This window comes from Periplaneta americana, chromosome 2 (genome assembly GCF_040183065.1).
Source record: "Periplaneta americana isolate PAMFEO1 chromosome 2, P.americana_PAMFEO1_priV1, whole genome shotgun sequence".
Classification (NCBI taxonomy): domain Eukaryota; kingdom Metazoa; phylum Arthropoda; class Insecta; order Blattodea; family Blattidae; genus Periplaneta; species Periplaneta americana.
This window is the reverse complement of record NC_091118.1, coordinates 19876214-19948302: the sequence shown is the minus strand read 5'-3', so window position 1 is coordinate 19948302 and position 72089 is coordinate 19876214. Positions and strand designations below refer to the sequence as shown.

The 72089-nt window shown below is 35.7% G+C and overlaps 6 protein-coding genes across 20 annotated transcripts in view; all 6 read right to left on the bottom strand.

Annotated features, from left to right (window-relative positions):
- The window catches only part of LOC138715421 (gastrula zinc finger protein XlCGF57.1-like), a 22707-nt gene extending 14890 nt beyond the window's left edge, over positions 1-7817 (bottom strand). The window contains exons 1-3 of one of the 7 annotated variants that reach the window (XM_069848342.1): positions 7790-7817; positions 4538-4632; positions 3068-3205 (exon numbers count right to left, since the gene is read on the bottom strand). In XM_069848342.1, coding sequence (XP_069704443.1) covers positions 3068-3205; positions 4538-4632; positions 7790-7802 — 246 coding nt within the window. In that variant the 5' untranslated portion in view covers positions 7803-7817. The other 6 variants (XM_069848324.1, XM_069848360.1, XM_069848355.1 and 3 more) reach the window with 6 other exon arrangements.
- Positions 7818-11784: 3967 nt separating this feature from the next.
- Positions 11785-27082, bottom strand: LOC138715383 (zinc finger protein OZF-like). The gene is made up of 5 exons (XM_069848240.1): positions 26983-27082; positions 24730-24818; positions 24160-24297; positions 22841-22920; positions 11785-21095 (listed from the first exon to the last, which is right to left on the bottom strand). Exons 1-5 carry the CDS (start codon positions 26987-26989, stop codon positions 20015-20017), a joined length of 1395 nt encoding a protein of 464 aa, XP_069704341.1. The 5' UTR covers positions 26990-27082; the 3' UTR covers positions 11785-20014.
- A 3648-nt stretch (positions 27083-30730) lies between these two features.
- LOC138715391 (zinc finger protein 235-like) lies at positions 30731-39319 on the bottom strand. Of its 2 annotated transcripts, XM_069848249.1 has the most exons (5): positions 39001-39319; positions 37566-37666; positions 37313-37447; positions 36178-36257; positions 30731-34617 (listed from the first exon to the last, which is right to left on the bottom strand). In XM_069848249.1, the coding sequence occupies exons 1-5, from the start codon at positions 39143-39145 to the stop codon at positions 33690-33692; spliced, it is 1389 nt and encodes a 462-aa protein (XP_069704350.1). In that variant the 5' UTR covers positions 39146-39319; the 3' UTR covers positions 30731-33689. The 2 variants fall into 2 exon arrangements, with proteins under 2 accessions (XP_069704350.1, XP_069704354.1); XM_069848253.1 differs by lacking the exon at positions 36178-36257 and having other exon boundaries at positions 34511-34617; positions 39001-39192.
- A 3535-nt stretch (positions 39320-42854) lies between these two features.
- On the bottom strand, positions 42855-59449 carry LOC138715326 (zinc finger protein 83-like). 4 transcript variants are annotated; one of them, XM_069848138.1, is made up of 6 exons: positions 59220-59449; positions 58583-58677; positions 58359-58496; positions 53245-53324; positions 49220-49320; positions 45517-45681 (listed from the first exon to the last, which is right to left on the bottom strand). In XM_069848138.1, exons 1-6 carry the CDS (start codon positions 59242-59244, stop codon positions 45650-45652), a joined length of 471 nt encoding a protein of 156 aa, XP_069704239.1. In that variant the 5' UTR covers positions 59245-59449; the 3' UTR covers positions 45517-45649. The 4 variants fall into 4 exon arrangements, with proteins under 4 accessions (XP_069704248.1, XP_069704219.1, XP_069704228.1 ...); XM_069848147.1 differs by lacking the exons at positions 45517-45681; positions 49220-49320 and adding an exon at positions 42855-42950; XM_069848118.1 differs by lacking the exon at positions 49220-49320 and having other exon boundaries at positions 43692-45681.
- LOC138715377 (zinc finger protein 431-like) lies at positions 47660-49213 on the bottom strand. The gene has a single exon (XM_069848231.1). The coding sequence runs from the start codon at positions 49206-49208 to the stop codon at positions 48234-48236; it is 975 nt and encodes a 324-aa protein (XP_069704332.1). The 5' UTR covers positions 49209-49213; the 3' UTR covers positions 47660-48233.
- Positions 59450-59580: 131 nt separating the features above from the next.
- Positions 59581-71746, bottom strand: LOC138715357 (zinc finger protein OZF-like). Of its 5 annotated transcripts, none has more exons than XM_069848197.1 (5): positions 71084-71252; positions 68368-68462; positions 68116-68250; positions 65979-66058; positions 59585-63401 (listed from the first exon to the last, which is right to left on the bottom strand). In XM_069848197.1, exons 1-5 carry the CDS (start codon positions 71244-71246, stop codon positions 62723-62725), a joined length of 1152 nt encoding a protein of 383 aa, XP_069704298.1. In that variant the 5' UTR covers positions 71247-71252; the 3' UTR covers positions 59585-62722. The 5 variants fall into 5 exon arrangements, with proteins under 5 accessions (XP_069704320.1, XP_069704298.1, XP_069704312.1 ...); XM_069848211.1 differs by lacking the exon at positions 71084-71252 and adding an exon at positions 71262-71637 and having other exon boundaries at positions 59586-63401; XM_069848187.1 differs by having other exon boundaries at positions 59586-63401; positions 71078-71252.
- Positions 71747-72089: the final 343 nt, after the last annotated feature.

Below are 72089 nucleotides of genomic sequence, written 5' to 3'. Positions count from 1 at the left end.
TGGCTATAATGCAACGTAATCATAATGTCTGTTCATATATAATTCAGTACTCATACTGGAACTGTAGATTATTTTATTTTTCTCTGATAAACTAAGTCTATCTAATTTTATTTTATCATATAATTTTTACATATCTAGAGGTCCAGTGTTCCATATTCTGGCTAAGAATCCGGCTATAAGAATATAAGCATATCTGTTCATATGTAGGCCTAATTCAGTACTCATATTGAAACTGAAGATTACTTTCTTTTACTTTATTAAATCAATCAAGACTATCTAATTTAATTTAATCCTCAAGCTTATACCTACCTAGAAGTCCAGGATTCTATGTTCTGTCACTCTGGCCTGTGGCAATATAAACCTACGAGTGAAGGTAGTTGTACAGAAGCGAATATGAAAACCGTAATCCAATAATATCGTTAATATATTGAAGATAAAATTGTATATTAGAAAAAATCGTATAAAGTGTAATATATATATATAACGAAAGGTTTTTAAAATAGAAATTGAGTTTTGGAATTATAAAATCTCCTCGTTCCTAGCATGCCTGTATTTATTTTAAAAGTGAAATGTATAAAATCTCCTCGTTCCTAGCATGCCTGTATTTATTTTAAAAGTGAAATGTAGTTAATGTGCTTCATTTTATAAAGTTTTCTAATGCTCTTAAGCAAGAATGTTGTTAATGCTCTTCGTACAATTCATGGAAAAAGAGGCAGGAGTGTTTATGTTTACAATATCATCCAAATATCTCATATGTTAATGCAATATTTCGTCTTATACCATGTATAATATTCCAATGAAAAGTGAAAATCGTACCTATGATTATTCTCAGCTTTCTTCTTCTTTCCACGTTCTATTTTAATGGCACTGCTAACACATACTGCTAATGTATTTAAAATATCGTACGATGAAGTAATACACAGTTCTGAAAATTGTACAAATAATTAACACGTTTGTTTTGCGTTATTTTCCAGGAGAGGTAAATTCAAGTATACCACCTATTTTAATTGTCGCTTTGTCCTGTCCGAGAATATGAGATAACGTATGCACTTCTAAACCACATGTCTCTGCAGTCAGATTCTTTGTTCATGAAGAACTGACACGCACTGAATCATAAGTTAGTCCTTTAAAAAAAATTATATACAAAAATACCATACTCCTCGCTTGTGAGTGTTGGACTATCCCTTTGCGTATAACAGATGAAACACCAGAGCCAATTGCAATCCCTTCAAGAGACATTGTTATGGTAAGTTACAATCACACAAGAGAAAACAGTCCACATCTGAATTTGAAAATAAACAGAATCTATCTTCGTTTACAGAGACTGAATTCAGAGCAAAATATGTTCTATGCTGTAGGTTGGATATCTCTGTTTAGTCTTAAAGCGATAACACGCGAACCAGTTGACATACAATTGCCATTCTTGTACTGTTGGATTCAGAATTCGGAGCCCTATCGAATGGCATTGCTTAAAATTCATTCCTAGCCATAAGTATTGTGCGCGCAAGAAAGAAACTAATACGGGACGCTTTAGTGAGACTTCGCGACGATTTAACTAGGCAACACTGGTTCACTGTCACGGGCTAGTCGAGATAGACCGGCCTGAACTAGCTCCGCCTTTTATGCCTTCTTATTCTGAAAGCGCTCTAGTTTCTAAGTTCGTATCACACTCATAGGCTTATGTAATTTACATGCACTTGCTGTTAATGTGATGTAGACAAGAACAAATGAACACACAATTTGATTGAAATAAACATTTTAATTTCAATTAACAAAAAATTGTACTTTCATTTGCAATAGCTAACAACCACCAATGTAGGAAAATGTAACGCATTTTTCATTTGAGCAAAGTCATTAGCTAGGGTGTCTTTTATTTCTTAAGCATTTATAAAAGTGAAATACTGTAATATTAGAAGTACAGTTCTCACACTTTTATATAATAATAGGACTACTACTCAATTATTAATTTTTTAACATCATAAACTCAGGGGAGGGCAACTGACCCCTCCCAAACCCTGCTAAATGAGGTCTTTCAAATCAAATAATGAAATATGTAGTAGAATTCACTCCTCTTTCATCTACGTTATCTACATTACGTACGTGTTCTCAAGAATTCAAATGAAAATATAGTTACATGCCATTTGATTATTTCAGTTGCACTTCAAAAATATAATTTATTCCGAGTACTTCTTTTTAAAAGTAAAGACCTTCCTGCTGTGCGATATCACGTGATCAAATATGTGATATGACTTTCTTTCAAAGATTGTTTGAAATTGGTTTCCAATTGAGTACTGGTGAGCATGTGGGTTAGTTAAGGTTGGCAACAGTTTTCAAGCAGTCACAAACTCGCTGCAGAAACAAACCTAATAAGTTGTGATTTATAAAACATTGTTGCGCATGACTTTCATTATGACCCTTGGATATACCAGAGTTGTATAAAACTGAAAATTAAGGGATTAGTGAATCACCATGCGGGGGGGGGGGGGGGGTGCGTGTGTGTGTGTGTGTGTGTGTGTGTGTGTGCGCGCGTGCGTGTGTATTAGTTATTCATTTATAATTTAAGTAAGCATTCTTTCTTACACTATTAATTTGAAATGGTCTGTAAATTTGATTTCGCATCAGATTTCTTCATTAATTGGAACTAAAGAAGTTGGACAGATATTTTCTGCAAAAAAATGCAACTGCATAAAGCTTCCCTAAAATACGGAAAGTGATTTTTTTTATAATCTACGTATGTAACTGATTGACCCTTTGACTTTCTAAACCAACCTTTTTGCAACTCTTAACTGTGGGACTTCTTCAAATGAGCAACCACCTACGAAACAAGAGTTTGATGTGACTAAGATCCACTATATCGTAACAAAAACACCACAGCATAAAAAATATGATTAAAAGAAAAAAAAATGTATACATATTTACAAATAATTGGACAGAACACAATGAAATTAGCTACAGATACTGACAATGTGAAAGAAAGAATTACGTAGGCATTTGAAAATAATTCTTTTTTCCTGTTCTGGAGGTGTAGGCAGAAATAAAATTAGTTGGTAAGGAATGGATGTCTCACCTTAAATTCGTATTTCACCGAGGGTAATGGAGCAGAAAGTGGAGCTCTTTCACATTTTACCACTTGATCCAGATCATTGGAAGGTTTCTCGCACTCCACCTTAATTCCATCGTTACATTGTAAGAACGAATCTCCATCCTAAGAGAAGAAAATCATTCATATTCTTAGGGTCGGTTAAACAATAAAGCGCAATATTATTTTCTACTACTACTCTAGTAACACAGAAAAATGATATTAATGTTATTATAAATAATAACAATAATAATAATAATATATTAACATATCTACTGGAAATAATATATTTATTATTATTATTATTATTATTATTATTATTATTCCTATTATTATTCCTATTATTATTCGAATTGCTGTATTTGCATCTATGAATTGAAAGCAGGCAGTGAAAGGAATAAGCAAGAAATGTACTTTCATTTCTCTGCATCATGTGTACACTATAACATTTTTCGTCCTATTATTATTAGTCAATTTCGCTTTGTTTTTCAATTATAGTTAGACCTGCTTTTTAGTTCATGTATGTTTACTTATTACAACTTTATTATTACATCTTGGTTTGCAAAGTCCATGGGTATTTCTACAGAGAACTCAAAATGGCCACCATGAGTTCTAATACAGGCTTCTAAGCACTGTCTCATGGACTATCCTACTCTCTCACATATGCCAGGTATCTATTATATCTGCGGACATCCTTCAAGTTAGTGAAGAATTTCTATGTTCACAATAGGTCTCGAATACGCAATTGCAAATAAATCTCGAATCTTTCACTATCTCTTGTTTTCAGTTGCCAAGTGACAATAATGAGATCATTTTTTTACAAGGTCTACTGATTTAATAAACATGACCCAGTAGTGTAAGAACCATATGAAATAAAAGTATTTGTAACTAAAAGAAAAAGGAAAGCGAAATTGATTAGGTATGTAATTATTTAGAGCAACTTTTTCTTTTGTTTTTAGATCCCCTATCCACGATAGTATGTTTTTTCGTTGTTACAGCAAACGACCGTCACTATTGGAAGTTGATTTTACTGAATTCAGAGTTGCCAACTTAGATAAGTATGTTGAAATATTACAAATAACTACTCTAGGGTTGTAATTAAAACTACTCCTGCCATCTACCGACACCTATGACAAACTTCTTACTGAGAATCAGTCATCTGTTCATTAATATACGTAGATACTGTAATTATATTAATATTTTTAAAAATATTATTTTCAAAATATACAATCGTGCAAAAAGTACTGTACAATACACGTTTGTTAAGTGCATTTCAAACTGAAAGACTCGCTCTGGTCATTTTTCAAACCTTTCCTCGATTTTGTAAAACACACTTCCCAACCTTGTATCGTAATATACTATTGCATCCATATTCATATGTGTGTGGTTTTGTACATGCACTTAAATATAATACTGGTTCTGTACAAGAATGTGAGAAGTTATACAAAATTACATTACCGCTGAGAGACTATTTTCTTCATTTGTTCTGTTGTCTGGTAGAGCCAACGGGTCAAATTCAGATTTGACTTTCATATCATCCATTAGGCCTATAACTGAAAAGTGAATTAAAAACCTATATTTCCCTGTCAGTTAAGTGGTATTAAAACAGATAATATTCATAATTATTAAGGTACACAGATTCCGGACAAATATTTATTAACACAATGAAGGAATAAGAACCTAGAAAAAAAAAAAAAAAAGAGGCAGAATTATATTGCAGTGTACATTTCCATAAAACAGACACGAAACATATTAAAAAACTTAGTACAACTGTCACAAAAACCAAAAGAATGATGACAATAACAAAGGACAAAGAAAAAAAACATAATTAAAAATGATTTGCTTCACAATAACCATCTTGAAGTGACAAAAAAAATTAAAATAAAAAAAAATGTGTTTCCTGTCTATTAGTTCAGATTGTAGTTTACATCAGAAAGAAGAAATAGAGAAATATCTCCTTCAGTTTACATGATCTTTTGATAACATGTAACTTAATATCAACCTAGATATTTCTTTAGAGAAAGTGAACCACAATAATCTCCTCTTCTCCACTATTATCAGGTCACTTAACTTATGTCCCAAGGAGTCATCATACTTTTATTTTATTCGGGGATAACGAATACTTCTCCAGGAAATTTACATACAAACTTACCCATGTTTCGTGTGACACACCATCCACCATGTTGCAAGCCACTGCCCACCTGACCTATCATTCACAGTAATTAGTCTTTGACAACATTACTCTCTTCCCTTTCAAACAGTATTTTCCCTGGACCTCTTCAGCCGACTACACCATATCAAGATCTGAAATTGTTCAAGCAACTGCCACAATAGCTCGGTGGAAGTGTGAGTGACTGAAGAACCAAGGAAGGATGGTTTGAGTTTACGTCAAGTAAAGAAATTTTATAAAGTTGTGTAGCCTATATGTAATAAAATTGTACCTTGTAAATACAGGAACATCACACTGACAATGAAAGGAAGATAGGCTAAGAGATAAGAGACAGTTAAAAAAAAAGGGATAATCAGAAGATATTCAGGAGGAACAGATGCAAGTAACAACTAGTACATATAAAGAAAATTTTCATCTTACCTCTAGTTCTTCCATTTCCTAACAAATGGCTCCCCTCTCTGCTGGCTTTCCCCTCCTTACAACCCCCTCCCTCCCAAGTGATCCATTAAATCAGGTTCAGGGCACAGGGCTTATGGTGGTTCACTTTCTCTAAAGTTTTCCACACTGTACAGAATAGACAGCACACACACATCTACAGTATATAGTAGATATTTATATTCAGGATAGTGATGCCTCACATAAAGGCCCTAGTCTCTCCTGCCATAATCCAATCCTTACCTGCCTGTGGTACACCTGCTATAAAAGACAAGGCTCTGGGACCGAGGCAGTATAACTCTTTCATCCAAACTTTGGAAAGAATACGCAACAGCTGGGAGGAGATTGTTATGGAACACTAGGCCCAACACAGGAATCTCTGCTGCTGACAACGAGGATGATTCATTTTCATGCATCGAACATAAGTTACTGCAAAACAAGTCATTTCGATGATGCTTAATGTCTACCAATCCTTCATCTTCTATGCAGTTTTAAGATAATGGAATGATTCAAAAGATAATATATTATATTATATGCATGATTTCAAATGGTAGGCCTATAGGCTATGTGTTAGGCTACATAACTGTTGATCGGGAGGAGGGGGGAGAAAGACTATTGGAATTTCCCGGTCTCTGTTCGGGTCAAACAACCTGAGAGATATGATATTTTAATCTTGGCCGTGAATTTTGGTGAAGTCCAGAGGGTCTAATTACTCACATCCACTCTGGGGCCTCCTGCGATCTTTTAAGATGCGAAAGAGAAAAGTAATGGGAAGCTATCACATTTATCCTTCCCATGGCGTGATGAGTCATTCTACAGTAAAAGATTCCAGTTCATTCGTGGCAGAAGAAGATATCAGATGAGAGACGACATTAAGATATACTATGAATCATATGTGGAGACTAAAAGGAAGGCAGAAAATAGGAGATTAGAGAATGCTGGGTTTGCAGTGAAAAACCTGCCCTTAAGCAGAAAACTATGAATTAATGAACTATTGGTCACAAAAATGAAATATAGCAGAGAGAGATTACATTTTCAGTGCTACCATTGCAAACACAAAGAGAGAGAGAGAGAGAGAGAGAGGGGGGGGGGGCAACTTATTTCTGCTGTGGTCATTCTGTATGTGATCTGTGTTTTGTAACCACAACTACAAATTAAGCTAAGGAATAAAATAACGAATGTGAAATGTTATTATATCCTAGACCAAAGTAACCTCGTTAGTAAGTATCGGCCAATTCAGGTACAGGGCACATACTTTATTGTTACCGGTACAATGTAAAGAGACCGACAATAGCCTATGAGAACGTTAAATAAAATAGCGGATAAATTGCAGTGGGTATTGAGTCAACTTGCGACTGAAATACCTACGTCTTCGACAAATACTACTTACTGTACCTTCGCTGACAATGGGTTATTAGGCCTACTGGAACAGTGGCGAGACAAAAGCATGGTAACATGTTAGGGGGTCTACTGGGACACTGCAATGTATCAAAAAAAAAAAAAAAAAAAAAAAAAAAAAAAAAAAAAAACTCCCGAATGTTGCCAAATTTTAGAACATGGATATCTTCTTTTTCCTCTTACTCCAAAATTCCAACCTTGTGCACACAAAATAAATTATTGGCACTGAAAAGTGGCTTTTCGTAAGCATGACGATGGGCATTCGACAAACACAGAAAAATCTGCTCCTTTTACAATCCTACACCAGTGAAGTAACTTACCTTTGTATCCTCTTTTCGTAATAAGCCTACTTTATTAACACAAAATAAACTCAAACCAGGTATCATCCAAGAAGCACTTATATTTCTTTACACAGAAGCAATTTTATCCGTCATCTCATCTTACCACCACAGTCTTACCACTTTAGCAATAGGCTTCGACCAGCCAGAGTTATTGTGATAACTGAAAGCATACACGGGGGATCGAACCCGGCCTATTAAAGAATTAAACACAGGTGACAGATTGTCGATATAATTGCTGACGCACAATGTCGATCATGGGATCGATAGCATCCAATATGTCGACAATTATCAACTATTAAGCAGCAATTTCTCATTATGTTTGACAGAAATTAACTATTGTAAGAAGAAGAAGGGTATGAAGGATACCTGCAATATCCATCGATCCAAGAGAGCCCTTTTTCGACCTAAACATCAGGACCTTCTAAATATTACCAGCCTAGATCATATATATATGTATATATATATATATATATATATATATATATATATATATATATATATATATATATATATGATCTGGGCTACCAGGTAATAGAAAGGTCCTGGATGTAGTCCACACCTGTGGAGTAACGGTCAGCGCGTCTGGTCGCGAAATCACGTGGCCCGGGTTCGATTCTCGGTCGGGGCAAGTTACCTGGTTGAGGTTTTTTCCGGGGTTTTCCCTCAACCCAATACGAGCAAATGCTGGGTAACTTTCGGTGCTGGACCTCGGACTCATTTCACCGACATTATCACCATCTCATTCAGACGCTAAATAACCTAAGATGTTGATACAGCGTCGTAAAATAACCCCCCCCCCCCCAAAAAAAAAACATGGATGTAGTTCCGATTTCTGCCACCACTAACATTCAATAGCCTCTCGGTTGTTTACATTGAGTAGAAGCTCTCCTTATGTATTTGTCTATAGCCGCAACCTAATAATAATAATAATAATAATAATAATAATAATGGATACCTGTAATACCGATCGGGCTGAGACAAACGAGATGTAGTTCCAATACAATTTTTTCCACCAGTGGCAATAACATTACTTCAATAGTCTTTCGATCATATAACTTACATTGAGTTAGAGGTCTTCTAATGTACAGAACATTCTTATGCAGACCAGTCCCACTCTACCCTCTACATTTGATCACATAGGGCAGGGACGGGAAACAGCCACTCTCAGACAGTTATCTTCTCCCACTACAGTTGCTGTTGTACGTAGATACTCATGCTTACTGCTCTGTTCACAATTTGAGTTTCCCACCCCTGACATACTTAACAAAATTTACTGGCAGTCATATGCTGGCAGACAGATAGGTCTATTTATGCTAAACAGTTTTAATGAAGACACATACGACTGAAACATGAGTTCAGGTGGTTTTTTTTTACTTTGTACAGAGGAGTGACCCAAAGGCTTACATTGTAGCCTGAGGCTTATTGTGCTTACCACTTATATTCTTGTGAATGATTGGGTAGCCGAATGGCTGCGCTCTTGTACAAGTACAGCATGCTGCACCGTGAACTTAACCCAGACTATATTGTATGGATGATGATGATATGTGAATTAATGATGACGAAATGAGTCCAAGGTCCAATGCCGTAAGTTAACTAGCAATTCTGCTTCAATTGGTTGAGGGAAAACTCTGGAAAAAACCCCAACCAGGATTTTGAACCTGGGCCTGCTCATTTCACGGTCAGACGCACTAGCCATTACCCCACAGCAGTGGACTGGGTTTAGATGTTACTGAGGACCGATACAACGAGGGATAAATTTCAGGCCTGGCAGGCCCTGATGGCGCCAAGGTTGCATAGGTGGAGAGAGAACCATTTCCTTGAGGGGGGCAAAGCAAAACCATACAATCCTCATATAACAGGGTTATGGTGGACATCATTTACTCCTTCCCCCATTACAGCTTAACCGTGGTACAATATATCGGAATATGATCATTTAACAAAGGTATTTTCGGGGGGGCATGTTTCTTAGAGTTACATCCATATCAGCGATGTTTCAGACCGAGTTGTATAGGGCTTGAACTGTAGGTCTATTACAAATTATAATAGGACATAACTTAAAACAATCTCTCTCGTTTTGTCTCTCGTACAGAAACAAATGCATACATGAATAAAACTACATAACAGTGCTAACAGAAACTTTTTTATATGAAGCTTACCTTTCTGAAGATATCATATGACATGTAAACCTTATTTTATTTAATCTCGTCTTTAAGTTTAAACATTATACTGGGATCACTTTTCTTTTTTTCTGCATTGTAGTGCAGTATTTTATTCATATTTCTCCAAGTAGCGGCCTGAACACCTGCAGACTTCTAACACACGAGTACAGGCTGTTACAAAAGAAACATTACAGTGCTTCCATACCTCAGATGAGGTATAGAAATTCTTATACAGTCAGAAAGTTAAAGTAAATATTATAGTCCAGATCTGAAGACATTAATTTGTCAATTTAAGCACAGAAACTTAATCATAAACAAAAGCAAAAAAGATATTTTGAATTCAATATTTTCTAACATTAAAAAAAAAAGGAGTTCAGACAGGTTTGAGGGGGGGGCAGTGCCCCCATGCCCGCCCCCCCCCCCACCATAACACTGCCTATGACAAGACACTATTTTGTAGACCTGGCTGAGCCATGAAACTTTCTGATTTTCATATTATCGTCAAATTTTACATTTAGGAAAAGTGATATCTTATTCATATTTAAACAATTTCATAGTGACGTCTACTACATAGACCCAACAACTTCTTTATCTAGGTTCAAACCCATGTAACCCATGTATTTTTGTCTGACATTCCATAAGTATTCCTGTGGAAATCGTGATATTTATGATGATGATGATGATGATGATGATGATGATGATGATGATGAAGATGAAAATAACTACTTCCGGCACTACCAAAATCCCAAAACCAGGGCACTTTTCTGTTTAGAAATACACAACTGGAAAGAACACATTAAACCACTAGTAGTATTGATAGGCTGGTGTCGCATTGCGATCTTCTGGGTTGATTTCCAGCTCATAAGATGCACAATGGGCCATTTGTACCTAAGTGCTATAATTGAAATAAACCCCTTAAATCAGAAGAAGATGAAACAGAAGCAGAACCAACAACACATGAAAACCAAAACACAGATTAAGATGTTACTGGTATAGGAACCGATGCTGCTGGCATTCTAGATGATTGAAGATGTATAATGGGATTTGATTACCTATGTTAACAAATCAGCTGGTTGACACAGTGTGGGTTTATTGCAACCAAGGTAATAATATAAGAGGCTTACTAGTTGGACATTGGGTTAAAGTCATTCTTCAAGAATGCTGGCGATATCAATACTGAGAACTGATACTGCTGCTGCTGCTGTAATTTCCTTGAGACTGGCATTCCCTCTACCATGTTATTAGATGACAGAAGATGACAAACTGGGACCAGTATGCTTAGGAATGCTCTGTGTTTGTCTGTGGCTGCAACACTCCGTCAATGACGCCACTGCTTTACTGTTTGGAGTAAAGAGCAATATTTTTTTAGGCCTATTCGGAACAAGAGTATAAATAATAAATCAAAAGAAAGAAAGAAATTGGAATTAAAAATATGGTTTCAATCTCTCTCCCAGCCTTCTGGACTGTATTAGACTGCCATGTAATTCCTAACCACCATCGCCACCGCTGCCGCAGCCAGCCACCACAACCACCACCACAGCTCAGGCAGCAACACTGAAACTAAATAAGTGAAACAGAATAAGCGAAATTTCGTTACCCACGACTATTTGACTCTTTTAAATTAATTAAATTTCGTTATTTTCGGTACTAATTGCTTAAATTAGTCACTTTTTCGTTACTGTTGTTATAGTCGCGACGCTGTTATTCCCGGCATGACTCCTCCTCTTTGCTTACATCTTAGGAAGTGAAGGCTCTATAAAGTCTAGGTAGATAGTATCGTTCGCCATTTTTGTTCTTTCGTTGCCGAGCTACCATACGAGGAATCTATTTGCCACACTGTTAAACATTATCATGTCGTAGTTCCTATGATAATAAATCAAACGCACTGTAATTCAGCAAATAATTGAGCGGTAAATAACGTCTTCGTGTGCTTTCTGCGAACGCCAACGAAAGAGCCAAAATGGCGGGCGATTATATTAAGTATTTATCGAGCCTTAAGAAATGAATAAAGTTTTCTTCAGTGAATCACAAGACGCACACGTTTAAATGTAGCCGACCTGCAACGCGATTGGCTGCCGGAAATTAGAGCGACGGGACTATACCAGTAGACATCCTGTGACTTGGACATCGAAGGAGAGGGAAGGCAAAGGAAACAATGTAAATTGAAAATACCAGCAAGAAGAATACAGAAAGACGTGAAACTAGCCTGTAACAGTTTTATTATATTAATACAATACATTTTGAATACTCTGTTTTTGCTTAAACAACAAATTCCACCAAGTCTCTCAAGCAGCATCAGTGAACACACACCAATATACATACAAAAGTCAAGAAACAAGTGCAAGTATTAAATAAACAATACAGGACAATGAAAGGAACCCTTTATGCATTACAACATACTTCGTAGTAATTTTATACATTGTATCTTAGTTATTTTCTGAACAAACCTGAAACTAAGAATGGTTTAGAACTTTTAATTGAGGCACAACATTAAACAAACTATAAAAAAACATTTCCTTTATAAGAATATACACGAGCTTCAAGAGAGAGGTAATGGAAACATAGATAAGGGAAAAGGGTAATTATCTTCCAATATGTTCATGAAAATAAGTTAATACAACACAGGGAGTGTAAGAACTCCATAAATCTCTTGATGTTGTGGTTAAGTGCAGACATTACGCATTTCTTATTACACAATGATTAGTTTTAACAGTAGAAATATTGAACATCTGACTCTCACACAGGGCATTCACAAATTAGTTCTACAAAAGTAACTTTAATAATCATAAAGAAAATATAAATCCTAATGAATTAAGTGATACAGTGGAAAAGTCAATACATCAAGCTTTATTTGCAAATGTTCAATATAAGTTCCTCGTGTCACACATCACATATGCCACCAGTAAGCCACTTCGTCCCAACTCCTATGAATAATATCACAGTCTGTAATTGCAACTCCTGTTATCCAAAACCAGTTCATTAGAATTGCAGGAAAAAAAAAAAAAAAAAAAAAGCTTTGTCTTTAAGAGAGCCCCACACAGAGAAATCTATAGTTTCAGCTCAGAAGACTGTGGTGGGATTATTCCATCATGTTCAATCCAAGCGGTAATGGTATGACTAAGGTAATGTAACCTCAGTCTCTGAGGTGGCTCATCGTAATATTTTGTCTTGAAATTCCTTTGAACAGAAGTGGCTATTGCAATCCATGAAACCACAAACAACATACGGTAAAATCCACACCTGTACACAGCGCCATGATGACTGGAGAGATTTCAACGTACCTAGCAAGATATACCCGTGAAGTGAACCAGATGACTAGGTGGGACTACATAAAAATTTTTCCTGCTACATCCAATTTTCAAAGCAGCAGTTTTGTACCACAAGCAGCAATTACTAATATATAAAGCTCCAATTTCTAATAATTATATAATGCTATTATACTATCTGTTATGTTATATGCAGCTGCAGAGTTGGCACTGCTATACAATATTTCAATGAATCATCTTAAATAGGTACTTCAAGACATCAGATTTGCACAACTACATGAAGGTCTGGAAATAAATTTTATGAAGCCCACAATCATCAATATAACTAAAGAACTATATGTGAAGATATATACAGAGTGAACAAAAAGTATGGAATATTGCTAATAACTTCTTGAATTTTAATTTTACAAAAAGAAAAAAAAAGTTTTATGCAAAGGCTGTTGGAGATAAACCATAGAATATGACACCAGTGTTCGAAAAAAAGTTCAGGCATACAAGGTGTGAGAGTAATCTTTACTTTTTTAAATGACACCCTATGTTAAAATTTACATATTCCGAATCTCCATTAAATTTTACATATTGTCGCCTGAATGCAAGAACAAGGTAACTCGAAATTTGCGTTTTTTAGTTACCTCTTTTATAGCATAGCAAAAATCGCACAAAATGTAATCTAGGATCTAGGTAACTGATCGAATGATACCAGCAATATCTATTTTCCAATGTAACAAATAGGTAAAAGAAAACGAGACATATTCCTTAGTGCAATAAATAAGTAAATAGGCGATGTCACAAAATATGAAAAATCAAGTTGCCTAGTTGTTGCATTCAGGCGATGATATGACTGTGTAGAAAGTTTACCCATTCACTAGTTTCATGTCTTTTAACTATTTATTAGACTTGTTTCGTGGACTTGAAACTTGAGTCAAATAAGTATGTGAAATCGTGTTGAGTAAGCCATGAAAGTAAACACAACACTATGGTTAAACAAACTTTAACACAAATGCTGAAAATAACAACCATTCACAGACAAACAATGTCCAAGTCTATCACTTTTTTTTACTTGGCTATTTAACAACGCTGTATCAACTACGAGGTTATTTAGCATCTATGGGATTGGTGATCGCGAGATGGTATCTGGCGAGATGAAGCTGAGGGTTCACCATAGATTACCTGACATTTGCCTTACGGTTGGGGAAAACCTCGGGAAAACCCAACCAGGTAATCAGCCCAAGCGGGAATCGAACCCGCGCCAGAACGCAACTCCAGATCAGTAGGCAAGTGCCTTAGCCAACAGAGCTACGCCGGTGCTTCCCAGTCTATCACGAAAACAGTACATTGTAGATATAAGATGGAACAGATCAGTCATGCAACTGTGAGAAAGACAATGGACTGTTTTCATGATAGACTGGGACGTTGTTTGGCTGCGAATGGTTCTCATTTTCAGCATTTGTTTTAAAGTTTGTTTAACCGTAGTGTTGTGTTTACTTCCACGGCTTATTCAACATGATTTTACATACTTATTTGTCTCAAGTTTCAAGTCCACGAAACAAGGCTAATAAATAGTTAAAAGAAATGAAACAGGTGAATCGGTAAACTTTCTACACAGTCATATGTAAAATTTAATGGAGATTCGGAATATGTAAATTTTAACATAGGGTGTCATTTAAAAAAATAAAATTTACTGTCACACCTTGTATGCCTGAATAACTTTTTTCGAATACTGCTATTATATTGTTTGGATCTCCAACAGCTTTTGTATAAACTTAAAATTTAAGAAGTTATTAGCAATATTCCATACTTATTGTTCACACTATGAGTATAATTCCACCATGTCAATTCTAGACAATTAACCTATCCAACAGCAATATAATATCCAATGTTTGAAGCTCCCACTTCAAATTAACATCAATTAATTAAATTAACTTACAGATTGTCAGGATTCTACTGAACCCTTTGGCGTTGAGAATCTAAAAAAATATGAAACTATTACAATGGGCAGGAAAGGTCTCTTAGGGTACGTACACGTTGGAACAACGATAAACGATAAAAGAAATGATCTAGCGACGCTTTGGTATTATCAAAGAATCAAGTGTTCTATCGGAGCAACAATGACGCTGAAAGCAAACATTTTGATTTATCAGTAGAAGATATTCTATGCATCCACTTAATGAAAGAAGATATATAGAAAATATCAGCTGCTAAGTTCAAGGTTAATATAACTTAAATACGTACAAAATTAAACCCGTTTCTCATCCCAAAGATAGTATAAATTCGTTGTGTTGTGATTGGTTCTTGTGATCACATAACATATGACGAATAAATACACAACTGATCAATTTGCCAATATCTACAATAATTAATTTAATATGCCGAAATAATAATAAATCGATTAATATTCGGATATATTAATAACCACCGGTATTTATACAGATTAATATTATCTTAATCAGAGATCATATGGACGACAAGAGTGAATAAAATGGAACTTTGCTTTTTCGTCGCTTTTATCGTTACTCCAATATGCACACCTCAATGACAATGCATGCTTCAATTCTCTTTGATATAGCATCACTGCTGCTTTTATCGTTTATCGTCGCTCCAACGTGTACGTACCCTTAGACTGAAGCTTCATATAAACTCTCAGTTGATGGCTTTGTGTGTATGTGTGTTTAAACTGATTTGACTTCACCACTGCAATTGGTTCAGAAGCTATATAATTTTTTTATGTAACTAATTTGTACCTACCCTGTTTATATGCACACGTTAGGGCACAGACACACGAACACGCACATAAGCACATGATATTCTTCCAATGTCATACACCACTCACTACAGACAACAATGGACCACTGCAGGCTATGAGGTTAAATACACTCATGGTATGTTACTTGATGCTTCAATGCGAACTCTGTTATAATAAGGCCTCATTCACAATACAAACAGATAGCTTTGATATGATAGCCAGTTAGGATTCCATATATTGTACAGTATGTTTACATAAACACAAACATCATTACGACGTAATAACAGAAGCTTCATGGTTCCAAGCAACTATATTTATAATTGCGTGCAAGGAAATACTGTATTTACATGATTATAATACGCACTTTTTTTTTTTTTACAAAATTTCGTCTTGAAAATTAGAATGCATATTACATTCGTATGCACACACTAAAATTCGAACAAATTTAAATTAACGCTCAATATGCTACGATAATAGGGTGGGAAACTGCTGATGGAAACAGCCACTGCAGGTTCGTGTTTCCTTGTGTTTTGTGCACTTTTAATTCGTAATTTCATATTCATTTTTTTACAAGAATCATTATTAATACAAATAATATTTTTAACTACTATAATGGCACTTTTCCTTTCATTCTGAGATTTTTTATATGCAATTTTCAACAATCACTCATCTTTAAGTAATAATAATAATAATCCGTGGCGCTACAGCCCGTGAAGGGCCTAGACCGACCAGCCGGCTGCTGGCCTCACACCCACATGCCGAAGCAGAGGTGGACGATCATCTATTCAGAATGGAGGTATCGTGTGGTTAGCACGTTGATCCCCCCAGCCGTTATAGCTGGTATTCGCAACTGGATTTCGCTACCTATCGTAGCTCCCCAAGTGCATCACGATGCTGGGTGAGCACCGGTCCCATACACTGGCTGAAATTTCATGAGAAAATTTCTTTCCCCATGAGGAATCGAACCAGCGCGCATTCCGTAACGCGAGTCCTAGGGGGGATGCCTTAGACCGCGACACCACGGCGCGGGACCATCTTTAAGTAAACTACAATAATTTACCAACAGTAAAATTGCTTATGAAAGAGTGGCATGATGTTAGTCATTGTCAATCAATATTCTGACATCAACCCAAACCCGTTGGTCGGAAGTTACGGTTCTGATACTGCAAGTGAAGAAAAAAAAATTATGGTTCATTTAATGATGCTCGCAACTGCAAAGGTTATATCAGCATCGCCGGTATGTCGGAATTTTTGCGCCGCAGGAGTTCTGTTACATGCCAGTAAATCTACTGACATAAGCCTGTCGCATTTAAACAGATTTAAATGCCATCGACCTGGGCTGGGATCGAACCCGCAACCTCGAGCATAGAAGGCCAGGGCTATACAGACTACGCTACCGAGGCCGACTGCAAGTGAAGATGAATGCAATATATAGCTAGAGGTAAGGATGCCGTCTTAATCTGTCTTAATATAATTTTAATCTTGTGTGAATTTTTTTCACAGGTGCGTATTATATTCGCCAATAATTCTTTCTCTGGTCTTTAGGATAAAGAAATTTGTGTGTGTATTATATTCAATAAATACAGTAAGTTATTCACAACCAAATTAATATTCTTAAATAATGTAACAATATCAATTGAGGAGCCCAGTAGATAAGGGGATAAGCCACAACTGAGATATTTACACAAACTGGAATGCCCTGCTATCTATCCTTCTAAATCCAAAACTTTATAGGTGTGAATTATACTACTGAAATACTATAATAAGTTGTCAAAGAGTTTAGACCAATGATATTTCTTTATATTCCAGTGAGATAAGGAGATAGTCTACGTATCAGGATTTGTGGCTTGTTCCTTCTCTGATGGAACCCTCAATTATATGATCAGTTGTTTAATGAAACAGTTCAAACTGCACGACTATTTAGCATCAATGGTGTTAGTGCTGGCAAGATGGAATTTAGGCAATACGAATCCACATGAGATTGATATTCTCTTTACATTTGTGGAACATCAAGAGCACACAGATTTAATCATATTTAATGTATGCTTTGTTGTGTTTATGTTTTACTTGTCTTAAGTTGCTCAGAAAACATACGAAGGCTATTCAAAAAGAATCCGACCTTGTTTTTTTCTGTGGAAATAAACAAAGCACGTTGGGTCCCTTTGGTGTGGAGGTGTAGGGCACCTTCATGTACATGTGTGAATTTTTTCCCACCCTCAGAGAGCTTCAGTCAATAGCAGTCAGCCTGTGTGTGTGTGTGTGTGTGTGTGTAATGAATGTCCATCAGATTTTCATCTGAAGTGAAATGGCAGAATGACCTGAACGAGGTACTGTATCAAATTTTGTGAAAAGCTTGGTGATAGCCAAATGGAAACCATTTGGAAGGTTCAGCAGGCTTTCGGCAGCGATGCCTTAAGCATCACACAATTGAAGAAGTGGTACAGTTACTTCGAACATGGCAGCATGTCGATGGAGAACAAAAGTAAGTCCCAGAATTACAGGTTACTCACTAGAAGAATAGCGGAAGGAATGTGACCTTTCTGACTGTGGCTGCTGATCAGCATCACAGTAGCAGGTTATTACTCATGACAAAAACATTAGTTACCAGTACAGTAAGTGTATGAAAATTAACAGATACTTATTATTTTACTAAACTAATATTAATTCCTTTCCTTTACTTCACTGTTCGTCATTCACTCATATGAAGTCTGGTGTGTAAGCCAATTTACTGACAGAGTCGTTGCCCAGTGTGCCCATAGGAGGCTGGTTTACACTACACCCACGATAAGATGAGATGAGATGATGATGAAGATTCGTTGGGATGCCACAGGGAGACTGGAGTTCTTCTGTGTAACCTGGACGACAGACTTGCCCAACATAAGTTACAAAATCTGGGACACTCTGGGGATCGAACGTGGGTCCAAAGGACGAAGTCCAGCAGTCTAGCCACTAGACCAGTGTTCGGCAAGTTATGCAGTTGTAACTCTGGATTGGCAGGGAAGCGCCTTAGCTGACTGAGGTACGCAGGTGGCTTCCAAACACAACTTTCTGCACATTCTTCAGGCTCTTGCGTCTCAAGATATGGATCCTTCTGATGTTTGGCTGTTATACACGCTGAAAATGCCACTGAAAGGGACCCACGAGAAGACATTACATGGAAAGCGATGACCTAGCTGCACTGAATTCCCAAGGAGGCCTACCAGAAATCCTTCCAAAAACGGCAGGACCATTGAAGAAAGTGTACGCAGTCCCAAGGAGACTACTTTGAATGGGATTAGGATTTGAGACTTCGATGTGATGTACTGTATTTTTTATCGGCGAAAGGTCGGATATTTTTTGAATAGACCTCAAACAGTAATGTAAAATGCATGACACGGAGGGCACATTTTACTATTCAACCCTTCATCGTTAATATGTACATGTCTGAGTCACAGCAGAAGATCCAAATAGGTACAGTTGGAGGAAATATTAAAATAATAAGGTTTCTTAATGTCATATATCGTAATGATGTCCAATTGTTTAAATATGCTTTTATTAATGTCGGAATTTAGGTGATTCTTCTCATTAACCATATGAAGTATGAAAGACATGTGAAGGGTTGTTCTTTGCATTAAATAACAAGTATCTATCACAAAAGCAGGACAGAGTAAATTTATCACAATCATATTAGTTTTTAAGGTCTGTCATTCATATGAGTTAAATACATGTACATTAAGAGAATGATATGCAAAGCTCTTATGACCATTGTTTGCAATTCAGAGGTCCCCTGTCTGTATCAGATAATTGTGTGCTTCAAGTTTACTCTTTCGCAGCAATAGACAAAATTTTCAGGTGCCAGTCATTTTTTCAGGATATTACATTTTACGCACACATGCAATGCAATGAGAAAACGATTAGAGCTAAGATACAGATATGTTTACTACAATATGAGGTGTTCAGAAGTCAACATGATTAACTCCACTTTTGGTTATTTCAGAGTTTCTAAGTTGGCAATGTATTAAATTGACCATATTTTCAGTGGTCAATGTGATTGGCACTATAGTTTAGTAAAAAGTCCACAGAATGCAGTATTCTTCTTGACTACGTCACAGAATTAATTATGTGTATTTAACTTTAACCTTGAATATCTCAAAATCTTTGGAAAAGGAGTTAATCATGTTGACTTCTGAACGCCTCATATATAAAAAAATATTGTAATTCATTAACAAAACACATTTCAATGTCTTCCTACAACCACTTTTGTTAACATTATAATAGTCGCAGCAACATATAAGAAATAAAAGTCTTAAAAAATTTTGAACCCAATAAAAGAAACTCGGGCACCGCATAAAAATATGATTTTTTGGTGCCATGGTGAGCTGGCACATGGGATTTGTCTATTCTTGCTCTTTTGTATAAAACTTTTATCACAGTAATCGCATTTTTATTTGCCATTGCTCATGTGTGTTAATTTGTGAGCTACAAGCTTTGCCTTTAGCGTATAACTCTTGCCACAAATGACACATCTGAAAGGGTTTTCGCCTGTATGAGTTAAAATGTGAGTAGAAAGATGATGTCTCTGGCTGAAAGTCTTGTCACAAAAATGGCATTTGAAAGGTCTCTCGCCTGTGTGTTGTAACGAATGAACTACCAGAGTCTGCTTTTGGGTGAAACTATTCTCACAAAAGTTACATTTGTATGGTCTCTGCCCTGAATGATGTAATACATGCTTTATAAGAGCCTGCCTTTCTGTAAAATCCTTCTCACAAAAGTTACATTTGTAAGGCCGCTCCCCCTTGTGTTGTAAAGTATGTGCTATTAGAGTCTGTTTCTGAGTAAAACTTTTCTCACAAAAGTTACATTTGTAAGGTCTCTCGCACGTGTGTTGCAGTGAATGCACCACTAGAGACTGCTTCTGTGTGAAGGTTGTCTTACAAATGTTACATACGTAAGGTCCCTCGCCTGTGTTTACATACATGTGTTCTATAATATCACGGCTTCTAGTGTAACCTTTATCACAAGAGTGGCAATTGGATGATGGCTTTTCGTCTGTGTGTATGAATTTGTGAGTCCGAAGAAGACGTCCTTGTGTGAAAGTCTTTTGACAAATGTCGCATATGTGGGACCTCAAATTTGTGTGTTCTGATTTGTGAATATCAAACTTGGTCTTTTCTTTGAAAGTCTCGTCACAGATATCGCATTTGTAGTGCTTTAAGTCAGTGTGTAACGACATGTCTTCTACCAAACCTGTAACATTTTCCTCACATTCTGTAAACCTCATACCTAAGTTAGGGTTTATCTGCTGCTCAACATTTTGGTGTATGTTATGACTTTTGTCAGGAAATTGTAAATGCAAGTCTAATTTCTTTCGGGATGAAAAGTTATCTGCAGGACCACAATCCTCATGTGTAGTACACACCTCATCCAGTTGTGTGGACCCATGGCAATCAGGGGGATGTATTGGAACGATGGAGCTGTCGCCTTCTTGGTTTTTGATGTCGTTAAGGCCATGCAAATTTATGGACCTGTAGATATCAATATATCTGTTACGAAATACAAAGCCATATTATTACTAACTACAAATATGGATGTGCACCAACTTTAGAGAGATAAAAGCACATGCATTCAACATATATATATATATATATACAGAATTAAACTTATTTGTTTTACTAAGAAACTATTCCCATTATTAAATAAATTAGTTATAACTTTTATCATTATTAATTAATTTTAATTAAGATACTTTAATAAATTGAAATAAAAACGAACATTCCTGGTAGTACAACTTATTCATTTATGGGCCATAGAATAGGGGGACAATAGTATTAAATTATGCCTTCAGAGCTGCTGCTGATGATGATGATGATGATGATGATGACGATAATATGAATGGATTCCGATGGGAAGAAAAAAGATAGGAAGACCGAACTTAAACTGGACAGAGGGAATATTTTGAACACTGAGTGATAGGGTGTAGAGGAGGAAGATTGGGAGAATAGAGATGAGTGGCTATAAATTCTTGAAATACATAAAGGAAGATATCAAAGACATTGTAAACCTGTGAAATAAATAAATAAAATAAATAATAATAATAATAATAATAATAATAATACTGCAAAATGGATATATAAAAATAATTGGTAAATTATTCTATAGAGAGGCGGAAAAATTCAAATACCTTGAAACAACACTAACAAATATAAATGAGGAAAATAAACGCAGAATAAATATGGGAAATGCCTGTTATTATTCGGTTGAGAAACTTTTGTCATCCAGTCTGCTTTTAAAAAAATCTGCAAGTTAGAATTTATAAAACAGTTATATTACCGATTGTTTTGTATGGTTGTGAAACTTGGACTCTCACTTTGAGAGAGGAACAGAGCTTAAGGATGTTCGAAAATAAGGGGCTTAGAAAAATATTTGAAATTAAGAGGGATGAAACTTGGACTCTCACTTTAAGGGAGGAACAGAGGTTAAGGGTGGTCGAAAACAGGATGCTTAGAAAAATATTTGAGATTAAGAGGGATGAAGTTACTGAAAATGGAGAAAGTTACACAACACAGAACTGCACGCATTGTATTCTTCACCTGACATACTTAGGAACATTAAATCCAGACGTTTGACATGGACAGAGCATGTAGCACGTATGGGTGAATCCAGAAATGCATATAGAGTGTTAGTTGGAAGACATGAAGGCAATGACCCTCCGGGTTCTCTAAAAGCCATTTGTAAGTACGTAAATACTACCACTACTACTACTACTACTACTACTACTACTACTAAGAACAACAACAAAGAAAGTAATGAGGTGTTTCCTGGAATAATAACTTAATGTAGGTTATGTCGTTTTTCCATACTCTGCATCCTTTATGACACACATCTCTCTCCTGACAAAATATCATTACTCTGCAACAAATACAGCACCCTCTAGAAACATTTGAATGTCGTTCCATGTAATGCTACTATAAAAGATCTAAAATGTCTGATGCTCTGTATCTCAAATTCAAGATTTTATATTTAAGTTCTATCAATTAATGATAAGCAATGCTCCTTCCAAGTCAAGCAAACATATACTTTACAAAAGAAGTCCCGCTAATATTGCTGTTCCATTCCCTATTGAAAAATTTTAATAAACTGAAGACTGTGAATGTCAATGCAATCTCCAATAGAGATCAAAGATGATAACATATTGCGACTTTCCGACTCTGGTCATTACTGAAACAGAAAGTAATGCTTGCGACGAAAACTTCCACTTCAATTCACTTACCACTTAGGTAAGCCATCATCTGTTGTAGTCACATCCAGTACTGATTCGTCCTTCACTATATCCACATCACATGACTTTTCCTACGAAATAAAAGTGTCATCAATATACATTAAATGTGACATAAATAACTAAAGAAGAGATGTAAGTAGAGTAGGGACGATTTCGAGGGCATCATACCAGCAGAGTATAGCAATAAATTTTGCATTACTGAATTATTTTAATGGAACTTACGTACGTTTGAGAATTACAATGGGTATGAGAGAGAATCAAAGAAAGTACCCTGATACATAGACAAAGCTAGGAAACATTATTGTATATTTAAATGGCTCTAATGTGAAGTTGCAGTTTTTTTATATCCCTGCTAGCATGATGCTTTCCATATATTAAATAAGGGAAAAAATGGAACTCTCTGCAACATAATCCACAGTTAATTCTCGACTTACCACGAAAATCGTCTGTAGCTGCATTTAGATTGACAACAGGCCATGATTGTTTGGCCAAACACCTGCATGGAATTGGAATATATCAGTCCCCTAACTGCCTATTGTGCAACTCAAACCAAGAAATGGATTCGAAACACCTCAAAATCTGTGCTTCAGTGGCTGACCATGATAATATCTTTGAAAAATATTGGAGTGCAAGAGGTCAAATCACTTTATTGTCAAACGCCTGGCATTAGAAAACAACATATATTAAATATAAGTGACAACGTATAATTAGTTAAACTGTAAAGATAAGTACACAGGTAGCTAACGAACAACAAATGAACGACAAATGAATGTTTTTGCTGACTGAAATAGGAATGTGTGAACAATGCAGCAAAGACAAACTGATAGTTTGGTTTGCCTTTGGTAGTGATCCGTCGCTTGTCGATACATTAAAGGAAGTAGGTATTCGTAGTGGACGAGATTTGCCACTTATTTGCAGTTCATAGCAGAACACAGCGGTTAGTTTAACTTCATCAACAGCTACACTCTATTACGTTGAATATTACATGAGGAAATGGAAAGTTTTATAGGCAAATTCGACAACAACGAGACTGTTTGCATTTCAAAGGTGAAAAATGCTCTTGAGAATAATAAAAACATTGCTTCTCTTGCATTTATCAAAGCTAACTTCACTGAGGTCAGCAATGTAGCTCAATGTAGAAAAGTGAATAAAAAAACAAAATAATGAGGCTTTTGTTGCTACTATAATCACTGGTGCAGTCGAAAACAATGTACTTATTGTCAAAGGGACAAGCAGTGTTGGCCTGTTTTTCTTCTGTGGACAGGTAAGCTATAAAAATTTAAAGTCAGGTCAGCTTGGCTGCCACTTACCTGAGGTTTGCATTTTACTGCAGGAAACAAAATAGGAATTGGAGTTTCTTCACACTTTTGCACTGGAAGAAGATCATAGGCGATGTTTCCGCATTTCACCTTAATTTCATCTTTATGTTGTAATGACAAATGTGCTTCCTAAAAAATGGAAGCATAGTTGTACTTTAAAAAACAGAAACAAATATCACATCAAACAGTCTGAATGAAAACCAATAGAACTCTGTGCAGGCAGATTAAAATATCGTGAAAATTCAAGATGACAGATTCTGAAGGATCAAATATAGACTCTGTGTATTACTAACAGAAGTGAAGGCAATATACATTGTATTCCATTCCACATATCTTGATTATATGCATATCATTTATATATAATAAAACATTGGACAGATCTCTTCGATGCCAGAACAGGCCATGAGGCTGAACCCATGAAGTGGGGGGGGAGGAAAAAGAAAAAAACACACACGCACGCACTCACACACAAAATCATTTATGTTTGTATATATGCATCTTTCATACATGCCATTAAATCTAACCAACTACTAGTATGAAAGAAGAAGTTGTATACTTTACCGTTGATAAACATTCTTTTACAATTTTGTTGTTCACTTGTAGATCAAATGTCTTGATTTCTGATTTCACACTGACATCAAACATCACAGCTGAAAAAATTAATGAAGAAATTGTATTATTTTATAAAACAATCCGCGACTGAAAATAGACAATATGAAGAAACATGAAGAGAAGACATTTCTCTGGAAAAAATTACTGAACTCGCTGAAAAGCAAAAGTTGACGAAGAGAAAATAATGAACTTAATCATGAGAAACTCAGATTCTTAACAACCACAGAAATTTAACTCAAAATACATGTTCAAAATGAGTATTTGAATATGGCTACGCATGTACATAAATTGGGGCTAAGATGTTTCAAGCAATTGTAATTTAATCTTTATAGCAACGACATTAAGGCCATGTCTCAAAGCTGAAGTCTATAGTACACACTAGTGACTAGCACCTGACTAGTAAACTACACAAGAGTTTTGAACATCCTATGCTTGAATCAAGGCCTTCATAGATTATTTTTCTATAAACTGTGACATCACTGGTGCAGCACTGAATTAAGAAGTAATATCCTAATGCAGTTTCATTAAGAGTTATGTGGAAAAGAAAAGGGCCTAAAATATTACAGAATTTAAATAATGTAAAGAAGGTACCAATGTCAATGTTGAAGGTTAACATATTGCTCTATATTTTACTTCCAACGCATCTTCAGATGTCATAGTTCCAATTGCTGATGGTACATCCAAGTTTGTTCAGTTACAAGTCATCAATCAGGCAAGCATTTTCGTTTACTAGCTACCACGAACTTGATTGCTATGCACTATGTAGCTTTGGATCATGACTTCTGATGTCACATCCGGCTATTTAGTCAACTATCTAGATCTCTTCAGCTGTAAATGTAGCTTTGAGACTAAAATGAAAAGAATAATGACTATAGCAAGAAGATTCAAAGTTTACTTAGGCCGTGTCTCAAAGCTCAAGTCTATACTACATGCTAATGACTAGGAACTAGTTGACTTGTAAACTACACACTAGAAAGCTTTGAACATGTATGCTGGAATCATGGCCTTCTTCATAGATTATTTTTCTCAAAGCCATGAAATTACGGTATAGCACTAAATTAAGAAGGCAGTGTCCTAATGCAGTTTAATTACGAGTTATCAGCTGTTATTTTTTGGAAATTCGAATTCTTTGTTTTCGAGTAAACAGTTCAAGAAACTTAATTCTCAGGTTTATGAACTGAATGGTAATTTCTTGAGAAACGTAGAAAGATGTGAAATTGAAAAAGATATTCAAAAGATATCTATGAAAATTACGTTTGGCTATCAACAATCGAAATTAATGTGGAAAAGGTAAGGGCCTGAAATATTACAATATTAAAAAAAAATGTAACGCAGATACCAACAATGTCAGTGTTCCAAGTTAACGTGTTATTCTACATTGAACTCACATTTTATTTCCAAAGCATCAGATTTCATAACCCCTAATTGTTAATGAGGTGTCCATGTTTGTTTAGTGTACAAGTCAACAATCAAACAAGCATTTTCGTTTACTAGCTACTATGGACTTGATTGCTATTCACTACGTAGCTTTGGATCATAACTTCTGACGTCACATCCGTCTATTTAGTCAACAATCTAGTTCACTTCAGCTTTGGGACACTGCCTTAATTACGTTGGTTAAGCTACTTAAATAGTGAAGTAAATTAATTAACGTTTGCACAAGCACCATTGTTTTCTGTGTCCTGTTAATTATGAATTCTGACTGTACACAGAATTCTACTCTTCTGTTCACATAGTCTTTCATTAAACGAGAATATCTACACGACATTGAAACTTTTCTGTAAAGAACATATCAATAAAACGAGTAAAATAATTTTCATGCTACATATTTAATAACAAATACGGTATGATGAATTCTTCTTAAAAAAATCACCAGAAAGCTTCAATAATTCTGAAGTGGTTTTTAGACGTTTGACCGAAATGTCAATCTTGACTTTCAACAGGTAGAGGTTTAATGTATGACTATCGATTAAAGCAGGAATTCACCGAAAATTAAAGTGTATAACATGTAACTTTAGAGTACTTTTAATTATAGTAGACAGAGTTACGAATTTTCCAATTTTACGAGAAGCAGCAATATGCTATAGAAATGAAAAATTATACAAATAGTGAAAATAAATTAAGTAATCAATTAATCAAATATCAAGACGACTACTATATGATTATCATACCACACGCTTAAACAAACACAAAGCAAGTTACCTTTCATTTTCAGGCTGCTTTTCCAGTGTTCCAGAAAAGACAAGCGCAGGATATCATCCACCTTCCATTTAGGCTTCCCAGATCCTGTAACAGGTGAAAATGGTGTAGCGTAGAGAGTTATGTTATAACAATATGGTAAAAATGGGGTCCATTACAGAGCAGACAACAATACAATAATAAACACATTATATATGACAGAGTAACAGGAAGGAGTTTTCTCTAGATGCTTAGGGATTTGTACCAAAATTATTTTATACCGGTACATGATTGTTGTGGAGTCCATATGATATCTTAAGATATTATTCAGCATATATGCAAATTTTCCAAACGAACTTTCCAATTAATAGCGCGCGATATGCCAAATTTCAGTGATACCGGTAATGGTTAATACAGTAAAATATTGCAAAGCTCTGTATTTGTTATAACATTAAATACAACTTGAGACTTGTACAGTGTTCAGTATAGTGCGATACAGTGTTACGCCTTCAATTGTAATCAACCAAAACTTATTATGACGTGTTTTAAACTGTGTCGAAAATTTGAAAAGGAATATATAAATTGTAGAATATATAAATATTTAAAGAAATTAATCTGCCCTCAATGAGAGTGACCATAAAGATCCAGAATAAAAGCACTACAGAATAATTTAGAAAGACAGGAATTGTTTAGTACAAAATTCAGAGAAATGCAAACCCAACACAATCATCAATGGCCAAAATATAAATGGTAATGTAATATTTGGATTGAATCCTTAAGAATATTCAACAAAAGTTTTTGAATTTCAAAAAATCGGAGTCCGAATGCTTTTAAAATATCACATGTGAATTTAGGGAGTGTGCCATATGCACCAAACAAAAGACCAGAAACACTCCATTGACTAGTGGGAATGTTATATTTCTCACTTAGATAAGGGATGCAGGACTCATAAATGGATTTCTTCTCTTCATCAACGTGTTGTGCCTGCAGGTCATCCCTCTCGAACCGGATTGTAGGAGGCAGTGTCTTATGATACAATTTTTCAGTGAAACTGTGTATGTCTTCAAATTCAAACAATTTTTATTTTCCAAATAGATGAGCTGTAATTAACTTTATGAGTAAATAAATATATTTTACTGAATCGAATTATTTAATAACATTCATAATAATAATAATAATAATAATAATAATAATAATAATAATAATAATCCGTGGCGCTACAGCCCATGAAGGGCCTAGACCGACCAGCCGGCTGCTGGCCTCACGCCCACATGCCGAAGCAGAGGTGGACGATCTTCCAACCAGAATGGAGGTATCGTGTGGTTAGCACGATGATCCCCCCAGCCGTTATAGCTGGCATTTGCAACCAGATTTCGCTACCTATCGTAGCTCTCCAAGTGCATCACGATGCTGGGTGGGCCCCGGTCCCACACACTGGCCGAAATTTCATGAGAAAATTTCTTCCCCCATGAGGAATCGAACCAGCGCGCATTCCATAACGTGGGTTCTAGGCGGAATGTTTGATAGGCATAACTCAATATTAATTTTCCCTGCAGTTACTGCGTTTTTGCTTGGGGGTGCAGATTTTGTCCACAACAGCTCATTATTGCTTAGTTACTATTTATGACGTATACATATGACATAAATTTATAGTACTACAAACAAAATATACCCTACACATAGATATTATGTTATGTATTTTGCACCACCTGCTTGAATGCATCTGATGGATGCTTATGCTGCCTTCTCATTAGAATAATAATAATAATAATAATAATAATAATAATAATAATAATAATAATTACAATTTAAACCAAATTTTACAGAATTTCAATTCAAGAAGCTAAAAGAAATAAATATTCAGCTATTAACAGTAATTATAATAGTAAAATACCTTCTTCTAATTTTGTTGTTCAGTACGACATGCAAGGTAATCGACTGCATTCATATTTTGGACACCTCTGTAAGTTGGATTCATTTTTGGTGTAACTATGAGTGTCGAATTTAGATTTTACTGTATTGTCTATCCAGCTTAGATTTTAGTGTATTGTTAACTATCAGAAGTCATATGAAAACAAAAGCATTTAGTCTGTAACCCATACAATAAAATGCTAATTTTTAATTACTTTTTCCTACTAGTGCTACGTTTTCTGTTTCTCTTTTCAATAAAAGAGCATCACTCAATATCATAATGGCTACAGAGTCGATTTTCTAAAACCTGGGAACTATATTCAAGCAATAACATTTCAAGATGAATTTAAGTGGACAAGGAGATGTTCTGAGTGGAATATTTTGGGAGTGTACTGGTATTTCCTGCCATCATTCAACTATGACACCATTAATCACTATTACCATTGTAGTAAGATGGACTACTTACCATTATGCACCATAACCCATCACAATCAGGGCCATCACAGTGATCTACATTTTACACATGTTACGCCTAAAATGGATACAAGTAAAAAAATAATATTTAGTTATATAAAAGAAAAATACCACAAAAATGCTGACAAATGACCGCCTATATAAATCACTTCATCAAAGGTGTTTTCTTTCTATGTGCTAAATTATATATCCATTGATAATCACTCCAAACAGTAACTGCATTTATAATGTTGAAGATTTGGGAGATTTCAAAATCAAGCTTTTTCAGGGAAGTCTTACAACAATGGATAGAATTTTGATGACATAAAAATAATAAAAAATGCAAAATAAAAACGCAATTATATTTCAATAACATAAAAAAATAATCGAGCAAAATGCTGTAAAGGTCAACATATCGGCAATGTTTCTGCTAGGTCAGGGGGTCATTCTCTGAGGCTGGCTATCATGAATTGGGTAGGTTTTCCTGATTTTACCTCAAGGTAAATACTGAGGCAGTAGGAATTGAGGCGATTTCTGGAAGATGGGCCTATAGCCCCATAAGCCCTTTTTCGGGAAATTGTTTAAACGTAACCACTATATTAGGTAGATTATTCCACCAAAATTTTATTTCATTATCTCAATGCTAGAGGTCGGGAGAGCATTTTCTTTGTGAGTGTAAAGTTGTTCAGATTCATTGCTAATACAGCAAGTGTACAGTAGGTTCAGGCTGCGGTTGTTAGTGCAATAGCCATTCTATTCCTACCATACTAATGGGCAGAAAAAGACTATCTTAAGACAATTCTAATAACAAGAGGAAAAAAAAAGAAGAGAAAACGGCAGATACCTACATTTCAAGCAACGGAATTGACATAAAAGAAAAAACATTTTCAGCAGTATCATCGTGTTGTCAAGAACAGTGCTATCTCAAAGTACCTATCAGTTACAAGAAGAGCTTTCTGGAACGTTCTGTAGTGATCAAGGTAAGGAATACAGGATTCATTTTTAAGTCAATGTATGTCGAAGAAGACAGATACACACATTCGGAAGGCAACATTAAATCCAAAGAAGCTCAGGAAAAATATTTGGGAATATTTTCTCCATACAGATGGCACTACATTGAAAGTTTGTCGTGGTTTGATATTAAAGCTATATCAGGTATCAGTTAAAAGACTCAGAGTTATTCAATATAAAACACTGGCCAATTATTCATTTGTGGAGGGAAGAGGCAAACATTCACAAAATAGAGGCTAATATTTGGAAAATGTTAGAAGAACGCCTAAACACAGTTCCCAGCCAAGAAAGCCATTATTGAACATTATTTCAGCAAGCAGAAAAATAAATAATGTTATGTGATGTAGAGCAGTGCTATATTCATATCAGGCCTATACATAGAAGTATTCTTTAAAAATCATATAGTACCAGTATTGTAAAGTTTTACTATGCTTTAACAGTTGAATCAATTTATCAACATCCAAGAACGTACAATTCTTTATAGTTTCAAATTTAGACTTATTTCTGGAAAAAGGGCACATAATGGCTTATAACAAATAATATTTTAAAATTAAATATATTGATAAAAATGCTTTGTATTGTGAAAGTGGGTTTATGATGATATTCTACATTATTTAATTTATTCTTGTATGCAAGAATAAAGTGTTCATTGAAATAAATTAAAACAAAATCTTTAAACTAGGATTACTCGAATCACCATATTGTCTTATGTGCCCTTCTTCCGGAAATGTCCTCAATTACAAATGCCATGACCTGCTTCCTTCCCAGTCCTACAATCCTTCTTAACATCATTTTGTTATCACCTTCTCACTTTCTGCGATAGGTCTGCCATCTGTCTGTGAAATATCAACTGGCTTAGTGTGTTCCGTGCTCCCTTCTATCAAGAAGAAAGAGCATAAGAGAGAACTCCTGAAAAGCAGATACGCTTAACAATAAATAAATAATTGAATAAATGATCTAAAATAGAAGAAGAATACTATTTATTTCTTGAGATGACAAATTAATGTCATGGAAGAATTTCATAGAAAGGTCTGTATAAACATGCTTTAGTTCTTAATAGCATTTGATTCATTCCTTTATTATTACAGATATAGAAATATTGAAATTAATAGTCATGATGTGCCATGGAGGTGGTCCGTGGCTAAAGTGCTGGACTCATAATTCTGTGGACACAGGTTCGATTGCCAGCATACCTCAGATTTATAACTTGTGTTGGGCAAGCCCTGGTCCAGGTAACATAAAGAGTTTTCTCCGAGAGCTCTGGTTCCCTTGTGGCTTCCCTACAAATCATCATCTCATCTCTAAGTAGGTGTAGCGTAGCCCAGTCTCCTATGGCGCACCCTGTGTAATAACTGTGTCGATAAATTCGTCTACAGAACAGGTTTTATATAAAAAATAGTTACGATGTTATACTTAATTGAAATTTTCAGAAATACGTGTCGACTTTTACAGAACAGGCATATCCACTGAATTTGCCACCACCAAATATTTATTAGAGGAATTACTGTAGAATTAACATTTCTTTCGACTTGTGACAGCTTGCTAGCTGTGTGGCTTATGAGACTGCTGTCATGGCAACGTTGCCAAATTGCTGCTCCTCCTAGGAGCCTCAAGACTCGCTCCCACTTAGCAGAATCGAACTGAATCGAAATGTTCACAGCTGTTCACATCTAGTGGAATAGAATCGAACTGAAACATTTCGTGTTGTAGTTTAAAATGGATCTTTTGATAGCTATAGCACAATTATATAAAGAAGCAGAAAAAGAAGAAACAAATATTCAAAATAAGAAAACGGAATACGGATTTCTGGGATTTTTTAACTAGATATACATATGGAGAAGTTTCCACTTTATTTCACTATCTTCTCAGAGATGAAACAAAATTCCATTCTTTTGCGCTACTTTAGATTTTAATTTTTACCCTAAGCTTCCATTAATTTACTTATTTCGCTTCAAGTATTATCACGGACATATTATTACAGCATATTTTTGTGTTTTGTCTCACAATAGCGAAATAATTATTCTCAACAGATTTAATACTTTTTCTTCGTTCATATTAAGTTGTAATTTTCTGTATACGTACTATTTCAGCAATAACTTTCAATAATCAAATTACACTACCAAAATTGGATATCGCTCATTTGTTTTTTCACAAAGGCTTCACGAGAACATAATCATACTTGAAACAAGAAGTTCTGTTATGACAGTGGAATAAATATTCTAGTTCATGAATTCGATTTGCTTCTGTTCGATTCGATGCGCCACTTTCTGCTATCTTCCATTCAAATATATTGTGTTCGATTCAATTCCACTAAGTTAGAGTGGGTCGTCAATCAGTCAAGTGCGATATGTTCGATAATGTGGCAGCATTACCCGTAAGTTTGGGCGAAGAGAGTAGGGGGCATCAAATAATGATTGGTTACTTTCAAGGTTAACCTTGGTTACCATGACAACACGTAAACCATGTGGCTAGAGAGCTGTCATAAGTCCAAAGAAACGGTATTTCTACTATAAATAAATAAATCACTTGCTTTTAAACAGTTTATGTGCAGAAACATTCGGCGGATCACACTGTACATGATGTGTATCTGTGGAGAGTTATGTCGTGTACTAGGGTGAGCGTATGTGTAATGTAGTGTCTGGAATGAGTGATGACGAAGATGAGGAAGGGAGAAGGGGAAATCCGGTGGCGGCACGTAGCCTACTCCTGTCGAATAGCACCAAGGGGGCCGCCAGGCTTAACGTCCCCATCTGACGGACGAATCACTATCAACAGTGACATATGCCTTCTCTTCATATGCACTGCGGAGAGATTTGGGATTTACCCAGGCGTATCGGTGCAGAATCTAGTGATTAGAAGTTGTGCACCGCCATTTCTCCTAGTCCCGAGGTAGAAATTTTACATTAAAATTTCTGACCCTGCCGGGAATCGAACCCAGGCCGACTAGTCTGGAGGCAGACACGCTATCACAGAGCTAACTCGGCGGACTGTGCAGAAACATTGCACAAATTGCAAGTTTCATTGAGGAAATATGTCATAAATTTCGATGAATAATGAATAATTTGCTCAGATTACTGAATGAAAGTGACCGTTTCTTGTCGGGCAACAAAGATTTATACCTCGGAAAGTTCTTTCTACTTTCATTCATACAAGGAGTCCACATATAATGTCACTTGCATTTGGTTTGTTGTGATCACTGAGAAAATTGCTAAATAAAAAGTGAAAAATTAATTTCTTCGGAAAAAACGAACAAATGGTAAAAAACAGTGCATTACAATACAACAAGAAATACGTCTGTTGCCTTAATTTGTAATAAAACCTGTAAAGCAGTTCTTCCTGGCTTCTAGTCATAGTTATCATGAAGGTAAAATCTGTAAGGACTCTGAAGTGTGTGTAAATTCATGCTGTATAAGCTCATACCTACATATAAATTCTTTGTCACAAGATTCACATTTGAAACGTTCTTTGCTTGTATGATTTGCGACATGTTCTCTGAAATGATAAAGGAGCATAAAAGACTTTTCACAAACGTTACATTTGTATTCCTTCCCATTGGCGTGAGTCAATAAATGCTTGCGAAGGTGATGCCGATATCCAAAACTCTTTGCACACAGGTCGCATTTGAAGGGCTTCACCCCAGAGTGTGTTCGTGCATGTTGTTGCAGGTGACTAGATCGTGAAAAATTCTTATCACAAACTCCGCATTTGTAAGGTTTCACTGAAGTGTGCGTTGATTCGTGAGCTCTGAGATGAGAGTTATGTAGAAAACTCTTGTTACAAACTTTACATTTGAATTTCTTCTCGCCTGTGTGTATTACTTTGTGAGTTTTAAGATAATCGAGGCGTGCGAAACTCTTCTCGCAGACGTCGCACTTAAAGGGCTTCTCATTCGAATGAATTAATACGTGATCCCGAAGATGACTACGAGATCCAAAATTCTTACCACAAGTATCACATTTGTATCCTTTCTCAGCACTGTGTGTTGATTCGTGTCTATGAAGGTTATATCGCTGGGTGAACATTTTTCCACATATGTTGCATTTAAAAGACTTATTTTCTGACTCGTTTTGACTATCTGGTTCAATATTTTCGGGGAGTGTGACGCTGTTATCACAGAATTCATGCTTCTGTCCAGAAGTGTCTTCTAAGGGGCTACATGAAGAGCCTCGATGAATAATCTCGTTCTCTTTATGAGCATAATCAGTCACAACTGAATGATGTGGTGACATAATCCAGTCATTTTCTTGTTTTTTCATGTCATCATGGCATTTCTGGTGCATGGATCTGAAAATCCAAAAACTCCTGCTGACAAACTTGACACAACTATCACACATCTCACACACATAACAATTGCATTCAGTGTGAATGTCATGCAAGATAAAAATATTTTCAGCAACCTCTACAGATCAGCTACTGGCAATATGTAAAAAGAATCCAAATTGAAACCATATTTTCACGAGAATGTAGTCTTCAACATAGGAGTAAATCCATCATTATTGATGTGTTACAGTAAATAGTTGGGATATTACAAATGTAAAGGGTGAGTTGTATTGCAAATATTAAGGAATTATTTGGAATAAATAAACAAACCCTAGTAGTATCGTACAACATTGTGGATACAGTACAATAGCAACTATCACATCAGATATGGCTGCAAAAGGGTATCTGTCGGATACAGGGGGGAGAGCCATTAATCCTTCCCATTGAAGGGTTTAAGGAACCAATCTGGACAAATACCCAATGTCCCATCCCTACCTTCCCGTGGTGCAGCTGTTAGTAAGCATAATTTTACGAGCTGAACTAAAGGGAGGGGCTACTCATCAATTAGCACTGGTCAGCTTGATGAGTTAATGACTGAATTTGGTATAATTTTCCTCTATCCAATACCTAATTCCCTCTTCACCCTTTCCTATCCAGTCCTCTGACTGAACTCTTACTTTCTTCGACACAGACGCCATTAGAGCATTCGAGGTCTAGGGGTTCATTTCCCTTTCCTTCCTCCTCTTTCTACTTTTCTGTTCCTAGTGCTGACCTGCTATGGCACTAAAATCGTCCTCCAGTGGCTTAAGGAGGGAAAGCTGGTGATCAACAAGATCTCCCAGCTAGGTCCAATGGACCTGTTGACCAACAGCAGGTGTGATCCTCCAGACATTCTGGGGGTTGTGTGTAAATCAAGTAGCCACCAAAACTTTAAAATATAGTGTTCACTTAAATCGGCTACAACTTGCCATTTTCAAAATCTGTGCTTCAGTGGCTGATCATCTTTGAAAAATATTGGAGTGCAAAAGATCAAATGACTTCATTGTCAAACGCCTGGCATTAGAAAACAACAACAACAACATCAGATATGCTACAGAGAACCTTGACTGAAACTGAGTGTCGTTAGGATATTGTTAATGCTACCTAAGGAGCTCATCGAGAAACCTGCTACTGATAGCTTTTGTGAAATTGAGTTGCACTTCCTAATAAATGTGACAAAAATCAGGGAAGTTCAAGAGGGCTAGTCAGTAGTTTACATTCTTGTTATATTTGTCCTTCATTGACTCTTCTCGTTGGATGCAAGGTTCATGGAGTATACAATCAGCCGAGGGTGACTAATTTTAAAGGACAACAAAATCATAAGGAAACTACTAAAGCTGAGAGTCCTATCTCACAGAGTTCTGGAATGTAACATAATTCTGAGTCTGATATAGGACTTCAAGCAAAATTTGATTACTATTTCTTGCTGACGTTGTAATTCGATGCAGTTCAAGCTATTAAATAAAATACTACAACGATTCTTCCTTACAGATTCAAAGAAAGGTAGTAATTCTAAGATGAAACCTCAAATTCAAATCTCCTCACCTGTCAACAAAGTCATCAACTTCGTTTATCGGTTCTGTCTTCATCTCCTCTTTCACAGTGCTCAAATCACAGGAGTCTTCCTAAAGAAAAATATAAGTTACGTACATATAGTAAAACCATAAAAAGTATCGAAAAGTGACATAGGATTTTGGGGAAATTTCAATGATTGCATGGAACGTCTATACTGGAACTGAAGTAATAAAATACAATTATATAATTTCTTTAACACTGCACTGTAGTGTATTTTATTTAATATTCATTTATACAGAATGAACTATAAGTAATATTAATTTCAGAGGCTCATTAAAACAATTTTGCTTGTTTTTGCTTACTTTTAGAGATAAAAATAGTTTCATATGAAACATTTCATGGCGTGTTTTGGAAAAGCCATTGATTTAATTCTCAATATGTTCAGTCAATTTAAGAGAGCAGTGTATTATATAATAAATGTTATGTTTTATTTAACGACGCTTGCAACTGCTGAGGTTATATCAGCGTCGCCGGATGTGCCAGAATTTTGTCCCGCAGGAGTTCCTTTACATGCCAGTAAATCTACTGACATAAGCCTGTCGCATTTAAGCACACTTAAATGCCATAGACCTGGCCCGGGATTGAACCCGCAACCTTGGGCATAGAAGGCCAGCGCTATACCAACTCACCAACCAGGTCGACTATATAATAAATGATTGCTCACTCAATACAAAGCATATATTTCGATTAATCTAAAAACTTATCTTTCTTACTTCTTCTGGTTTTGGTGCACTAAACGTTCACTGAAGCCTCAATCTGACAACAATACTATGAACATAAATAAAACTGAATGAAACAAACTTATGGAGAAGAGAGACAAAGTTTGAACTTCTATTATTTTAGTCAACATTTAATGATGCTGCATGAATTACAAGGTCATCTAATGTTGATAGAATTGGTAACAGTGAAATGGTATACAGTGACATGATTCCAATGATTTAGATATGGAATCATGTAGCGTACGTTACAGCTGGGAAATGTCATAAAAAATCAAATTAAGTACTCAGTCCAAGCAGGTTTCAGATCCATGCCAGAGGGTATTCTAGGCCAAATCGTTTCTATTGCGCAGGATTGTGAAAGTCACGTCAAGATCAACATAGCTCACCTCAATTCCATACTCTACTGCAAGAGTAGAAATGGGATCTTCATTTGCTTCAGTTTTGATTGCTGATACACCACAGTTGGGGTCTGATGGTTCCACCTTGATCTGATCCACGTCAACTTCAAAGAAATTCCCAACCTGCGTATCAAATATAACAAACAAATACAATTTCGTAACAAGTTATTCTTTGTTTGCTTTGGAATACACACACATATCAATACAACAGAACATAATAGTATAATTTATTATTACTTACCACTGGTACCGGTAATTGTTTGCTCTTTTTTTCATCTATGTCATCTTCTACTGGACCCGATAATTCAATATTAGGTTCTGTCTTTACAGGATCCATGATAACTGGAAACAAAATATGGAATTTAACTGTTTGCATATAACATCTCAATCTAATTATTATTAATGTAATTGTCAGTATTGATTAATGTTTTGTATGAACGACAGATTCAATAGAGTACCTGCAATATATAGACTTTTACGGTTTCAAAGACATAATATCACAATTAAATTTAGGGTTTCAAATCAGACATGACCAATCCACATGAAATAATTTTGGAGATATTCAATTAAGTTCAACTGTTAACGGTTAAATCCACATGGTACCAAGCTTAATCTCAGCAGTTAAGGAAATAGCAATCCATATTTAATAAAAGTTAGCTTAAGATAAGTTGTGGTTAACATAAGAAACTTAATTTTTGTGATACTATGGGATAGTCACATCTGGCTTGAAATCCTTCAAAATGGTATTGTAATTGATGACATATTTAGGCTATTATAAAAATGTGAGAGAGATTTTTCAGCATATCTCAGTGGCAAAGCCGAATTCTTAATGGCAATGCATTTTGTAACTGGCTACATAGTGCTAATGTAGGATCAGTAGCCAAACAGAATGAGGACGGAAAAATTCCATTAATCAGCAGCATGAACATAAGCCAACACACAACAATAGAAACAGGAATTCAACAACAGTAAAAACGGCCTAATTATATAGGCCTACATAAAGATCCTACACATGTGATATGCCTATAGCCTAACCAAATTGTCAAAGCGTGTATAAATTAACTTAAGAAGGAAATAAATAAAAAATAATTCCACACTTTTTAGAGACGAAAATAATTAAGATATGTACCGTAATTATATGATTCAATTCAGTACTAGTGATCTTTTAGACAATTTCTGTACTACTGAAGTGGCCACAGTATTTATTTTCTCAATTTATATGCATTAGGCCTATATTTACTGATATATTATCATTACCACTAAGAGCAAAATCAATACAGTGAAATGTGTTTAACATAGACTTTTTGTTTCATTTTCAGTTACTAAAGGGACTAATTGTATTGTAACTAACTTCTGAATACTTTCAAATGGCTTCTAACTCTTACAATCACTGTAAGAATGTAATATTATTTCATTTACATAGTACTTCGCAAGCAATAATGTTATTGGCAGTGAGCCAATGAAGCGGGGGCAGACAGTAGAGAGAGAGAGAGAGAGAGAGAGCATCTGCCGTGTGACGAGGAAGGTGCTGAGCGGCAAGGGTAGGGATAACTTCCCCTACTAGCATTCTCTATACTGTGATTCATCCATGTTAATTTCTCTTAATAATTTCTTTAATTTTAGGTTTAAATTTAATTGTACTTACTTATACAGACTCTATGCATGTTTTAACTTACCAAGATTTTGCAGGTGTTCACCACCAGTACATATGGAATGACAGGCCTCTTCTTCTGAGTGAATGTGTGAGAGATTATCAACTAAGATCCATCTCTCTTCCAAGGACTTAAGACTGCTCAAATATGTTGTCTGTTCTGTAAACATAATTGCCAATTTAGGGGTTTCTGTTGTAAGTTTCAATATTTTCAATCATTATAATGTTCCCAATATTAGACCTATACAATGGAGAAAAAAAAGTGAAACGCTTATGTTATTGAGAGAAATAAACAAATAAATAATATTTTTCATTTCTACCTCACTAGCCTATTAACTCTCTCTAACCCACGGGTAGTTTATTTAGTGCAAATTAATAATTATAGGTACCTCAGTTCATCACATTTGACAACTCGTAGTGAGAAAATATATTAGATGAGTAAAAATAAAATAAGCTTTATCGTGAGCAAAACAGATTAAAAAATTGAATCGAATTCAAAATACACTATGAAGTGCTAGAATAATGCGAAGAATTGAAGACTATATTAAATTGGAAAGCAGTCATGATATTATGACATTTTCAATTAAATGGTTTCATATTAGCTTTGTTTTCTTATAATATTTTAGACAAACACTTAACAAAAACAGTCAGATTCTGGCCAGAACGTTATATAAAATATGTTACATTTTAAGCTATAAGCATTTATTTAATTCCTATGGCTGTCACACTAAATAATGATAGCCTACTTCAAGCTATAAAATGGCTACATTGGCTACCCTGCATATTCTTATTCATGGTCAAATATATAATTATATACGATCCTATTGCAGTGAGTCTAAAAACACATGAAGGAAGAAGTGTTATGAACGAGAATAAGTGCACATTACTTCTCTAATTTAAACTTATCTTTCACACTCACAAATCACGTATGAATATACAAAAACGCAATGCGATACATGTGACTCACGATCTCAGCGACTCGCTCTTTGTTTATTTCTGTAGACATGGTTTCATCATACAGTAAAGCTGATTCCCTGGAAATATACAAATTTATAATTAAATTTTTGACTACCACGTTGGCCCAGTCTTGTGCTTGAGTGCCGAATAGGCATTACCTATAGCATCATGGCAGAGTTTATGATGGTTGTTGACCTGAAAAGAAAGGTATATAAAGTGCGAAGGAATGACCCCGACTCCGTTCTTAAATATAAGAAGATGTACAGATTTAGCAAAGAAAATGTAGAGTGGCTAGCACAACATTTCCTTGGCTATTCTGGAGAAACAAGAGGGGGTGCATTGACGAATGTTCAAAGAATGAAAATCCTCTTGCGTTACGTTGGTGACCCTGGTTTTCAGTTGGTGGTGAGTGAAGATATCGGTGTTAAACAAAGTACTGTGTCTCGAACAGTTTCTCAAGTTGCAGAAAAAATTGTAGCAAAAGCGAATCTATGGATCAAGTTTCCGACAAGTCCTACTGCAATGCAGGAAGCACAAGCCATGTGGCAGGAATCCTATACTTTCCCACATGCTATAGGAGCTGTGGGTTGTACTCATGTGCATATAAAGAGACCACACGTCAACGGGGACCAGTATATTAACAAGCGTGGTGTGACGAGCATTAATGTTCTGGCCACTTGCAACGAGAAGGAAGAGTTCACTAGCGTGGATGTCTCGTGGCCTGGCTCTGCGAAAGACTCCCAAATATGGGAACATTCTGATGTTTGCAGAGTCATGGGCAGGCGTGACACTAGTGCATTGCTTATAGGCGACACAGCTTATGGAATTGAGCCATGGTTAATGACACCTTTCAAGAATCCTGCCACTGCTGAACAGACAGCCTATAATACATGCATTAATAAAGAACGAGCTGTGATAGAAAGATGTTTTCGAAAATTAAAGAAACGCTTTCCTATTCTGCAAAGCAAGATTAGAGTAGCAACAGAGAAGATTCCATCCATAATTTTGTGTTGTTTCATTCTCCACAATATAGCCAAATATCTTGGTGATGCAGAGTTTCAAGTCCCAGAGTTTACTGGCAATGAAGATGATGGGGCAAGAGGGGAAGATGATGATGATGATAATGATGATGATGATGTGAATTGTAGAAAGGAGGGACAGCAAAGAAGAGATGAATTAGCCAGAGTGATACATGATTCCCAGCATTAGGTACGCCTAAGTTTCATTTATGACTAATAGGTTTATCAGACGTCCGAATTTCGCGGCACTTGTCTTATTTTTAGGTAGGCCTATGTAGCCTGCATTTGCCCAGACATTGTAGAAAATCACAAACTGTCTGCTTTTCTCTCCCATCAATTGTCAGTGGACCATCGAGAGAAACCGTCAATGTCTGGAGTCCATTACAGAAATCTTATTTTTCAAAGTTAATTCAAGACATCGGTCTTATGTGGATTTCCACAAGTAATTACTTGATGACAATCAGGAAATTAAACAAGGTATAAGATTATTTATAATTTATACAGTTAAACTTAGTTAATGATTATTGACAGTTTTGTATCAATTAGCCTACATTGCATACTAAGACTAACAGTTTATCGTATTATGGCATATAAAATATTGAAAATAAGTATAAGCTTAATGTCACTTTTGAAATTAGACTGTCTTCTTTTGGAAAATTTTGCTTCAATTAATGAAATGTCTTGCATTTAATTTTTTTATCTGGTTACCCTAATAATAATAATGCATTATAAAATAGTACCGACCAATATCTTATCTGATTAAAATTACTTGAAATGTATTGTATAATTTTGTACAGCTTAATGAAGATAAGCTTGTAAATTGAATATTAATCTGCTTGCAATGCATTGTATATTATTATATAGGTCAACTGATGAATTGTTTATGCTTGTAAATTGAAGTAATTTACATGATATATATTATCTACTTTTGTATATCTCAACCATTTGAATTGTTTTATGGATTTAAACTGAATTAATTTAGTTGCTGTGTATTGCATTTGTTTATAGGTCAACTGATGAATAATTGTTAAGGTTTGTAAATTGAACCATCTGCTTGCTATGTAGCCTACTATATATTTTTTGTAGATCCACCAGTGTAGCTCAGTCAGCAGACTTGCTTGCCTGCTGATCTGGAACTGTGCTCGGGCTTGGGTTAGATTCCTGTTTGGTTTTTTCCTCCGATGGCGAATTCTCGGTCTCACTTCATCTTGCCAAAAAATTGTACAACTCTTGACTTGTTCCACATCTTAAAGCTTCATTACTGGTGTAAGATATATGGAATACTATAAATGAAATGGAAAAAAAAAATATACTTTGGGACTGATGTTTAATATGGAAAGGGGACAGTGATGCTACTTTTCATAAGGTTTGCATGAGTCATTCTCCAAGTCTGTTCTGAAACTATTCTGCAGTCTATGGAACAATAGTAGATAATACTGTAACTTCAAATTATAATACTAGTGCAAGCGGATCTACTATCACTGAATTTTATGAGACTGATAGATAGAGATGGAAGTGAACAAAGTCAGCTGTTTCATTAATAGTATCTAATCTTAGTACACCGCTATGAAGTAGGGTACTGCATGACTACGAAACTAGTAGGTACAGATTCAGATCATGAGTGGGACATTCCTAGTTGGGGTTTCTTCTGGGGTTTTCCTTCAACCAATTCGAAGCAACTGCTGAGCAATTTTCGGCACTGGGCCCTCGGGCTCATTTCGCCATCATTAATTTTAACCGTTTCAAGTCAACAAAAGATGTAGCAGGATGAAGTACAATTAATTTGCACACATATGGCATTATTCTCATTGGGATGGAGGGAAATTAAATGCAGACTTTGTCAGAACAGTGTGTTCTCTATGCTGAATGGATAGATGGCACCAATAGTGAATCATGACACTTACAGGAATGCGGTGATATGGACTTCAACAATCATTTCTCTGACATGAGTGGTAAGCACAAGAAGACTCAGGCTGCAGTGTAAGTCTTCAGGCTGCTCCTTCATGGAAAGAAAAAAAGTCACACTGTCACAATCAGTTACAGTAAGCGAGATGTAAGATTGTGACTGACACTGCATGGGCAAACTCAATATGTGGAGACTTTGCATTATCTTGTATAATAACAATTCATGACCCCCTTACGTCGCCGCAGGGTCATGAATTGCAAGTGGGCAAAATAATGCCGAGCCTCCACATATGTGAGTTTGCCCACAGAAAGTCAATCGCTACCTTATCTGCCAGTATAAGAGGTTAATAACATAAATGATGAAAATTACGAAAATCAGAGTGCTCAAATTCATTTTAGCTTTCTATCTTCCCTTTTACTCTTGTTGTTTTTAATAAAATTAAGATCTTTTCTTGTCGGTAATTTAACGACACTGTATCAACTACTAGGTTATTTGATAGAATTCATGATAGTGAAATGGTATTTGGTAAGATGAGGCAGAGGATTTGCCAAGTGATAACTTGAGTCACTTTACAGTTTGAGAAAACCTCGGAAGAAGCCTAATCAGGTAATCAGTCCAAGCGGGAATTGAACCCATGCCCGAGTGCAGCTCTGGTTCAGCAGACAAACGCAATCACTAGTGGCGCATTAAGAATTTTTTTATACATTCACCATACATGAGAATCATATCAACATTTTTTAGCATTGGTAAATACCATTTTTTGTAATATTATCCATCCCAACTTACTTTATTAAAAATAAAATGAGTGGAAAACAAAATAAAAACATAAGAACATCACTTTCTACTGTTATTGTTATTGCAGTAAACAAAATTACATGACCACTTTCTATTATTGCATTTCTTGTATCATACAGGCATTTCATCTGAAGGCTAAAAGTTTAATAGCAATATTTTGTTGACTTTCCATTAGAAACATTCGATGGTGTTTAGATAAAAGGGCTTTAAAATTTAACTTTTTTTTTTTCTGTAATTAGTGTGATTACTTAAATTTTAGTTACAAATTGTGAAGATACAGCTTTGGAAATTATATCTACATTCCACATATATTAGGTAACTAAATTTTGATTTTTTTGTTCTTGAAACACCTTCTATTTTGTGGGATAAGCTCTTTTACATAAACACCATTGATATGGTAAATATCATTTTTGTTATAATTTTATCTAGCTTAATTTCTGTATACTTATGGATATTGTTCTATCAAAAAAATAAAACTTTATGCTGAAAATACTCTTTTTCTGATTAATATTCATTCTCTATATGCTAGATTTGTGAATTCCTATTTGCCCTTTAAGTATAGTAAATACAGTCCATCGATAACAGTAAGGTGGTAATCTGAAGTGCCTCACACTGTATCAGAGATCAAGAAAATTAACCAAAAGTACAAACAACTTTTTCTCAAGTATTTTAATGTATTAAATGGTTGTTTCTGTCTATTGTCCACAATCTGAACACTATAACTTCTAAGTGACCTTTGAAGAAAAATATACGGGAATTGCTGATTTAATATATGGGATTCCCGTTTTACACTTCAGTGGAAGCAATTCTCAGCATTTTATTGTCCTTGGCCAGATGTGGACCTAGGAACATCGGGTACAACGGATCACATGGTATTTAGTAGACAACTGATCACTCGATGGATGAAGGTATAAAGTTACTCGAAAATTGGTCCATTCAAGATACATCATCCATTGAACTTGAGGACTTCTTTCTTGTGTGTATTGCTTCATGTTTCTGAAGATAATCTCGCCGTGCAAAACCTCTATCACAGTAACTACATTTGTAATGTTTGTCGCTTGTATGAAGTTTCATGTGTTTCCAAAGAAAAGCCTTCTGAGCGAAACTTTTATCACACATGTTGCATTTGTAAGGCCTCTTGTGCGTGTGAGACAAACCATGTTGTGTGAGTTCATATCTGTGAACAAAGCTCTTGTCACAGGTCGCACATTTAAAAGGCTTGTTGCCGGTGTGAATAGTTACGTGTCGTTTGAGATGATCAAGCTGTGTAAAATCCTTCTCACAAATGTTGCATTTATAATGTTTCTCACCAGTGTGAGTGAGAGCATGCAGTCGAAGATGATGCTGATATCCGAAACTTTTACCACATGTGCTACATTTGAAAGGTTTCTGGCGTGTATGTGTTGGTGTGTGCTGTTGAAGATGATCATGCCGGGTGAACTTTTTATTACAAGTGTCGCATTTGAAAGGTTTATCACCTCTGTGCGTTGATTCGTGTACCAGTAGATGTGAACGATGAGCAAAGTTCTTACCACAAACATTGCACTTGAATTTTTTCTCACCTGTATGTATTAATTCGTGCTTTTGAAGATAATCAGGACGTGCAAAAGTCTTCTCACAAACACTACATTTAAATGGCTTCACCCCTGTATGAATTGACATGTGATTCCGAAGATGATGCCGATACCCAAAACATTTTTCACAAATATCACATTTGTATGCTGTCTCGCTATTGTGAATTGATTCGTGTCTTTGAAGATTGTACCGCTGTGTGAAAGTTTTCTCACAAATGTTACATTTAAATGACTTCAATTTTAAATCACTGTGTTTGTCTTGTACAAGATTTTTTGGTGCACTGCTATTAAGAGGTTCCTTCTGGTCCGAAGTAAAATCAGGGAAGGCATATTCCTGAAGTGTGTCCTCCTTATCTACTTCTGCACATTTGTTCACTTCATGGTGTCTAAGAGATATCTTAAAGTCGTCAATATCTTGTGTTTTCACATTGTCACGTAAACGTGGCTGCATAAACCTGAAAAGTGAAAGATCTGTGATCACAAGACTAGGCATATCACAGTTCAATCAACCAGATATTGACAACATTCGATGTGATCTTAATTCAGTGTTATACGTTTAACTGTCACATACAGGATATTAAAAAGAAAAAGTAATAGGAGATCTAAGGAAATATCTATGATTGCATGTAATGTCTATACAGGAAACTGGATTATGGAATAAGAATAAATACACAGTGGGCAAAATAAAACTGGCCCAGATGCCTGGGACGCTTTAATGCATGTACAACAGTATATTTGTAAGGATACAGATGCAGGTCCTTTTTGATAATGTTTCGACACAACGTTCTCTTAATTCCCACTTGCACAGATAAACAGCGTTGCGATTTCGTCGGACTTTGTTCCAGGCTTTCCTGCACTCGAGCCATGTTTTCTGGTTTTCGAATTCTTTTCGGATAGTTACGGTTTTTATTCCCTACAGAGCCCGTTTCACGCATTTTGCCACTAAGTTTTGCATTGCAGTTTTTGCTGGAAGTTTTACCACAATATTTCCAATTTGAAACTCTTGTGCAAACAGTTCCGCACACCTTTTCCATGAATTGTGCTTCGCATAACACTCGACAATGAACACGCGTTGTTTAATCGTGAGCATCATTTTGTGTTGCAGTCAACTGGCCACTGAACACATCTGTTCCTCTCACTCACTCAAACGTAATGACACAGCGAAGCTCGAGACAGAGCATGCGGAAGATGCGCTTGTGCAGACATGTGACAGCAACCCAATTTTGCATCGAAATCACGGTTTCTTGCATTGTCAGGGTCATTTCTGCGTCAGTCTTATACATATAAATTCTTATATTTCACATATATTTTCCGGGGCCAGTTTTATTTTGCCCACCCCGTATATACAGAGTGGTCATCTAGATCTTCCATGATTTTGATTGTCTGTGAAAGAAAGACCAAAGGCTCAGGGGAACTTTTATCGTTTTTATTGACAAATTCAACTCAAATATTTTCGAATAATTTAAAGGAAAAATTGTTCAAACCTGCTTTACAGGGAGCTACAACCTGAAAGCCAGATTTGTATCAAATATTTTCGTCATTGATGTGGATGGCACTGGTGATTGTTTTCTGTCAAGCAGAAATTACGCAGCTTAAGAATGGCTCTTGTAAGATACAAATTGTTCAAGAAATCAAGTCAACAGACAAACCTCAGCCTCAAGAACTTGCAATTGAGATCCTGGATCGCATTAACGGAAACAAAGATTTGCTTTATTGTGTTATGTTTTCTGACGCGGTAACTTTCCATTTGTCTGGCAAAATGGCCGAATATGGGACTCTCAAAACCCCTAAGTGGAGTGACTACAACTGGTGGAGCAATCGGTTGTTACAACTAAAGCTCTCCTTTGGTGATCTCTGGTACTTCCATAGGTGAAAGAGAAGGTATATGGAGGGATGTGGAGATTCGGAGGGAAGCGACAATCGAAGGACGGAGATCTCAAGGATGATCGACCAACTGACCGGCGGGATGGCAGTAGTTGTGAGTGGGATAAAATGGCAAAGCAGTTGCCCATACTACCGAGAAGGCTCATGTAGAGGCCTACTACTGATCGTTTTTGTGGAATTGTTGAATTGTATTTCTTAATAAAGGTGATAAAAATGCCCTGGCTTTTCCCTTTTTCTTTTGACAGACTGTTGAAATCAGGGACCCGATATAATTTGCATGCAGGCAATGCAGCATCAAACAACACACAAGGGAAGATGCCATATTTTATGGCCAGAAATGATAATCACCTGGGGTATTGTGAAAAGAGAAAAACTCTGAAAACTTGAGTCTGTATGCATGACGGTCCCACATTGGGGACCTGAGTCACAAAGGTGGCATATTCTTGCGTTATGTTCTAATCACGCACGCACACACAACCCCCCCCCGAAATACTTGAGTGAAACTGCACCTTTCCCCCCCTCATATTTGTCTTATTTTAGCACCTTTTCCACTCCTTCTTTCCTATCAAAATTATCCCTAAAAATTCTAACCCTAATCATTATATTTCACGAACATGTGGAATAAAAAAGTTAATTAAGAAAAAAGTTTGAAGTTCTTTAGTCAAAGAAAGGAATTAAATACTCTTAGCTACATTTTACGAACATATAGAAGACAAAATATTAATTAAAAAAAGAATAAGTTTGAAGTTCTTCAGTCCAAATAAAATACAGCACACAAAGCACTGGGTTTGGAATTTTCAGACTGTGATTTAAAAAAAGAGGAAGTATTGTGTGGGTCTGTTTGTACTGCTGTTCTTTATTTACACAATGACACATAGCTTTTAAGACAAGATAACATTTTTCATCGTTCAGATTACAGTACAGAAATTCTTAATGTATCTAAACGAATCTTATGTTGATTAATTTGAACTTTTCACTCTTCAATGTATGGAATATTAATGTCCAAGTGTAATGTGACAAAAAAGGTGTGTCCGAATTATCACGAATTCCGAACTACGGAGCTGCACAGTATTAAATTCATTTGAAGTCTTGTGTATATAAATGCTCTTTTCTGAAACTGTACCTATAGCATTTTATACAGATGTGTTGACACGTGTCTTCGAAGATAATCCTTTAGTGCAAATGTTTTATCACAATAACTGCATTTGTACTGTTTGTCATTTGTATGAGTTTTTGCATGGCTTTGAAGGTATCGATTCTGAGCAAAACTTTTATCACAGAAGTCGCATTTGTAAGGCTTTTCAAGTGTATGGGATAACATATGTTCTTTAAGATGATGTCTATGTGAAAAGCTCTTATCACAAGTTTGACACTTGAAAGGTTTGTCGCCTGTGTGATTTGACAGGTGTCCTCGAAGATGATCAAGACGTGCAAAACTCCTATCGCATATGCTGCATTTGTAATTCTTCTCCCCTGTGTGAACAGCAGAATGTAATCGAAGATAATGCGGTAATGCAAAAGCCTTGTGACATAAGTTGCATTTGAAAGGCTTTTCGGTAGTGTGAGTCACTGTGTGTAGTCTCAGATATTCAATTCGTGCAAAATTTTTATCACAAATGTGGCATTTGAAAGGCTTCTCGTTCTTGTGAGTCGACTCGTGTCTTCGGAGATGAGTCCCTTGTGCAAAGCTCTTATCACAGACGTTACATTTGAAAGGTTTTTCGCCTGTGTGTGTTAATGTATGTGACCGAAGGTAGTTCAACCGCGCAAAACCCTTCCCACAGATGTTACATTTCAAAGGTTTCTCACCTGTATGAATTACAGAGTGATCTCGAAGATGATGACGATGTGAAAACCATTTATCACAACTGTTGCATTGAAAGGGCTTATCGCCCTTGTGAGTTGCTTCATGTATTCTAAGATTATAACGTTTCGGAAATGTCTTCTCACAAGTGCTGCATTTGAAAGATTTCATTTTTACTTCATTGAATCGGGATCGTTTCAAATTTTTGGGTGCGGTGAATGTTTTGCCACTATTTTCATACTTTAGATCCTTGAGGCCTGAAGTATCCTCAGGAAGGCTACGATCTTTACGCATGAGCCCTGTACCTGACTGTGTCTGCTTGGCTGCTTCATAACATTCTGCTGAATTCTTTGAAGAGTCACTTCTGTTTACCTTCTTGTTGTCATGGCAATGCGGATGGGTAGGCCTGTGAATCCACAGAGGATCTCTCATGTAATGACTCTTCACTGAACCTCACATTCAGATCATTTATTGATGTCTCATGCATAGCGCTGTCATAAGGGTGAGGCAAGAATTCAGAACTCCATCCATCCAATGCAACATATTGTAGGCTAATTACAACATAATTTTTTTTAGTATGGTCATAAAAATACACATAAACTTTACAATGTGCAACAAATAACATACTAATACTACACAATTATACAATATTGAATTTATGATTTAGTTCATTACTTCATTCTTGATCTCAAACCAGTCATATTCTTTTGAAGATGAAATCTGCTTCAGCAACACATTGTTTTGCATCAGATATTCATGAAATTGCAAGCATGACATGTCTTTAAAATGATACTGAACCATTAATTGGTTCAATTTTTAGTCCATTCCTGTCATATGTCCACTGTGCATTCACAATAGACAAGATTCTTTCCGCACATGCATTATGGGCAGGTAAACAGAAATAGAACTGAGCAATCTTTAGTAATTCTGAATATTGCTCACTATTTTTACAAGAACTGAAAAATTTCACCCATTTATCACTAGCTAGCTTTTGCATGAAATTATTGTCAGAGTCAGGTTCGTTGAGTTTTTCTTTCACGAACTTTATTAAACACAGTGATTGATTGAATGCTACTGAGTCATCAACTTTATAATCATTCTTCAACAAGTATTTAACAGTGTCTTCTATATGCCCACCCCAAGTTGGTACTTTCTTTAAGAGCAACAAATTAAACCACTCGAGATCAATGAAAGAATTTAACCACTTTTGTAAGTACTCAAGACAAGTGATATAGCAATTATTTGCTTCTTTCTCAAAATTCTTAACAATGACTCGATAGAATTTGTAGAAGGCCTAGTAACGATTATCATCTTTGGCAGTAAAACGCAACAATAACAAATCAGCGGAGACAGCCACAGCCGAGTATGACTGTAGGATAGCTTGTAGCGTCTTTAACAGAAGAAATGTAACAAATTTCATTTGTGATGCTTCCTGAACACCCTACAGTGGACGTTTTAAATCAATCTTAAAATTCAGAACATTTGCCGATTTGTTGAAAATCAGGAGGGACATTTCTTCATGTGCTAAAATTCTGGAAAAATCCCACTTCTTCAGGATGTATGGCAACCCTACCCATGAATGCCATTAATTCTCTAGAAACTCCTACTGCTGTTCGGGAGGTACAATTCATCTATCATCTGAAGATCACGAATATAAGTGTTCCTATTACATTTTTAATCAACACTTCAATGACGCAATATCAACTGTAAGTCTATAGCATTCGTGGAATTGATGGTGGTGACAATAGTTGTTGTTTTATAATGCCAGGCGTTTGACAATAAAGTCATTTGACCTCTTGCACTCCAATATTTTTCAAAGATATTGTCATGGTTAGCCACTGAAGCACAGATTTTGAGGTGTTCCGAATCTACTTCTTGATTTGAATTGCACAATGGGCAGCTAGGGGACTGATATATTTCAATTCTATGCAGGTGTTTGGCCAAACAGTCATGGCGTGTTGCCAATCTCAACGCAGCTACAGACGATTTTCGTGGTAAATCGAGAATTAACAATAGTTATTTAATTGCCATTACAGTGCTTGGACATGAAATATAAATAATATACAATACTATACTACTAGAAATAATTGGTACATCGGAATTAGGAACAGGTTAGAATAGAAATGCGACCAGGGTTTTAGATATTTACGAACAGTTGAAGTGAGGTAGAAGTTTGTAAATAATGTATGCAGACTGAGTATGATACTTAAATCGTAAGCATAAGAATAATTAGTAGTATAAGGAGATTGTTTCAATAAATAGCAAATTAAAAGCTAACTAAAATGAACAAGAATACAAAATAATTTTTAAAATAAATAGTAAATCACAAGTTAACTAAAACTAACAACAGTATAAATGAATTTTTAAAATAAATAACACACTATAAGGTAACTAAAATTAACAAAAACAAAATAAATGAATCGCAAATTACAAGGTAACTAAAATTATCAACAACTCAGACAAAATTATAGTGACAATTCACAGAATTACGAACAAAGCAAAGTCACTAATCATACACTAATTAAAATGTAACAGCAAATATAAATGGAGGCTATGACAGAATAGGAGGTACAGAGATAAAGGGATGTGATAGAAGCCTGTGTGGAAACAATGTATGCTTAGTGCCAACATTAGTTATCCATTTATACCTCATTTCTGAAGTAGTACTCATCCAATTTCTAAAAACAATGGTTTACGGGAATATGCTTTAGAGAGTTTCGAAAAGAATTTTCTGTTTTCTGATTGTATATATTGGCCACAAGCGAATTAAAGATTTTGGAACACAGGTAAATGGGAGACGATTCAACACTAGTAGTATTCTTAGAAAGGGTTATGGCATTCTTGTTTCGACTATTATAAGAACGATAATCAGAATTTCCCTTGAATAAACTTTTCTGTCTGAAAGCATATTGGGCACATTCGAAAGTAATTATGGGCGGTACTGTTAGGAAAGTTCAGGATAACACAGAGGGTTTGGAATTGAACGGGTTACATCAGCTTCTTGTCTATGCGGATGACGTGAATATGTTTGGAGAAAATCCACAAACAATTAGGGAAAACGCGGAAATTCTTGTTGAAGCAAGTAGAGCGATAGGGTTGGAAGTAAATCCCGAAAAGACTAAGTATATGATTATGTCTCGTGACCAGAATATTGTACGAAATGGAACTATAAAAATTGGAGATTTATCCTTCGAAGAGGTGGAAGCAACAGTAACAAATATAAATGACACTCGGGAGGAAATTAAACGTAGAATAAATATGGGAAATGCCTGTTATTATTCGGTTGAGAAGCTTTTGTCATCTAGTCTTCTGTCAAAAAGTCTGAAAGTTAGAATTTATAAAACAGTTATATTACCGGTTGTTCTGTATGGTTGTGAAACTTGGACTCTCACTTTGAGAGAGGAACACAGATTAAGGATGTTTGAGAATAAGGTTCTTAGGAAAATATTTGGGGCTAAGAGGGATGAAGTTACAGGAGAATGGAGAAAGTTACACAACGCAGAGCTGCACGCATTGTATACTTCACCTGACATAATTAGGAACATAAAATCCAGACGTTTGAGATGGGCAGGACATGTAGCACGTATGGGCGAATCCAGAAATGCATATAGAGTGTTAGTTGGGAGGCCGGAGGGAAAAAGACCTTTGGGGAGGCCGAGACGTAGATGGGAAGATAATATTAAAATGGATTTGAGGGAGGTAGGATATGATGATAGAGAATGGATTAATCTTGCTCAGGATAGGGACCAATGGCGGGCTTATGTGAGGGCGGCAATGAACCTACGTGTTCCTTGTAAGTAAGTAAGTAAGTACTGTTAGAATCTTTTGTTCTTTGAATAGACACAACAGTTGGGATATTTAATTTTGAAAATGGTTCTAAGTATTTGTTTTTGTAGAAAAATAATTCTATTTATTAAGTTATAGCGAGATGGTATTTTGAGATGATTTGCAATTTTTTATATAACATTCGCCTTACAACTGGGGAAAACCTAGTAATCTCTACACCACAAAAATAGCTCCCCACTTTTTTCCTCTCTATCTTCAATTCTGTTATGTCTATCTCTGAATTTTAATGCCGGACTCAACATTGAGAGAGCAGATATATATAACGCCAGTAAGAACTGTACTAAATTTTAATCAACGAAATGCTGAACATATTCTCATTTTGGTGAATGGAAATTTGAAAACCCTACGAAAGACTAAATTTGTGCCTATGCTTTCTACAAGTAAGAAACTGGACAACGCATTCTAAATTCATTTTCAATCTTAAACAAAATAAAAAAAGAAAACACAGTAGCCTATAAAGACTCTGACATGGGACTATACTCACGTTTCAGTTAAGACATCATCCTTCTCCATCACGTCTGGCACCAATTCCTCTTTCACAGCATTCAAATTCCATGAGTCATCCTGCAGAAGGAAATTCAGAATGCTGTACAGTAAATATAGCAGAAATAATTGATACAGAGATCTGTAGTAACAGACAGAAGAGAACTGAAACATTCAATAGATAAGTAAATGCACTACTGCCACATGCTCACTCTTTTCCTTTTAGAAATCATTAGACAGTGGAACAACAAATACATATTCAGTGTCTCAAACAAATTGATTCCCTCGAGAGCAGCCATATTTACATTAAGATCTATTATATCTACCAAAAGGCATGGTATATTGGAGTGTTGGAAAATGATTTCACATCTACCTTAAAAAAATAATAGCTTTTCAGCTGACATTAACTCTCTAGAACGAGAACATATGTAACTCTGCTAAAAAGCAGCATTAAGGCGTGAGACATTTTTAAAAGTAAGTGCTCTTAAGTTAATTGGTCGCTGAAGAAGTTAATTACTATTATTACTATGCTTTTTGGGTGAACATAAATTGAATCAGTGAGTAGAAAAAGGGAATAACTACTTTGAACCCAACTTCTCAGGAAACAAAAAAAACTTTCTACAGCTTTTCTGTTAAGTTTGATTTAAATGTTGTCAACAGTAAAAATGTTCACTATTGTTTGTTGTATATACATTATTATCAAATTTCGCTCTATGTCTTGTTAATACTTGTATACAAGTTTTTTAAATTTTAAAACTTATCTCCTTTTTCCACTCAATAATCATACACTTATTTTATTAGCTTCCTAACCTCTCCTCCATTTTTTTTTCTTCTTTAAAAATGTATATAAATGATTAAATAGGTTAATAACGACTTCCACATTACAATTTTATGGAAAAAAATATACAGAGTGAATCAAAAGTCTAGGACCATATAAATATCTTCTATATGCTTGATTTTCGATTACTGTAGGTGTTATCAGTATTTGTAAGACCAAATGCTCTACCAGTGACACATTCGAATCTAGCTCTTAGCTATTTCAAAACCGCCATTTTGAATGCAACTTCGAAATTTTAAATGGAAAGGGGGTCATGTTGGTACTCAAAATCATGTGGAATTTTCTGAGAAAAACAATGGTGCAATCCATTTTGAGATATCTCTAATCGTTTTCAAGTTATTTAAAGATAACTGTCTAATGACACAAACATTAGTTACTGCATCTACAGATATTTTGCAAGATGGTACGGTACTAAGGAGGCTTTGGAAAAGGTGCTTTTATGCAATTCTGGTAATTAACTTTCCTGCTTTACTGTTCGGTTAATCTGTGATAGTTTCAGTGCATTGTTGTGATTATTTGAAGCTTTCCTGTAAGAAATTTCTTGATGGCATTATCGAAAGAGGAAAGAATTGATATCATTCCTCTTTCTGGCAGGTTAAGCCACAGAAATGTTGCAGCAGACTGAACGAACAGTTCCCTAGACATTAAATTGGTCGACGTGGACCAGTAGAATGGCCGACCATGTCTCCAGATTTAACACCTCTTGATTTTTTCTTTTGGGTTTACATAAAGAGCTTGGTAGGATGAAGAGAAAATTGAGAATGTGGAACATTTAATGAAATGTATCATTGAAGCCTGTGCTAAATTCACCCCGGGAATGTTACAAAATGTTCTATCTATATTCTCAATTTTCTCTTCATATATCAAGCTCTTTATGTAACCCCAAAAGAAAAAATCAAGAGGTGTTAAATCTGGAGACCTGGTCGACCATTCTACTGGTCCATGCCGACCGATCCAATGTCCAGAGAAATGTTCGTTCAGTCTGCTGCAACATTTCTGTGGCTTAACCTACCAGAATGAAGAATGATATCAATATTCTTTCCACTTTCGATAATGCCATCACGAAAATCAAGAAATTTGTTACAGGAAAGCTTCAAATAATTACAACAATGCATTGAAACTGTCACAGGTTAACCAAACAGTAAAGCAGGAAAAGTTAATTACGAGAATTGCATAAAAATACCTTTTCCAAAGCCACCTTAGTACTGTATCATGTTACAAAATATCTGTAGATGCATTAACTAATGTTTGTGTCATAACTTGAAAACTATTAGATATATCTCAAAACGGATTGCACCATTGTTTTTCTCAGAAAATTTCACATGATTTTGAATACCTACATGACCCCCTTTCCCTCATGGTATGTGTAGAAAACAGACGTGTTGTTAGAAAGATTATGAATACAGAATATGTACATCCAAAGCTTGCGAAGATAAACATCATTCTCCTGTACAGGAATAAAGTGAAGTGACAAGTTCTGCATGTAGTCGAATAATAGCCCAACAACATATTCCCTTTGTTTACATGTATCAGTTACTTCATGTAGCTTATTAGTTTATTATAAAACTTTTTTCAATATTAGCTGTAATAGAACAGCTGAGTCAGCCCTGGCACAATCTTGAGTGAAAAAAGGGAACTACTACAGAAGTTATTTCCTTCTTCCACTCAACACAGAACAGACATAAGATTTTACCCGGGTAAGAATGCTAGTAATATTGCCTTTTTCAGTTCATGCAATGGGTCTATCATTGAGGAACAAAATGGCTATCTCAGTTCAATTTAGCAAAAAAATGTAGTTATTCTCTTTTTCCACTCACTGGTTCAATTGTGCTAAATGTTAGGGCACATATTGTTTTATTTGTATTTCAGCTCAATTTTGCGGCCCTCCTTATCAAAAACTTCTATCTCAGAGTCATAAAATGACACTTGTAACAAGATTCTTGGAAATGGCGAACGTAATTCTTGGTTTTCGTACTCAGGTGTGGCATGTTGCCTTTCTTTCGTTGGTTCAGAAAGAGTGTTAAGATTGTTTAAATTCCAGCAGTGACTGTGTGGTCTAGAGCAACAGACTGTCACATGGGCAGACAAAGTAGAAGTTGGGGTATTTCTTGGGGTCTGTATTACTTTCAAAGCTGTAACTTTTTAAGACCTAATTTTAGAAAAAAAAATGCTTGAAACATAAGTTGCCCGATTTATTGAAGATAACCAGAATATCCCTTTCCCCAAAAAAGGCCATAATTCAATTTAAAATATCAGTGCTGCTCACCCGTACCCCATGAGTGGGGCTCAACAGAATGCCGCCATGACGCAATCTGAAAGGCCTCCTTCTCTAATGAGGTTTGGAAGAGTCAGCAGATTTACTGATCTATTTAAGAGAAACTTACTTGTAACACTTTATGTGGGTCACCCTGTATAAGAATACAGATGTTCTTCAGAGATCATTATCCTTTTCTGCAAATGTTATCATACCTATCCAAAATTATTTGATTCTGTGATATTTTGAAGGACCTGTGCCAACATGTACACTTTTTGTAATTTTCAACAAGTATGAAATGAAAAAAAGACCTATAGCATAATTTAGCTCCATGCCAGTGTCCTAATTGTTTACAGCAGCCCTGGGGACAACGGGGAAGTGAAATGAAACTCAGAAAGCCCTGCCCATATTATTTTCGCTTACAATGCATAATAAACAAACACACGGTAGCCACTGTGCATCAAAGATGGATTTCAGGCGACCAGCGAGAGCCGAAAGTTCGTAAAAGTCTTATACTGGGTGGCTCAGGAAGAAATGCATTTTTATTTCAATTATAACTCAGTTATTTGTATCTATGCACAATTTTAATTGAAATAAATTCAAAATACAGACCTCGGAAAATCATGTGTGATAAATTACATCAGTCAAATGTCTACCCTCACGACGCTGACACTCCTCCAGACGTGTCCTGAAATTGCCAACGACAGCTTGTAACATGTGTTGTGGAATGGCTGCGATTTCCTCCTGAATATTGTCCTTCAGCTCTTGAAGATTGGCTGGAGTTGTACTGTAGACCCGACTTTTCAGGTATCCCCAGAAGAAGTAGTCAAGTGGGGTTAATTCGGGACTCCTAGGGGGCCAGTTAATGTCACCCCTCCTAGAGATGAGTTTCTCTGGAAACAGTGCTCCGATAGTTCGTAAGGACACATTTGCAGTATGGCTCGTAGCCCCATCTTGGTGGAACCACGTTTCATCGTTGAAGCCTACGAAGTTCTGAAGTGCGGGACCTAAGAACCTTTCAATCATCCTGGAATATCGGTCTGCATTCACTGTTACGTTACGACCACGCCCATCTTCAAAGAAGAACGGCCCTATGATCCCTTGAGATGACAATTCAGCCCATACTGTGACTTTAGGGCTGTGCAGAGGTCGCTGATGTTTCTCTTGAGGGTTTTCTGTCGACCAGTAGCGACAATTATGCTTATTGACATATCCATCCAGATGAAAATGGGCTTCATCACTGAAGATTATGTTGTTAAAATCATTGAAACGAGTTAACATTTCATCTGCAAAAGCAAGACGATCAGCGTAATCAGTTATCTTCAGCGTCTGCACTAACTGGATTTTGTATGGATGTAAACCCAGGTCAATTTTCAATATGCGCCGCATATTGGATTGGTGCAAATTTAGTGTTGCAGCCCGTTTGCGTGCAGATCGGTGTGGATCCACTGCCACAGATTGCCGAACACGCTCAATGTTATCTTCGCTCCTGATGCTCCTGCGGCGACCTACAGGTCGTCTGTTTGTTGTGTTACCAGTTGTCTCGAATTTCCTTACCCATTGTTTAATCACATTTGCACTTGGACATTGTCTAATGTCGTGCAGGCGAAAATGTGCACGAAATAAACGTTGAGTAGTTTTGTAGGAATTGTTGTTTTGGTAATACGACTGCACACAGAAAGCACGCTCTGCACCGTTGAAGCGAACCATCTCTACTAAATTTCCAAGTCCACTTCTCCCGCCAGGAAACAGTGTTGCAACGCCCTCTCTTATATTTTACGCGTCATTTGAAAAACAAAAATGCATTTCTTTCTGAGCCACCCAGTACAATCCTTCACTGAGCAATACTTACTTCCTATGTACTCGTCTCAACAGGAGAAAGTGGAGTTGGAGTGGGGAGGTAAGGGGAAATCTGCCTGGTTTACAGAAAGTTACAGCCAAAGAAAATCGTAAGATTTGCAGTGGAGAACATAATCTTAGACTCCAAAGACACGAAGGTTCCAATGAAGTTAACACAACTCACCTCAACTTCATATTTTACCACAGGAAATTCATCGGTATCATCATTTTCTTCACGTTTTATGTCCGATTTGAGATCACAGCTTAGAATGGGAGGTTCTAACTTGTTCTCATTTACATTGACTTCGAAGAAATTCTCTTCCTGTAAATCAGATGTTAAGTATCACAACAAAATATTGGGTAAAGTCTAGAATACGTACGACTTAAGATGTTATTACATTCACTTACCTCGGACAGTGGTTTTTCATTATCTACATCTGCCTCTTTAAATACTGAAGCAAGTGGATCTACCTCAGGCTCTGTTTTAATCACATCCATTATGACTGAAAAGAAGATCTTCGTATATTTATAAATCAATCAACAGAACAGATGAATAAAGGATCTTAACGTAACTTTTACCGTTCTTACTGGGAAAAATTTTCTTTCCTTCTCTAGTCCACCCTTCTCCTACTAGACCCTTAATAACAAGTCCGCTATAGACAGTCACAATGTTAGGTAAGGTGTGTTGAGAAGATAAGATTAGTGGTAAGCGATTCACGCAAACATTGCACATATGAATGTCAGGAGCATCATTCCCCCGTTCAGATTCTACTTAGTTATATCCTTTTCCAAATATTTTAAAATGAACACATTGTTATGACTACTATCATATTTCTTACACCCAACAAACATCTGAATTATATCAAATGTAGCTGTATATGTAAAGATATAAAGATATTTGATACTCCTTTAAATGTAAACTGTACAATTAAAGCAACAACCTGAGGAAAGATTCTGCGAATTCAATACCATTATTGGTATACCCTGATCTTGGTTATTTACTACAATCCACATCCTTGGATGTGCAATAACAACCCATGTATACCTCTAGAACTGTTCCAAAACGACATAAGAAAGGTTTAGTAGACAGAAACTAAATTACTTCAATTTAAAATCTTCCTCCTCACTTTTAATGAAGAAACAGCCTATGTGATCATGTACCAGACCAATGTATGTATACTTAACGATCCTTCTGCAGTGAATCCGATGTAACAGTAATCAAAAGCAAAAAGTTTTCGTTTATTTAAATAATCGGGAACATAAATCTCTAAGAAATTTCGGTAATTATAGGATCTTAAAACACTGAAATCTTTTTACATATTCCTCGGCCTCATGTCACTAAGCTATCCCTTCAACTAACCCGCTAACCTTGTCACATACCTTGTAAAAGACGGGGTGGTCCCTTGCTAATTACCGAAACTTCAGACATATTTTTAACATGAACTCCACTTACCGCGGGGATTCGCACCTGGTTACCAATGTAAAAAGCAGATGCTTTAGCCATTCAGCTACCAGTGCCCCTATATGTATATACATAAAATACAAACATATTTATGTAAGTTAAATAAATACATTGTACTTTTAAAATGGAAAAATATTTCCTATTAACATTGCATGTACAGTACCGTCTTTGCAGAAAAGTCATTTGAACATAATACTTATTTCAGAGTAATCTCAAAAATGTTACTTTAGGAGAGACCATTTTATGTAATGGCAGAAAATGCTGGTCCAACAAAAACTGTGTTAAGTGATCACAAAAGTGCAGTGGACAGAAATAATGTACAATAAACAATTTAAAAGAAGGATTTATCTGTGACAATAAGGTACAATAAAGTACAATCTAATATTAGATTACCAGTACCTAAATTACTTGAACCTTGCAATTATTGTTCCAGATATTATTACGTTGCTGTCACTTGACAATGCTAAAGGTGCGTATCGTTATGATCATGTAACATTACTGAAGCATTTTATGAACTACAATTTTCAGATAACTATGACAATGAAAACTTCGCATAATATAGACTACAAAATTTTGACATTTTCTACTTTTATAGCTATAAATAATTAAAAAATATATTAACATATGGTTAATCTACGTAGTCAATAAATATTAGGAACTATTCATACACACATTATACATACTTTGTTCGTATATAAAATAGACAAACACTTGAATAAAAGTTACGTTGAGGCATGAATTTGTTTTAAAGTCAATTCTGCCAATACTACACTTCTACACTTTAGCCACTGAATAATCACACTACAAAATCGAAACCACATGAATCAACTGATGCCTTTTTTTATTTCCGACGGTTTCTTCCCTTGGTGTATTCACGCATGTTTTTGATGATAAATAAGCACATAGTAGATTCCTTACGTACCTCAAGGCTAGAGCAAGGGTTTATCATTCTGTTAAACTGGGATCAACTCCTAGTACTGATGGAGTGATACTTCTGATGCATAAAATCAAAAGATGAGGGTTTTTCCTGAGGTTCTCCTGTGGGTAAAATGATGGATTTGGGACAGTAAGACACTAAGCCACAAAATAAATTTTTAACATAGAAGGAATTTATGTATCAATAAATTTTATCACTGTAACGAACTAATAACAATGAATTTGAAATATGTTGGCAAACATGAAGCTAATTTTTGGAATATGTGTTAATAATAACACAGCTGGAGAAATCTAAGACACACTCAGAATCACTATTAACTTATTTTGTTTTAATTTAGTAGCATAGCATGTTATTGTCCCAAGCCCTTCAAACAGATAGAAGAGAAACATGATTTAACTTACAGTTTGATAAATATTAATGTTTTGTAGATGGAAACATATATATCTATTGAAATTGTAATTGTGATATCTATATCAGTTTAACTTCATATAAAGCAACAGTATTTTCTTCCCCCCTTTTGTACAATCACAAAGATATCAACTCCGCTCATATATCTTTTTAGTTGGTTATTTAATTACGCTGTATCAACTACTCGATTATTTAATGCCAATGGGATTGGCGATAGCGAAATGAAGTCGAGGATTCGCCATAGATTACCTGACATTCGCCTAACAGTTGGGGAAAGCCTCGGAAAAAACTCAACCAGGTAATCAGCCCAAGTGGGAATCGAACACAAGCCCGAACGGTACTCCAGATTGGCAGGCAAGCACCTTAGCTGTGTTACGTCGGTGACTCACCCATATTAATATCATTTTTTCTTTAAGACCAAAATGTAAGTATTATGTATATTGGAAAAGGGAAATTCCTGCTTGATAAATCTAAAATCTGGCAATCCTGCCTGAAAATTAATACTGCAACGTAACTTAGTATCAATCAATCAATCAATCAATCAATCAATAAATCAATCTTCTTAATGTATCCAGCTGTTTGCTGACAACATAGTCCACTATAGTCTATTCAGTTTCTGTTTTTCATGAGAAATGAGGGGTATTTTGATTAGTGTTCATTATAGATGCCTGTTGCTAGTAGAATAACATGTATAAGATCAGTAAATATTTCCTCTGTATCAGGTATAATTGTCATTGTCACTGGATACCTTTTTACAATTTGGTTAATACTAACTCTGAAATCTAACAGGCATTATTCATTAATGTTTTGCAGTGAACATAACAAAACAAAAGTGAATACTTATAGCACACTATCTGCAGGTAAGAAAATTTGTTGTGAGACATCTACAGAGTCTTTTAATTTGAAATACCATGTGTTAAATAAAGGTCCTTTTAAATTCCATAGCAATATAAACAAGATATTGCATATTCTTACACACAATCAATAAAGAATAGTCAGTGTTCGCGTAGGCTTCCGCGGCTGGTGTACATGGTGTGTGGATAAGCTTCAGGGCTTCTACCGCGTTGTCTTGGTGTTATTGGCTGACGTTTCGACCGCTGTGTTGTGGTCATCTTCAGAGCAGTTGCTGAATAAGGAAATAGTCTGCGAGCTCATATATATATAGTAGTCTCGATGGGGGAGTACCTGCGGTGATAGGTCGTAGGTTCTCCTTCTGGCATCTGATTGGTCCTATGTTGTCCAATCCGGTTGAGGTCTGTATGAAGAGGAGTATTCATATTAAATACTGGCTCTCATAAGGTCCGAAAGAGTGACCTTGATACCATGCCCGATGTCCAGATGAAGGCGGGTGCCGCATATATGTGGAGACCTGGTTTCTCGTTCCTAAGTATAGGTCGTAGGAGAAGAACCTACGACCTATCACCGCAAATACTACCCCCATCGAGACTACTATATATATACGAGCTCGCAGACTATTTCCTTATCCAACAACTGCTCTGAAGATGACCACAACACAGCGGTCGAAACGTCAGCCACCAACACCAAGACGACGCAGTAGAATCCCTGAAGCTTATCCTCACACCAAGAATAGTCAGTGTTTTAACTTCATCGTAGAAATTCGAACCTACACAATTACGACAAAAGTGGTACCTATTTAAAAGAATTCTTAGCTACATAAGAGAATGTGAGTGCTGAATAGCAATTACGTCACGAAACACTTCTCACAAATTACATTACGTTTCTAAAGCTTTTTGTCTGTGTGACTTGCAGAATGCAGTCGAAGTTCCTGTTGAGACGAAAACCCCATTTTACAGACGTCACATTTGAAGGGTTTGTTGCGATTGTGTATTACTATATGTCGTTGCAGATATTCACGTATAGCAAAATTTTTATTACATATGTCACAAGTGAAATGCTTCTCATTGTTGTGCGTTGTTTCGTGTCTTTTGAGGTGATTACTTTGTGTAAAACTCTTATTACATGTTTTGCATTTGAAATGCTTCTCGCCTGTGTGTGTTAGGGTGTGAGTTTGAAGATACAGCCTTAGTGAAAAACTCTTCTCACAAAAGTCGCATTTAAAAGGCTTCTCATTCTTGTGCATAGATTCATGTCTCCGCAGGTTATTAATCTGTGTGAAACTTTTGTAACATATCTTGCACTTGAAATGCTTCTCGCCTGTATGTGTTAACAGGTGTGTTTGAAGGTACGTCCTTAGGGCGAATCCCCTCCCGCAGAAGTTACACGTGAAGGGCTTCTCGTCTGTATGAGTTGAAGCATGCTTTACAAGATGATGTCGATGTCCAAAACTCTTCTCACAAATATTGCATTTGAAAGCCTTCGCCTCTAAGTTATTGCTTCTGTTCTGTTTCCGACTCTGGGGTGTGATTCTCGCATCAGTGTGGCTCTGAGGCTGAACGGTTCTGTAAATTCAAACGCCTCTGGTCACAAAGACTAAAGACTGATACCACAGTACACACAATGCAACATCAAAGACATGCATGCAGTGTTATTAGTTTTCTTCATCTTTTCCTTAAAAGATATACAAGATGTTTCAAAAGTAACGCTTTAAACTGAATTAAAACTGAATGAGGGGATTTTGGACAAAAAACTGAGACATGTCAAACCTTATATTTAGAAAGGAATACTTTTATGGGAACAAAGCATTTTTGAGACCATTGTTACGCGAGTTATCACGTCATCGAGAAAATTTTTTAATGTGACGCTATAGTTTTTGTAATACCATCTGAAAGAACATATTTTTTTATGTAACATTTAATTTTTTTATACAGAAGCACTATGGTAACAATCTTATTGTTGGCATATTTTGTTAATCCCTGATTATGAAAGCAGTTTTATTGATGAAATTAACAACGAATATATATATTTTTTTAATCCAATGCCACCAGGTTGTCTTTTCGACATTTCTGGTCTTCTCTCCTGGCCATGGCTTAGTTGTAACCCACTTCTGAGGTTGGGGCGCCTGGAAGGCGGAGTTACATTACCCCGATGATGTGATAGGATGATTATGATAATGTGGTGCCAGGAGAGGTCTTAAATCTAAACTTAACCTAAATTCCAGACCATGGACGAACACAGGAATAATCCCCTTTAAGGAAAAATTCCTGTCCTCTAACCGGGAATCGACCCAGGACCTCATGAGCTATAGCCAGAAGCTCTGACCACTAGACCATGAGGCTGGTCTTAACGAATATGATGTTTTTAATATAAAATGAGAGAACTAAGATTCTGCTGAAGATTAGGATTTGGTGGTAAAAGATGTACACAACAGGAGGTACACTGACATTCAAAGATATCTGACACTACAAATCGATACTGATCGATAATTTGTTGGTGTAAGTGTGGATTCTTTAGTTATTACTTCTATGAATAGATGGCGAAGATAATAGTCACTGTTGCCAATCGTAGATAAATATACCCATGTTATAGAATTCAAGTTTTCATCCTACTCTATTGATTGTAAAACTACACTGACTTTGACTCGAAACTGCTGATTTGTCTATTAGAAAAATAGTTTATGCTTAATCTACAAATTATTTTCCCTGACACTTTTTCAACAGCTGTAGGGATCTGAGTTCTGCATTCACGACTGGCCTACGCCTGTGTTCATTACACAACTGAGTGGGCCATGAAAATTATAGCTCTCCTTGGCAAATATTGTAGTATGAATACAATATAATGAGTAAATCAAACTCAGAAACAGTTTTATTTACCGTAAGAAAGATACAAATCCAATAACAAAAAACCGTTGCCAAGGAGAGCTATATTTTTCATGGCCCACTCAGTTGTGCAATAAACACAGGCATAGACCTGTCGTGAATGCAGAACTCAGATCCCTACACAGCTCCCAGTCCCAATAATGGTGCCACCTATTGAGAACTAGTGGAACTCTTTCAAAGTTTGTCAATTTTTCATATCTTTGGTTCTGACTTATCCCATTGTTAGAAAGTTCGCTTACACGATCATAAAATCATAGGTCAAATACCTTTGAACGTCAGTGTACACATATTTTTTTAACGATACTCATCCAAATCGGCCACCTATTTCTCTCTCAACTGTGAGGAGAATAAAAGCGAAATTCAGAGAACATGAACATGTCTGTGACATAAAAAAAATCTATAGCGAAGGTCATTTATACACAGCTGCGATTTGAGAAAAATGTGAGCTGAACTACAGTATATGAGAAATAAGGTTGTGATTAACACTGCGTGGGCGAACGGATACATGTGGAGACTGGGCATTATCTTGTAAAATCAGAATTCATGACCCAGAGGTGACATAGGGGCTCAAGGACTCAGCGTTGTCACAATTCATATCACATTGTATGCCTGCATTTCACATCCAGTTGTGAGTGGCATACTTTTGTAATGTCACTAGAATTAAGAGTTCACCAAAGAAATGATTCTGCTATTATTCATATGAAAAGAAGCTGGTCACTGACTGAAATGTTTCAAAAGTTACAGATAAAAATATTTCAGTTTTCGAAGAATCAGTACACAATAATTATTGTTTTATAAATGAAAATCAGGGATTCTACTCATGAAACAAAGAGGACATGTACGTATTTAGAAAAACAGAACATTTTATAATTTATATGAATACAACCTTTACAATTATATCATTCCAATCTGAATCCCAGATAACATTAATTTGTCTTCTAAATTTTAATAATGAAAATAAAAGGGTATTAATATATCAGCTTCAATGGTGTAAGGCTACTTTTTGTTAGTATATGCTCTTGAGGATTTCGGCACTTGTGACCTCCATGGCTAGGAAAGCCTTCCCCTCTCCCCTTCATATTTATCTGAAGATGGGACAAGTTGCGAAATCTCAATCGTCACTAGTAATTCTTCTTCTGAATAATCCACCATTGATTTCTTTCCCATTTAGGATGATATACTCACTGCAGCTTCATTCATTATGTCACAATTAAAATAATGAAAGCAAGGTATGTAAATCGAAGTTCACATTCTACTCACATCTCAGTTAACTCACAATTCTCCTCCGTAACAGCAGGTATTGGCTCCTCTTTCATAGTATTCACATTCCATGAGTGTTCCTAAAATTGACAAATACCATGGTCATACTTCGAGTATACCAGAAGAGCTAGCACAAATATGTTTCATAAGAAGTTACAAGAAAACTTAAATCATAACATACACACAAAAAATGTCTCGATTGAATTGGGAAGATATATAGCATAAAAAACTTGAGAAGTCCTCCTTTACGGAATAAATAAAGGACACAAGTAGAAAAGTTCATACAAATATACAGTCAATTTCGCTTTGTTTTTTTTTTAATTACAGGTATTTTTTGTTCATAAATGTTAGGTTATTACAACTATATTTTTACACATTTCTTTACGAAGTTCATGCATAATTCTATACACTGCTCAAAATAGCCACCATAAGTTCTAATACACGCTTCTAAGCGCAGCATCATGGATTGTCTTACTCTCTCCCATGTTCCAGGTGTCTGTTGCATCTGCAGACATTCCTCAACACACTGACGAATAATTTCAATGTTCTCCAATAAGCCTTGAAAACTGTACGTAAATAATTGCTTTTAAATGTCCCCATAAGTAAAAATACAATGGACTGAAGCCAGAGGAAGCAGGCTAGGATGTGGTCTCCCATGACCTATTCATTTATTAGGGAATTGCTGACTTTCAAGAGAAAGATACGCTGTGTCCTGTCATGCATCTCAAGGCTTCCTCTATCCTTTCTTGTTTTCAGTTGTCAGGTGGCAATAATGAGTAAACTTTTTTTTTGACAAGGCCTACTGATGCAATGAACATGACTCACGAATGTAAGAACTAAAATATATGAAAGAAAAAGTAACTGTAATTAACTGTAATTAAAAACAAAGCGAAATTGACTATATATATATATAGGTAAACTTTTCTGCTTGTTTTTAGGTCCTCTATCCATTCCCCAAATCCAGTACTCCAGTATAGGGCAGCTAAATTTGTTAAAGGTAAAACAGAAGATGGAAACGATACGATAAAAGAACTTAAATGGGAAACTTCGGAAAACAGACGTAGGAAAACTAGAATAACATCATTGTATAGAGCACATCTAGGTCAGAAAGCATGGGTAGACATAACGGCTCAGTTAGAAAAGCCAACATACTATGGTAGGCACGATCATGATTTTAAAATCAAAAGTAGGAAACAGAAAACGGATGTAGGTAAATTCTCATTTTTAAATAGAACTATAAATGATTGGAATGACCTACCCGCAGCAGTCTTTGAGGGCTGTCCTTCCTTAAGGAGATTCAAGAATAACTTAAAAGTTGTGTATAAAGTGCAAATTAAAATTAAGGTGACATTTAACATTTAATTTTTTAAGGTGACATTTATTTATTTAGCCTGACGAGTTACTCCCTTGGTTTGAATTGCAAATTATTTAAAAATAGTGTGTAAGAGGGTCTTAGACTAGAAATGTTTAGCTTAAATGTAGTTCTGTTTATAAGTATGCATAAGGATGTAATTATTTGACTTATTTGAACTGTTGTATCAGTGAAGCGAGGTGAGTCAGTGAAGTTATGGTTTTACAGTGCAGTGAATATTTCCAATCAGTGATAATTTATAGCGTCAATGAAATGTGTTCTATAGGGTCAGTGAAATGTGTCCTAAAGTGTCAGTGAAATGCGTCACAGTGCCACTACAGTGAGTGAAATGTGAGTAAAGTAAAAGACTATTGAAACTTATGTAGGGCCTATACATATGTAGGTTGTATTGTAAAATTTGGTATTTTATATTTTATTATTAATAGTAATTATTGTGTTAAATTGTATTGTGTATTCTTATTGCTTGTGTATATAATTGTATTGTGTATTGCAGTTTTATTGTGTATTGTTTATATTGTGTATACCACTGCCACCGGGTGCTTGCCCACTTGCAGTGTAAATAAATACATACGTACATACATACAAATGTTTCCCATACATTAATCGACATCCTGTATAACTCATTCGTACAGACATTGTCACGTATTTCAGATCACAACATGAATAATACTGAATCTGGAAAAGAATAGCTTCTTGTTGCATACCGTAATTATAATTTTATTGTAAGAAACTAGAGTTATGAAAGACGACGGAGATTCCACTTACCTCAACTTCAAATTTAAACTCTGGGCATACTGGATCTTCATTCCCTTCGCATTTAACATCTGGTAAGCTATCGCAACTCAGGTCAGAAGGTTCCACCTTGATCTCGTTCACATTCACTTCCAAGAAATTCCCTTCCTGTATTCAAATAATGAGGAACAAGTTATATATTTTTGAAACAACTTAGCCTCTGGAGAAGGGATATACTTTCGTTAAGCAGTCATTCCAATGTTAATACATGATCTAATCACTTACCACTGATAGTGGGTTTTCATTTTCTACACGTGTCTCTTCAATCTCTGAAGCCAATGGGTCTATCTCAAGTTCTGCTTTAATTGTATCCATGGCAACTGAAAAAAAAATGAAATCTATACTAATAATAAAACTGTAGCCCAAATTTTTTGGTAATTTTCTATTTTCCAAAAATAATTGGTCCTAACATATATAATTAACCACCCTGAAACCAAAAATCGCTTTTTTGAAATTTTTTTTTGCATGTCTGTCTGTCTATCTGGATGTTTGTTACCTTTTCACGCGATAATGGCCGAATCGATTTATATGAAAATTGGAATATAAATTAAGTTCGTTGTAACTTAGATTTTATGCTATATTGCATTCAAAATACTTTATTTGAAAGGGGAGTTATAAGGGGGCCTGAATTAAATAAATCGAAATATCTCGCTTATTATTGATTTTTGTAAAAAAATGTTACATAACAAAAGTTTCTTTAAAAATGATTTCCGATAAGTTTTACCCTTTGCAAAATTTTGATAGGACTGATATTTAATGAGATAAATGAGTTTTAAAATTACAATAACGCCATCTAAGGCGGTGCAATGAAATAAGAAAAAATGACTTCGTCTATAAGGGGCCTTGGACAACAATCGAAAGATATTAAACATATCCTACAGAGAATGTTTCTGTGTTTGTATGAAGTAATATCGGATGCTAAATTAACCGATTTGTATAATTAATTATTATTTCACCATTGGAAAGTGTAGTTTCTCTAGATGGACATAATGCTATAATGTTATTACAGTAACTTCTGAGTGAATCGAGGATAGGTAAGATTAAAATAACTTCTTATGCACAGAAAACTTAATAGGCTATTTTGTACATTCATTAAACTATCGTTGCATGTAATAACAAATAAGAAACATGTTAAAGGAATTGTCATTGCACCAAATGAGTGCTCTCTGGACCAAAATGATCGCATTTTAATTATTTAAATACAATTTAAATTAAGTAACATATTAAACGATTTATCCTTCTATCAAACACGAATGTTCCCTGGATCAAACGTCCTATTTTAATTATGTAATTACTTTACATTTATTTCTAACAGGTGCAGCGGAGCACACGGATACGGCTAGTAAAAAATAAACCTAGAATTTGGCTGTCTGAAAAAAAAAAAAAAAACATTAAAAAAACAGTAACTCTTCGGAAGACACGAATGAAAGGAGGCACAATTGTTTACTTAATTATTGCCTAGAAGTGTATACACTGGTAAATACGTGGTCTTACTTTCCACTTGCAAGTGATAGGCTATCTAGTGCTAATTTTTAATAAAGTCCTGCAACTGCTTCCATTTTCTCACAGATGAGTACCCTTTAGTATTAATCTAAGCCTCCTCTCCCATATTGCCTGAAGGCTTTATGTGGTTTGGGAACATGCAGCAGTGGTTCATTTGTTCTGAAGAATTGCCCAAAATACAATATAAATAAAAGGCTGCATATTGCAAGCAAGGAAACGAGATTAAGCAACGTACTGTTTTATGTCAATGACATTGAAATATATCCTACAACACGAGCAGACATTCTTTGTAGGAGTCACGATTAAAACAGAAAGATATATTCCAGTAACATCAAAACAATTCGAAGTTATCATAAAGCTCACCACATTCAGGCGATCATAAATAGAAGATGAGTTGTTATTGTCGTACTTCACGAAAAGGTAAAATTAATAAAAAAAAAAAAAACAACCTAAAAACGACCACAAATTCACACAACTTGTGAATGTGTAACATTATTTGACAATACTTCTAGTGAGTATGGATTAACTTACTTACTTACTGGCTTTTAAGGAACCCGGAGGTTCATTGCCGCCCTCACATAAGCCTGCCATTGGTCCCTATCCTGAGCAAGATTAATCCAGTCTCTATCATCATATCCTACTTCCCTCAAATCCATTAACACTGGTTTAACACTGTGATAAAAGAATGGTCATGTTCATTAACGTTTTGTAATGTAATGAAAAGCCTATTTTTTTTACCTTGTGCACTATTTTAAGGATGCAAAGTAGACCTATTGTATTTAAGAAATACTTGCAAACAAAACACTGGTAAGGTAAGCATTATTATAAGTTAAGTGGTAAAGCTTTACCACACTGTCTTTAAAACTTTTAGATGGGTTAAGTTTTTTTCATTCATAAATTGCATTGTTTTTAGAAAATAAGAGCAAACTACTACATTTCAGAATCTCATAGTAATCATGAAAGTGAGATGAGACTGGGTTGGTTACTGTGTATGGGTAAATGGCACTAACAACTAATGTAGTCCCTTCAACATATACATGAAATTTTTCTTTTTTTTTTTTTTTTTTTAATTATTCACTTCATTATATACCCTTTTAGAATAGTGTAAAAATGGCTCAATTATGTTAGTTGCATTATGGAGTGGTTCCGAAATAGATATAACAAAAAATATCACTTAGGAATATACCAGTAGTTAAAATTACCACTTTCATGTGTTAAAATAAACTATGTTGTAATTACATTGTTGACTAGTATCAGCTTTATATCATCAGAACTGCCTGACATAAAGCTGAAACTAGTCAACTAGGCTTAGGTACGTAATTACATCTTAGTTTACTTTACCACATGAAAGTGGTTAGGCCGGTTATATTAACTAGAGATATAATTCAAGAAGTAGGAATTCTATTAGGTGCATTTTGAGAAGCATCATTACTTGTACCAGGTGAGGTTGAGGCAGTTTCCTCAGAGATACAATCATGTGGGACTTCTGATGTACTGGCAGCTTGTTCAAAAGCTAATTTTCGGCGTTTACGCATATTCCTCATGCGTTCAGCAGCGGTGAGTGCCACCTTTTTGCATATCCCAGACTCCTCTCTCTTCATTTTACGTCGTTTTACCTGATATTGATAATACACACGTCTCATATGTGCAGACATTTTGATGGCGTGGATAAACAAACTATGAATGTGTTGCCTAGCCGTCAACATAACAGTCTAGCTTCGATACATAGATCGTCATTCATGCGCCTTCAGTTCACACACTGACGCAATTCGGACTTGTCTTTCACCCCCACACCGCTCACAATACTGCTTATAACTTTCAAACGAGTCATTTGTTACTATCCGTTGATTAGTTGCTGAGTTTTAGCTGTTATAAATTACTACTAATTTCTAACACCCCTACTCCAGAATGGCACCCCATAAGGGACGAATTTCAAAGTTGTACTCTACGTCAAAACTTATGCAAACATAAACACAGTGCCATTTGTTTATGAATATGCTACTTACCACCTGCCTATTGGGTTATAATTGACTATGCAGTATGCACCCCACACCCAGACTGAATTACTTCTCTTTTAAAGTATAATTACTTAATTCCGTAATGATCCTTTTGCAGTGATCTGATGCTAGCTGCAATCAAGGATTCAATGGCTCGAAACAAAAATAGCAATTAAACAAATACAAAATGTAGAAATATTATAGTAAGACATATTATATTAAATTTGCAATAGAAATTTAAACACTTTTCTAGAAATCTTACATACACTTCCACATTCTGTTGAGAAAGATTTTGTAGAAATATACGTATCTACTAGAAGCACTAGATCCTTTTTACTGGTCTCATTACTAAACACGATAATTATTATTAATTTATTCTTGCGTAGTTAAGGCCATCAGGGCATCTCTTCCAAACCACCAGAAAAACTCGTACTGGTACATAGGCAA

What these genes read in the sequence shown, in the direction of transcription:
- LOC138715383 (XM_069848240.1), bottom strand. An exon ending in TAAAAGAATGTTTATCAACG is followed by an intron (nt 24,298 to 24,729) that starts GTAAAGTATACA and finishes TCCATTTTTTAG; the next exon opens with GAAGCACATTTGTCATTACA. An exon ending in CAGTAAAATGCAAACCTCAG is followed by an intron (nt 22,921 to 24,159) that starts GTAAGTGGCAGC and finishes TTTATTTCGTAG; the next exon opens with GAAAAGTCATGTGATGTGGA.
- LOC138715391 (XM_069848249.1), bottom strand. Translation starts at nt 39,145, where the DNA reads ATGTTTACAGAACAGACAACATATTTGAGCAGTCTTAAGTCCTTGGAA. An exon ending in AACAATTACCGGTACCAGTG is followed by an intron (nt 37,448 to 37,565) that starts GTAAGTAATAAT and finishes TTTGATACGCAG; the next exon opens with GTTGGGAATTTCTTTGAAGT. An exon ending in CAGTAGAGTATGGAATTGAG is followed by an intron (nt 36,258 to 37,312) that starts GTGAGCTATGTT and finishes ATTTTTCTTTAG; the next exon opens with GAAGACTCCTGTGATTTGAG.
- LOC138715377 (XM_069848231.1), bottom strand. Translation starts at nt 49,208, where the DNA reads ATGCGTAAAGATCGTAGCCTTCCTGAGGATACTTCAGGCCTCAAGGAT.
- LOC138715326 (XM_069848118.1), bottom strand. Translation starts at nt 59,244, where the DNA reads ATGTCGTTTTGGAACAGTTCTAGAG. An exon ending in GTTTTGGAACAGTTCTAGAG is followed by an intron (nt 58,678 to 59,219) that starts GTATACATGGGT and finishes TCTTCTTTTCAG; the next exon opens with TCATAATGGATGTGATTAAA. An exon ending in TGGTAAAATATGAAGTTGAG is followed by an intron (nt 53,325 to 58,358) that starts GTGAGTTGTGTT and finishes TTCCTTCTGCAG; the next exon opens with GATGACTCATGGAATTTGAA.
- LOC138715357 (XM_069848187.1), bottom strand. Translation starts at nt 71,246, where the DNA reads ATGAAGAGAGAGGAGTCTGGGATATGCAAAAAGGTGGCACTCACCGCT. An exon ending in AGTTTAAATTTGAAGTTGAG is followed by an intron (nt 66,059 to 68,115) that starts GTAAGTGGAATC and finishes TGTCAATTTTAG; the next exon opens with GAACACTCATGGAATGTGAA. An exon ending in AATTGTGAGTTAACTGAGAT is followed by an intron (nt 63,402 to 65,978) that starts GTGAGTAGAATG and finishes TTGAATTTACAG; the next exon opens with AACCGTTCAGCCTCAGAGCC.